At 44.5% G+C, this 72,089-nt stretch overlaps 1 protein-coding gene across 1 annotated transcript; it reads left to right on the top strand.

The window, feature by feature from the left end:
• The first annotated feature begins 14,879 nt into the window (after positions 1 to 14,879).
• On the top strand, positions 14,880 to 62,460 carry NMB (neuromedin B). Its single transcript, XM_085646326.1, has 3 exons — positions 14,880 to 15,191; positions 52,447 to 52,649; positions 62,098 to 62,460. Exons 1-3 carry the CDS (start codon positions 15,026 to 15,028, stop codon positions 62,152 to 62,154), a joined length of 426 nt encoding a protein of 141 aa, XP_085502452.1. The 5' UTR covers positions 14,880 to 15,025; the 3' UTR covers positions 62,155 to 62,460.
• Positions 62,461 to 72,089: the final 9,629 nt, after the last annotated feature.

Here is a 72,089-nt window from a genome sequence, read left to right as displayed (position 1 = left end):
AGGTTATGGAGTCGAAGGCCTGTTGTAGGTCTAACGTGAGGCAACCCGCAGCCGGATAGGCGGACGGGGTAGCATTCCTAACATAGTGTAACCGTCTAGTATTAAGGGACGTGCTACGATTCGGTAGGAATCCACATTGGTCACTGTGTATAAGGGTGTTGAGATAGGGCTGTATACGGTTCGCGAGGGCTTTGCTCAAAATGTTATATTCGGTTGCTAGGAGAGATAGAGGCCTGTAATTAGTAATGTCCATGCCATCATGGCCCGGCTTGAGCATGGAGGTGACCAGGGCCTGCATGGTGGAGTGTGGTAAATGACCAGCCTCTAAAGCTGCCTTATATACCTCTTCTAATTTAGGGAGCAAGGCGTCTGAATAAGTTTGATAAAATTCTACGGGCAGGCCGTCTAGGTCAGGTGCCTTATTACGGTTTAGTCCTTTATTTGCAATACGTATTTCTTGTTGAGTGATAGGGCCCGCCAATTCTTCCTGTATGTGTGTCAGCAGAGAGGGGAGTGTTAAATCTTGCAGAAAATCGGCTATAGAAGTGCTGGTATCGTGTGCTGGGGCTGCGTAAAGGCTACTGAGATAAGTGCAAAAGGTTTCGTTTATTTTTTGTTGTGTGTTGGCTGAGGTACCGGACGGTGTGTAGATATGCATAATAATGGGGGGTTCAGGCATGTCCTGTACAATTCGGGCTAATAATGTACCAGCTCTATCTGCTTCCGAATGTTTCTGCTGCATAAAGGCTCTGTGGTCTATAACCCGCAATTTTTTGAGTGTTTCAGCATGGCTAATACGAGCACTCTGCAGTGCGTCCCTTTTATCTGGGTCCGTCACTGCTTCCTACTCCAAGGTGGTCATTAAATTCTCCACTCTCATCAAAGTCTGGTGTATTTTCTGTCTGGCCCCCACTATCTGTCCAATTGCAGCTCCTCTCACCACCACCTTGAGTACGTCCCATTCAATCAGGTTGGAGGAAGCCGTGTTCCAGTTTTCTGAGAAATAATTTACAATGGTGTTAGATATAGTAGTGCGGAACGGGACATCCTCCAGTAACTGTGGTCCCAGTCTCCAGGTGGGTACTGGGGTCGGCACTCTACCCCAGGTGAGTGTAAGCTCGAGAGGGTTGTGATCCGAAAGGGTTTTTGCTAAATAAGTGGACTGGCAGACCTGTGCGGCTATGGTATTGGAGCAAAGGAATCTGTCTATTCGTGTGTGGAGTTGGTGGACTGGTGAGTATAAGGAGTATTCCTTATGTGTAGGGCGTAGACGGCGCCAAACGTTCGACAATGCCCACCCCTCTAGCCAGGTGTTCAGCATCTCTGCTAACTTGCAGGCACTAGTGCCATGTAACGGGGGGGTGAGACCTATCCAGAGCCACATCTAACACTGCATTGCAGTCTCCGCCCAGAATCCACGGAATTGTATCCCACCCGACTAATGCTGTGCCCAGTCGCTGATAGAATTTGTGCTGGTTGAAGTTTGAGGTATATATACTCCCCAGAACCACAGTTATGCCATCCAATGTGCCCTTCAGTAGGATATACCTCCCTTGGTCGTCTATACTGTGGAAATATGGATTTTTCTGATCAGTTATGTCCCCTATCTTGGACCCCAACGGTTCCATGTATGAATCACAAGTACATGTATGTTCCCTCCAGTTCCAGTTATGAAGACGCAAACACATGTGCGTCCACCGTCAACATGTCCTCTGTCAGATCCGCCATGACTAGGCTGGATATTCCATTCCTAAGTATGAAAGGCCACCGGCTTTATATGGTTCACTTATGCCATTTTACAGTCCAGGCAAGTAGGCCCTGATTCTGTCATCAAACTCTTCTTGCCTTCTGCCTCTGAAAGCTCCAGTCTGAGCCTGCATCTGTGACCATGAACTTTGTCTCATTCTCTGCGCGGCTCACGAAGCCTGACATCAGCCTATTCTCTGCCAAAAACTGTATTTCACCTTCGAAATTATCTGCTCCGTTCCCCACCCGATGCATTCCTGTCTAGTAGTTTAAGTAAACATTCTTCCAGCTACCGAGCAAAGGCCCGGCTTCTCTGTCTTTATGCAAGTAATTCATAGCCCTATTACTATGGAAGATTTCCGCCCTCGCATCTAGTGTAGACACTTAGACGCTTGTACACGCACTAACAGTCAGTATAGTCAGTATAGAATAAGATTCTACTCGAAGAGACCTCTCTTTTGGATAACATAGTTCTTTAAACATGGGATGTTAGATATGATTTGGGATTAGGTTGACTTGACCCTCCAGACTTCTGTCGCCACATGTAGAGCTAAATGTCAAGTCCCCTTCACCCCCTAGTTGCACGTCAATTACACGTCATGCTGCTGCGTGCGCATTTCTGCCAAGTATTTCTGCTGACATTGCGAAATTCTTTCATAGAACCACCCTATTATGACATCACATCTAATGACGTTCTTTCATCACTCCCAGTTACGCCTATTTTTGCTACGCACGAATATATTATCCATACTATCAATTGTTACGCCTCTTGTATTTGCTTCACTGTAATGCCTATTGTATAAAAGTAATTGATTGTCAATAACGTATGTACTTCACTTCCTGAACCTTCGTGGTGATGGAACTTGGAGCAACCGATTATAATCGACCATTGGAATAAAGCCCATTCCGAACCTCTAATACCACGGATTCTGCCTCTTATTTACTGAGCTATTTTATTATGTTTCTGTATCAAATTAAGTCCCGGTAATTAAATTATTTACCACAATACGACAATCTAGTTCCGTGAATGGGACCCCATGACGAATCCAGATGGTAGCCCCTCTAGCTAATGCTGAGTAGTTAGTGGAGTAAACATGACCCTGCCATTTTTTGAGTGTTTTCTGAGCCTCAGCGTCGGTGAGATGTGACTCTTGGAGGAAGACTATGTGGGCCTTACGTCTAAGGAAATATGCATGTACGCGGTGCCCTTTCTGTATGGCTCCTAGACCCCACACATTCCAAGTTAGTATATTGTAGGAACCTACGGTGATGCGATCTCTAGACATGAGGCTCTATGGTAATTGTAGCTCCGTACATTGTCTAGCCTGTCAATTAGTGCAGACCAGGAGTACCCCATTGCCTTGAAACTAACAAAACACGGCTCAGCTTCTAAACTGTGCTGGGCCCAACAACTAATTGCAACATACAAATTACACATAATGGTGCGTACGCTCGGTGGGGGTGCGCTGTCACCGTCCATACTGCACATTGTGGGAGCGCGGAGTCCTGGCGGCTCAACAGAGCCCAGGGGGGAATATGTACACAATATAAATATTGTTTGACCACCACCACCTGGGTATATGGGAACCACAAACAGAATAAATCGGGCGTGCCGGCTAGGAGATGGATAAAGTCAAATAAACAAACTAGGTATAGTTAAACTTGGATATAATAACAAGTAACATATTCCTACAAATGTGGGCCTTTTAACTGCTGTTGCCTGACTATAATACCAGAAGATACAAGTGTGGTCGATAGTTCAGTGGCAATCCCCGTATCAAGGGGTTACTTCACCTAGTGGGTTCCTCATACTAGTCCGACCACTTCACAGAGGTTGTAGAGCTTCAATTATCTACCAGATATCTATTGTCTGAGGTGTAACTGAGGGGAACAGAGTGATACTGTGTTCAGAGTCTGAGTGGAGTGTGCTGTCTTCAGAGTCCATGGAGTTCTTGTGGCTACCATCCCTGAAGGACCCGGCCACAGCCAGAGCCTCCTCCCTGTCCATCTGCTGCTGTTCCCGGGTCGGGCCAGTGCTGTCTTTGCCCCGATTCTCCTGTCTCTGTGAACCTTTACGGCTTCGGGGCTGCGATTCTGATTGGCCACTCTAGCTCGGCTCAAGATTAATAATTTCCAGCCATTCCTCGGCATCACTCGGACTGTCAAAGAAATAGTTTTTTTTGTCATAAATGATCTTTAGCCTGTCCGGGAACAGTAATGCATATTTCAGTTGAGCTGCCCGCAATTTCTTCTTTACAGCTTGGTAGGAGGATCTTTGCCGTTGCACTAGTATAGTGTAATCTGAGTACAATGAGATTCAGTGATTTTCGTAGTGGATCTGTGCTTTTTCCCTGGCTTTTTGTAGGACGACATTGCGATCTCTATAGTCTAAAAATCTTACGATCAGGGGTCTCGGTGCCCCTGTTGATATCCGATGGGCTCTCTCTACACAGAAGTACGGTGAAAGTCTGTCCCGAGCCACATGATCTTTGAACCAGGTTTCCATGAAGTCTGCCGCTCTAGATCCCTCGCTGCGTTCCGGGAGGCCAATTACGCATATGTTATTGCGTCTGTTTCTGCCTTCGGCGTCTTCCACCCGATCATGAAGACTGGTGACCTGTTGTTGCAGGTGTTGCAATTGCGTCGTGTGTGCTGCGAGTTGTGGTTCCAAATCTTTCAGAGCTCAGTTATGTTCTTTAACCGTTCCTGCTAGCTTTCCGTGATCAACTTTAAGCAGCGTAAGGCCAGAGGTAAGAGTCCCTATGTGCTGCTCGAGCGCCGTCTAGGATTCGCGGATTTCTTTTAGGATCAGATCCAGTTTGTCAGGGGTGCTCTCCACCGTGTCCGATGATTGGGTCCCCGGCGATGGGGGCCTGCTAGAGGTCCCAGGCGGGTTAGAGTGGCCACTTACGACATTGTGGCTGTCCATTACTTTACCCTTAAGTCTGCCCATGTCATATGTCGGTGGTGCTTGATGGTGGTGCTCACTCACTAATACACACAAGGGAACAAAGGGGGGGAGGGTCCCCAGCTCCGCCCACACGTCGACCGCGCCGAGCCCAATTCCCAGCACTGTACCTCCAAGTCGGGCCCCCAAATGATGAATGGCGAGTAGACTCCCAGGCGTCTCAAACACAGTCCGCTGCTACGGGTCTTGGCCGGGCTGGTGGTATGCGGCGTAGGGCCCGCGGCCTGGAGGAGCGCACCCAGCCCTCCCTAGGTATGGACGCCACACACCTCAAAGCTGTAGGATACTGTTGTCGGGCTTAGCTTGGCTCTCCACCTATCAACAAGCCCCCAAAGTCTCTGTGCATTATGAAGAAGGCAGGCAGCAAGCTTGTGCCCTCCAGACCCCTGATCAGGGATGTGGGGATGCGGCGAACCGCTGAACCACCCCACAAGCCCTGTCAGGCCCAGTAAGAATGGGAAATTCAGGGTGATCACGGCTATGCTCTCCGTAGCGTGGGCACAGGCACAGGCACAGGCATAAACTGTATCAGGTAGGTCCCCCCACAGTCCACCGTTGCGATGTTGCAGTTTCCGCAGGCCGGAAGGGGGAAATTTCAACTAAAATAGGGGGGGCCCTCTAGCGCTGGCATGATATGGAAGTCTTTGGGTTTGTGCCCCCCGCTCCCCGCGCAACCTCTGTCCAATGCTGGTCATGTGCAAGGTAGTACAGCAGCGCCTCGGCGAAGGGGCAGGTCCACAGTCCCAGCGAGCCCAGCTCTGATCGCCGTTCTCACCGCCTGTTATGCCACAGCGTGGATTCCACTCCAGCCCGGAATCCTCTCATGTGTGGTGGGGGCCGCTCATTGCGCAGCCGCGCCCCCAAGGCGTCACTCTATCGTCAAGCCCCAGAGTGCCGCATCCCGCATGGCCCGAGTGGGAATCAACCTCCCGGTCTCGGCAGCACATCCACACCAGGCCGTGTCCACTGGCAAGCATCTGCACCTACGCATCGTCGACACCCACAGGATCCGATGCCGCTGCAATCTGCGACGGGGATGCTTCTAGGTACGTGCCTACAGTTGTGGCGAGTGGAAGTTCGTTGTGGGTGATGTCATTTAGTTTCTCCCCCCCAGGGGATCCGGAGCCTCACCAGGACATGTCCGCCATTTTAGGCCGTTAGCCACGCCCCCTCAAAGACAATGCCATTTTGCCTCATATTCCTCAGTACAAAATACCGCAAGCAGGGGAGAGAGCCTTGTTGCAGATTATACAGGACATGATTACGTCAGCAGTTGTTGAAGAGACGACTGCTAATGCGTGTAATAGCCCTATGCTTCCCATTCTTAAGAGGGCACCTTCGGGTTCCTCTGATGATCATCCAGACATTTACAGTATTGTGATTGACTTGCGTGAAGTTAATAAAATAGTGGGTCCTCAGTTTCCAGTGGTCCCTGACATTACTGCTCTTCGGACGACGATTCCTCCCTCTGCTAAATTCTTTTCTGTCATTGATCTGAAAAATGCATTCTTTAGGCACTTGTTCGGTTTTACATTAGCTGGCAGAAGCTTTAGATTCTGTCGAGCTCCTCAGGGCTATACTGAGAGCCCTAGTATATATAGTCAAGCTTTAAAAGCCCAATTGGAATCCCTCACACTTCCCTCAGGTAACATATTGCTTCAATATGTAGATGACCTTCTCATCGCTTCTGACACTGAAAAGGGTTGCAAAGAGTACCATTGTTAAAATGCCTATCCCTAAAACTCAGAGAGGTGTGCGCTTTTATTGGCATTACTTCCTATTGTCGCCAATGGCTTCCTAACTACTCGTTACTAACAAAGCCCCTGCTAGCATTAACCACTAAAGATGTGCATATTAATATTAATATTCATCAGCTCACCAGAGTTGTAGAAGGGGTTATTAATACAACAGCAGGGATACTGATGAATATCACGGCTGAGCTCCAGGCTCCGAGGCTTGTTGCCTTACGAAACCTGATGGTGTTAGACGTCATCCTTGCTGAGCGGGGAGGGGCCTGTCGCGTCATTGGCAGTAGCTGTTGTGTGCATCCCAGAACACGCCCCAATGTGTATGCTGCCATCCAGAAGTTGCATAGGCTCTCATCCGACATACACCAAGAGAATTGTACTTGGACTCTATCTGGATGGTTCTGGTGTCTATTCACATCCTGGGGTTGGAAGATTCTTATCTTTCTGGTTGCAATTGCTGGTATTATTTTCACCTGTTGCCTCTGCATACATTGTCTCCCTGCTTGCTGTGCTTGCTGTGTAAAGACCCTGATGCCCAAGCAAAAGATTCCAGTACATGGCACTAAGACCACGGTCATTAAGATGCAGGATATACAACATCTCATGTCAATAGATGAAGGCATTTTTGAATATTGATGATGCATGTATCAGCTTGTAGTGGTAGCTCTTATATTCTGTAAGAAGATATTTACTCTTAGATAGTAGCAAAATGAGCTAGCGAATGCTAAAAGGAGGGTCTGTTTGAATAGAAATGTTTTAGCGTAATTCTTTATGCATTGCATGTCTTAAGTTGGCATTCGCATCACCATTTTGTATTCAGCCGCCATTTTGAGCAATGATCGAAACTACATTCTGTCTCACTCTGTCTGCCTCAGCAGAAAGCAGCTGCAATATTTTCTCTTGTATTTCTCCAAGGTGAAGCTTTGCTGTGCTAATGAATAGACTGTTTTTGTCATCACATACCTTTCTCACTAGATAAGCCTGCTCCCACCGTTAGAGCAGAGTGCGCAGGCAGAGTAACCTTGACGCTGAGACAGCATGTACCCGGTCACAGGATTGCAACCATCCTTCTGTATCTCCTTTGTTCACCAGCTACCAACTGGGAATTTCCAGTCTGGGCATGTTTTTAGTGATTCTGAAGATGTACATTATGTGTTATCATGTTGGCAGGGGTCAGTCCCTCTGTAGCAATCCAAGGAGGATGGTCAGACCAGACTCCACTTGAGTGTACTTCTAATAAATATCTTTGGCTTGTATTATTTACTGTCTGACTGACTCTTCATTTGTGAGGAAGGCCGAGAGAAGGTCGCGAGTGACCAAGGTTGCCCTAATCAGGTAACTTCCTTCAGCATGCACCAAGATCCATGGGTACATGCTTGGGAACACCTAGGCTCTACCCATGGAACGCCTTCCTGATGCAAAGTAACGCAAGGCAGTGATTTGCGCTGCCTTGCATGACTCTAGATTTACTAAGCCATGGAGAGCCTTCAAGATGGTTTTGCGTGGCTAAGTAAATCTGATTTAAGCCCTTGCATGCCCTGAATCACAGTGAGTGAAGCGGTGGGAACACAAGGGCTTAGCAAATCTGGCATTATGTTTTTAGTTGCTTCCTAAAAGTGAGATCACTTTTGAGTCTATAAAGCATGGAAAGAGATGGTGGGAGTTTGTTCCAAGCTGTGGCTGTCAAGAAAGTGAAGTAACGAACACATGTAGGGGATTGGCAGACAACTGGAAGATCAGCATAGTGCACTTGAGAGGGTGTATTTTGCAGAATACTGATGAAGAAATAGACGTTGAAGTCCATGAATGATCTTGTGGCAAATACAGAGGCTATGAAAGACAGATGTTGAAAAATAAAAGAAGGTCTTTAAGTGCAAAGAAATTGACATCCATCAATTAAACACAATAATCAGATGAGCTGCAGACTTATGAAGCAGTTGGAGCTGGAAAATAAGGTATTTATGAAGGCCCGAGTACAATGAATTATGGTAGTCCAACCTGAAAGTTAAGGAAGAGACCTTAACAATCCATGTAGGGAAGTGTAGAGGAAAAGGGAAGTATTTTGCTAACCATTTTTAGGTCTCACCTAGGCAGCGCATGTGCGGTCTCTTCAAGACAAGCTGGACTTCCTCTGTGGGCTCACAATAAATACACGCCAATGCCGAACCCCGCCCACACCCCGTTATCACTGCCCAATGCTCAGGCATAGCAACCAGTGCAACCCAAGCCGTAGGAGCCGCAGCGCCAGCTGCATTTTTTTTTGTAGACATGGAGAGAGCCAACGTCAAGATTTTCTTAGTGCAGTGCTTTTTAATTCCGGGTCTTGTTGGTGTTTGGGTCTGTCTACCACTTTTATTATACCTCTTGGGTTAGATTTCGTGAATGCACTAGTTTAAAACCTATGGTGGTGTTGGCGTTCAGGCACCGACACTCTCTTTGGATGTTCTAAGGGTTCGTGAAGGACTCACATTTACTCCAAAGGTAATTACTTTCACTTACATCATGAGTGCACATTTTTACAATTTCCAAAATATATTGCAGTCCCAGAGTCGACTGAACTGGAGTTTTTTTAGTCCCAGCTCCTGCCTCCTTCATGCACAGCTATTTAATTGATACAGATGCTGCTGCCTGCAGCAAGTTGTGTAATGTTGCAATCTTCACTTTGACATCCAAGGTAATTAATCCGCTATACGAGAGCATGCCTCTTTCAATTTAGGAGCATCAAAGTGTTCACTTTCTTAAAAAAGCATGGTTGACTCTACATTTTGATTATTAAATCATACTTGCATTTCTCTGCTGGTATAAATGCATCTAACCGTGTTCTTGGGACTATTTGTTGTTAAATGTTGGAAAGTGGATTATTGATAGGGGCAAATGTAGGTCTGCCACTGGCAATAAGGCCACTAACATATGATAAGACTCAGCTTAGGTCTTAGAACATTATTCCTATGCTCAACCCTTGGTAACATGGCTGCGAGCAAGCAGGCTTAACTTCAAAGACAGGTATGTAAAGCATTTAAAAACACCAATTCAGTAAATAATTAAGACGCAACACAAAATAAAAATCCAACGCCAATTTATAAAAATATGAAAAAATGTTAGCTTTTAAATGACACCAAAACAAAAACAATCCACTGTAGGGAACCAGAGATATGAATTTTTAAAGATTAGTCATGTTCTAGTGCTTAGAAACAACAATGCCCCTTTTAGTCATTTTGGGCCTGATGTAGATAAATTCAAATTAGCGAGTCCTTAATAGCGATTTTTACCGAATCGCTATTAAGGACTCGCTAGATTGAATGTAGGTAGGAATCGCAAAAATATTTGCCATTCCTTAATGTTCCTTAATTGCGAATCGCAAATTGAGGTTCGCAATCAAGGTATACCATCCCATTCATTCCTATGGGCCAAAAGGAGTATAGGAATGAATAGGATTTGCGCCTGCAATTTGAGAGTAACCAAGAGGCACTCGCAAATTCCGGGCGCAATTTCAAGGGTGCAAGGGTTCCAAAAGGACACCCTGTTGCACCCCTGAAATGTGCATGTGTGCAAATGTGGAGCACATACAGGCCCTAAGGGTGTGAATGTATGCCACATGGCACTTTTAAAAAAAGGAAACAAGTGCTTTTTTAAAGGAAATCGCTAATTACCACAAACTTGAAGTTGGTGGTAATTAGAGATTCCTTAAGGCCAAAGTGCACTTTCCTTTGTGCTACTTATATTGCATTTAAGGAATCGCAATTTGCGATTCCTTAAATGCAATCGTAAAGTAAGGAATCACAATTTTTGCGATTCCTTATTTTGCGAGTAGGTTTAATCTTACATAGATTGCTCAAAGCCAAATTGCGATTTTAAAGGCTGAAATTCTTCGAATTTCGGCGTTTGCGGTCGCTATTTGGCTTCATACATCTGGCCCTTTGTTTTCACTGACATGGACACACCTTTAGCAATTGTTCTGAAGAATTTCTCACCACTGTTGTGCAATTGTTCTGGAGAATTTCTCACCACTATGGTGCAGCCTTCTCCAGCAGGCTGGGTCCAGTTAGAACTCCTTCTTGAATTTCTTCTTGCGGGTACCGATGTATCCAACACACAATCCAAGGTTCTGGAATCTCCAAGAGGGTCCTTGAAAGTGTGAGACTTCAATTCCGCAATCCACTTGAACAAAACCCTTACAAATCCATAAGTAGTACTCCAGGCTGGGGATTCTTTGTGGTGATGTCCAGGTGAGCTCTTTTAACCTGTAGCTTGCAGGTAGTCCACTCTTTAGTCCTTTTGAAGCAGGTTTGATACACAGGGCTGTAGTTTCAAATTGTGCAAAAAAGGCGCAATCTCAGAGTCCTGGCTTTTGGAAATGCACATCAGAAATCTTCAGCGCAGACCCTTCTGAGTCTCTTAAGTTTCAAGCAGCAAATGCTCCCTCCTCAGTGCTCCTAGCATCAAAGTCGAATTTGGGCAGCACTTTATCACAATGTGGGGAGTGAAATGTGAAATTTCACTTAACCCAGGACATATAAAACCCATTTTGTAAGGGTTTACCTGGGACACCTAGGGGAGACCCTGGGGGTTCCTAATATGCCAAAACATTGTAGGTTATCCATTTGTAAGTGCCCCAAACAGAAAAGTCGAGTTTGGGCACAATTTACTTTTTAAAAGCAGTCCTGCCACCCAGGGCTGCTTTTAAACTGACCTCAGGCTTTAGCAGTGCACACATGCAAGTGCAGAAAAAGCTGCAGGTCTCTAAACTCCACCTCCCCAGTGTGCAACCTGTCACTCGACTCCTACCTCAGACAGGTCTGAGAGAAAATATCACAAGGAGCAGAGCAGCGCCCCTGCCTGTGCCTCCTGGGGTCCCTCAATCAGGCAGGCGTAGGAGGCAGGACATGAAGAACAATCCCTCTCCTTGTCTCAGTACAATGAGTACACTGGACGCCTGCCCAAGGCAGGCATGAGAACAAGCAGCACATGGAGGAAAGTATCCCCCTGCACATGAGTCCCACCACTAGACTTTTCCCTGAGTCTCTTGGAGTCCCTGAGCAGAACTGACATGCAGGGCATGGAGGAGACACCCTCCTCCCAGTACACGAGTCCGGTCACTGGACTCCTGTCTGTGCCTCCTTGGTTCCCTGGAGCACCGGACAGAGCAGGTAGAGCATGGAGGAGACACCCCCTCCCAGTACACAAGTCCGGTTAATGTACTCCTGTCTGTGCCTCCTTGGTCCCTGGGCAGGGATGGATTGGTAATGTGGGCACTCTGGCATTGGCCGAAGGGCCGGTGTCTCAGTGCCCTCTGTGGGAGGTTTCCCCCCACCCCCCTTTCCCAGTCCACAGAGAGCACTGGACAGGGAGAGGAAAGCAGCCTCGCTGGGTGGCCGTTCAGCGATGATCAGCTGTGGCCTCTCCTTGACCCCCTGCCCTGCCAAGCAATCACACTGATGGTGGGCTGGGGAGGGGTGATTGTGTGCCAGAATTGGCCTCCCAGAGGGCCAGGTGTTGCTCAGGCCATTGAGCCATTTTCACCTCGACACCCCTGGGGCCCACGCAGCCCTGAAACAGTGTTTTCATTAACACCACGCCCACAGCCCTTCTCATTCAGGGCACAGTGGGTGAGGAAGAATGGGTTTTGCTGTGGGTCCAGGTAATGTTGGGAACTAGCACCATCTTCACCTTAACCTCCCACCCCACCCCCACGGATGGCCCAGCAGCTGTGTTTTTTGCTTTATCCCCTCTACTGCCAGGCCATTGCCCCAAGGCTGTGAAGGGCTGAGTAATTTGCAAATAGCTGGGGCCTCCCTGTTTTTCTGGTGCTTCTGCCCTGGAGGGCTGGGGAATAATTTTATAATAGAAAGGGGCCTTGCTGCTTTTCAGGTGCTCCTGCGCAGGAGGGCTGGGAGATAATTTTTTAATAGAAAGGGGCCTTGCTGCTTTTCAGGTGCTCCTGCAATGGAGGGCTGGGAGATAATTTTTTAATAGAAAGGGGCCTCGCTGCTTTTCAGGTGCTCCTGCCCTGGAGGGCTGCGGAATATATTTTTGGGGAGAAAGGGGCCTCGCTGTTTACCAGGTGCTCCTTCGCTGGAGGGCTGGGGAATAATTTTATATAATAGAAAGGGGCCTTGCTGCTTTTCAGGTGCTCCTGCGCTGGAGGGCTGGGAGATAATTTTTTAAGAGAAAGGGGCCTTGTTGTTTTTCTGGTGCTCCTGCGCTGGAGGACTGGGGAATAATTTTATAATCGAAAGGGGCCTTGCTGCTTTTCAGGTGCTCCTGCAATGGAGGGCTGGGAGATAATTTTTTAATAGAAAGGGGCTTTGCTGCTTTTCAGGTGCTCCTGCCCTGGAGGGCTGCGGAATATATTTTTGGGGAGAAAGGGGCCTCGCTGTTTACCAGGTGCTCCTTCGCTGGGGGGCTGGGGAATAATTTTATATAATAGAAAGGGGCCTTGCTGCTTTTCAGGTGCTCCTGCGCTGGAGGGCTGGGAGATAATTTTTTAAGAGAAAGGGGCCTCGTTGTTTTTCTGGTGCTCCTGCGCTGGAGGACTGGGGAATAATTTTATAATCGAAAGGGGCCTCGCTGTTTTTCAGGTGCTCCTGCCCTGGAGGGCCGGGGAATATATTTTTGGCGCGAAAGGGGCCTCCCTGTTTTTTAGGTGCTCCTGCGCTGGAGGGCTGGGGAATAATTTTTTAGGAGAAAGGGGCCTCGCTGTTTTTCAGGTGCTCCTGCCCTGGGGGGCCGGGGAATATATTTTTAATAGAAAGGGGCCTCGCTGTTTTTCAGGTGCTCCTGCGCTGGAGGGCTGGGAGATAATTTTTTAAGAGAAAGGGGCCTCGTTGTTTTTCTGGTGCTCCTGCGCTGGAGGACTGGGGAATAATTTTATAATCGAAAGGGGCCTTGCTGCTTTTCAGGTGCTCCTGCAATGGAGGGCTGGGAGATAATTTTTTAATAGAAAGGGGCCTTGCTGCTTTTCAGGTGCTCCTGCCCTGGAGGGCTGCGGAATATATTTTTGGGGAGAAAGGGGCCTCGCTGTTTACCAGGTGCTCCTTCGCTGGGGGGCTGGGGAATAATTTTATATAATAGAAAGGGGCCTTGCTGCTTTTCAGGTGCTCCTGCGCTGGAGGGCTGGGAGATAATTTTTTAAGAGAAAGGGGCCTCGTTGTTTTTCTGGTGCTCCTGCGCTGGAGGACTGGGGAATAATTTTATAATCGAAAGGGGCCTCGCTGTTTTTCAGGTGCTCCTGCCCTGGAGGGCCGGGGAATATATTTTTGGCGCGAAAGGGGCCTCCCTGTTTTTTAGGTGCTCCTGCGCTGGAGGGCTGGGGAATAATTTTTTAGGAGAAAGGGGCCTCGCTGTTTTTCAGGTGCTCCTGCCCTGGGGGGCCGGGGAATATATTTTTAATAGAAAGGGGCCTCGCTGTTTTTCAGGTGCTCCTGCCCTGGGGGGCTGGGGAATATTTTTTTAATAGAAAGGGGCCTCGCTGTTTTTCAGGTGCTCCTGCCCTGGAGGGTTGGGGAATCATTTCTTAAGAGAAAGGGGACTTGCTGTTTTTCAGTTGCTCAGCTTGTAGGACATTGTCACCTTGGCCCTGTGTCCTTCCCAAGAACAATATCCTCCCACTTACATTCCTTGTGTGTTTCATGAAAGGGCACGCCCGCGAATGTGGGCCACGCCCTGCGAATGTGGGCCACACCCAGAGAATGTGGGCCACACCCCGCGAATGTGGGCCACTCCCCGCGGATATGGGCCACTTTTTTCATCAGTGACTGTGACCGGGCCAAATTGTGATCCCAAGGCCAGCACGAGGGCAGGCAGGACATGGAAGAGATACACCATCCTCCCTCTACAAGAGTCCAGACACTGAACCCGTGCCTCCTGGGGACCCCGGGCCCGCCCTCGGAGCAAGCAGGAAATGGAGGTGATACCCTCCTCCCAGTACACGTCCACGAGTCCGGTCACTGGGCTCCTGGCTTTGCCTCCTGGGGTCCCTGGGCCAGTACACAGAGCAGGCAGGACACGGAGGAGACACCCCCTCCTCCTAATACACGAGTCCGGTCACTGGACTCCTGGCTGTACCTCCTAGGGCAGCACAGAGAGCAGGCAGGACATAAAGAAAAGTCCTCTGTGGTCTTCCTGCACAAGGGTGCTGTGACTGGACTCCTACTTAGGCTAAGCACACAGAGCAGGCAATGCGAGGCGGAGAAGATCCCCCCCCTCCCCCCACGCACGCACATGCACCTCTATGGATGAGTCATTTCACCTGTCTCCTGTCACCCCTCCTGGAGGCGGACCCTACAAGGGGTTGAGAGAAAGCCCCAAAGAGTGACACACGCACACCCTGTTGTACGTAAGTGCGGAGTGTTTGTTATTCAGCGAGCAGCCCCCACCCCGCGCCAGGGTTACTTAAATGGAGGAGGCGGAGTAGGAGAGAGCAGAATAGAGAGGGGCTGGAAGGGGACAGAGAGTCGGAGAACAGACAAGTGAGAACTCGGGAGAAGCAGCAGCGAGAGATCATCGGAGAGCGGAGACGGCAGAGCCCCCATCCTCCCCCCAGCCGCGCACCCATCCTACTGACATGGCCCCGCTGTCCGTGCACAGGCTGCTCCAGCTCGGCTTCCTCGCCTACCTGTTGCTCTCCGCCTTCATCTCAGCCACCGCCGCCGTCAGCGTCGACCTGTCCGAGCAGCGCAACAAGGTGGCCAAGATCAAAGTCAACCCCAGGGGCAACCTCTGGGCCACAGGTATCTGTCTCCTCTTTACCTCTCCGGAAGAGATAGCTACGTGGGGAAAGTACTTGCTGTAGAGATAGGTGCGTGTATCAAACAGGATAGTGCAGAGGTTCGCATCCTTGCATGGTAGATCAGTGGGTTAATTCTCTTGATGCTCAGATCCGTGCGTGAGCTGCACGTCGCTCATTCTAACCCTTTCCAGATAGTTCGCCAGATTAAGGCACCTGCTGCAGAAATGTGTTTATTGCTTGTGGTTCTCAGGTTTCCTTCCCAGTAAGAGAGGTCAGTGGGTTAATGTGTCAGTTGCGGCGTGCGGTGTGCAAACCTCGGGGACACAGGGCTGATTCCAGTTTTGGGAGACTCAGTCACTCTTGTCCTTCTAAACTTGATCAAACGAGTATCCCTGAATTGGGCAATATAGGATTTCATGCCTCCGAGGGTCATAAAATGAGTGCAAGGAAGGGGGGGGGGGGGGGAGTGCCTCTTGTGCAAGCCATGTACAGTGCTTAGAAAATCTGGGAAATATACCGTGTGGTACATAACCACACGGGTTACCAATATTCCTCATTTGGTGTGCATCTCGCTGGGCATAGCACACACCAGTGCAGCGTGTGCTGTTTTAGCGCTATAAATCACCAGAGCGTGCGGCGCACGTGCAGTTCCTTACACAGATCCGTGCTCCACGCCTGGTATGTTACCGAATCTAATTTTTATTAATCAGAGACAGGGGAAACATGAGACTGCCCACTTATAATCCCGTCTTTCAGTTCTACAAAGCCATCGCGGGCTTTTGATGACGTGGCAAACCACGAGAGCAAAGCTGAAGTGGTACGTCAACGCCATTCGAACCCCTAAACGACACTATATGGCCATGATTGACGGATTAGAAATTAATGATCTGTTTAATTTTTTTTAATATGAGATGATAAATTGGATAGTAGTATTTTAATGAGTTTAAGAGCTTCTGTTTCATTCGTTTAAAAATGTTAAAGTGTAGCGTTTTGCTTGTCACATGGTGTTCAAATAATATATGAACATTTGAAACGTTTAATCACAGTCTAAATCTACTTTATAATTCCTTTTTACAGTTTGATGTATAACACACGAATTATGTGGTAGATAGTGTAAAAGTATAGTTACTACAACACACAAGGAAGGGAACGTAATTAATATAACGTCAGATTGAAATACATTTTTCTAAGCATGTGGTCAAAATAGCAGAAGGTAATCATGTTTAATGTACCTACAAAAACGCGTTCACGTTATTGTATGTATATCAAAACTCGGTGAGTTAATGCGGCAGCTGCAGGGATATGTTTGCAACCCGCAGGAGAGAGGGTTGCATGGCTCGTCCTTTCATCTTTCGGGGTCAATACTCTGACTGCCATTGAACTTCGTGGCAGTAGCACACGTTTAATGCAGCAAAACGAAGCCAAAATGTTAGAACTGCTAGTGACTGGTGTGGCTATTTACATTACATCTGCCCATTTTGTTCGCCATGATTTCTAATTACATTCTGAGAATTTTCTCCAACACCTTAAACAAACAGTATTCAACACCAATTCCTCATGTATTGGTTTGCAAAAATCACTAAACTGAGTGCCTTTCACAGTGATGCATCCTGTAAGACCCGGACAATGGTTTGAGAAATACAATAATCAGGGTCACTGGAATTATGCAGCAGGGGATTGACAAATTATGCGGCAGAGTTGACTAAATGATGCGGCACATTTTGCCATAGTACTACTTTATTATTTTGTGATTTTTACACATGGTAACACTGTCTGGGCAAATATTGCACCTTATTTATTAGTACCGGTTTAAGACCCAAAAACAACAAAAAGCAGATGAAAATGGCCAGTAAATCTTTTGTGAAGGGTTGTCCTCTATGCAAAGACACATGCCGATCTCTTATATTAACTTTTGATCCATTTGAGCTAGAAACAATTGTTTTTGTTCACATCTACCGATTATGTAGCAAGTGATTGATTATGTGGCAAACATGCAAATTCATAATTATTCGAAAAACAAACGCTGCAGCTGCAGAATCGCATATTACCAGTGCCCTGACAATAATACTCAGCATTGAAGATACTAAAAAAAAAACAGGAGGGTATCTTTTCTTTGCAGTTTACGTCACACTACAGTGATTTGTCGGGTAAGAGGCCAAGTGTGTCTCTGCCTGTGCCGTTTTCTCTGCAGTTTTTCATTTGTATTAGATTCACAGGTCTGGGTGCTCTACAAGGTATGCAGAATGTGGTTTGATTCGAAAACTGGTTTTAAATTGTATTTTCGCCCTTTGCCTACCCTGTGATCGTGGGCAGACCCCCTCCCAATCTCCTGCGGCACTGGTTGGCAACGGTCCTGGAGCTGCTCTCATTGAGCGCCATGCAATTAATGAATTTAACATCCGCTGCTAAGTCCAAGAGGAATGACATGTACTGTGTGTCCCTCAGTCAGGTCCTGTCCTTAGCCGAGAGGCAGGCATCTGAGCGGAATCGCCTTTTCGTGAACTTTGCCAGATGAATAGCAAGTGACTGGGGCTCGTTGCCCAGGGAGTCGGGTGCCCTCCACCAACACACAGCCCCCTCTTCATACTCCAGACAGCACCTCCTACTAGACACTTTCTATGGAGCACTAGATGTTCACCCTACAGCCAGACACTGTGTGTCCTTTAGTCAGATACATTGTGTCACTGACTGGCCCCTTTAACCTATAGTAGCCTGTAACATTGTTTAATTTAGGGAGTTTTACCTACAGTCAGTTATACTATATGAAGGACTAGATTGCTAACCTTATTATTAAAAAGAGGTTTTTATCATCTACAGTCGTATACAGTGTGTCTATGATATGACCCTTTAACCTACAGTCTGAAAAATTCATTCACTTAGTGGGTTTTACTAACAGTCCGATATACTGTACAACGGACTGGATTGTTAACCTATATTGTTCAAAAGACATGTTTTTGATCTGCAGTAGGATACATTGCGTCTATACCTGGACTGTTTAATCTACAGTTTGTAGTTAGGTTCAAAGGAGGCTGTTACATTATGTAAAGGTCGTATTCGGCATCCAGTCACTAGCAATGTTTAACGTAGAGGGCTTTACAACTACAGCCTCACAATATTGGATCAAGGAGTTCACTGTTTCACCTTCAGTCAGTCACACTGTTGAAGGGAGCGGCCTTCAACTTGTAGGCTGACACGTGGTCTGTAGGGCTCGATTAGTTCACCTACAGTCAGTCACATTGTTTAAAGGAGTGGACTGTATTTTTATTGAAGGGCTGGATTGTTTAATCTTCTTTCCGTTGCACTCTTGAAAGAAATTGGATTTTTAAACTACAGTCTCATATATTATCTCAAGGACTACCTTCTTTTCCCTATAGTCAATAACATTGTTTTGAGGAGTAGGCACCTAGCCTATAGTTGGATACATTACGTCAAAACTAGAATTTTTCTCTAACGGTCAGTAAGATTGTGTAAAGAAGTGATCATTTAACTAACAGACAGATGCATTGTGTCAAGCCCTGGTCGGTTGACTGATTGTGGGATACTGCTCTGTATAGCCTCACGCAGGCTGCGTTGTATAAAGGGTGCCTGGTACATAGGCTGCATTACCAACTGAGTTGCTCCTTTAGCTATGTCCATTGTCTGAATATCCGTCTGTGCTACCTTCAATGAGGCAGGTACATTGTAGGAAGGACTGGTCATGCTTTACGGTGTAGCTCACTGTATAACGGACTGGGAATCATGGTGTCGACATTAGTGATCATGGTGTATTAAGTGGTCGCCTGGTAAGAGATGGGACAGTAGACCAAGCACATATATGGTCCAGATCTTTTCTGGTGGGATAAACCCTTTCGTTTGATTTTTTTCCTGTTAGTGCTATCTTCCCTGTGTACCTCCACAGTACTCACATCTGTCCTCGATTACCTGTAGTATCGATGTCCACACTCTTGGGCTACTCACCCTATCATCCGACTTTCATTTTCACTATTGTGGTGATGACACTTACCTTTGATATTTCATAATTCCCTCGGTGTCTCTGGCGCAATGCTCGGTGGCAGTATGGTTCAGCTGCTGCGTGTAAGAGCAGGCACCATAGGACTTTAATCCTGTGCGCAGATGTGACGTAGCATCTGTAGTCAGCCTCAGATCCGTTTGGTAGCTTGACTGAAGTTCCTTCACAAGATGTGGCTTTTCCAAAGTCCCTAAGGTCAGCTACTCGCAGTCACAGCAATTGTAGCATCCAAACCTGATAGCACCAGCTACCTGTACTTTTGGATAGCGTTTGACCACAAGTCTTCAAATGATTCAAGAAGTCACTCTCCCAATGCTTTTGTGTGTGCGAAAGAACACTCCGGTTGTTGATCAGTCACACTGGCTACTGGTTTAGCAACAAATACAATTCAGAGTTCTGTGTACAGAGGCCCTCTATTCATCAGAGAAAAAAATTCAGCATTACCCCACCCCGACCCATGCTCTTCCATGAGGCCAGAGGAGATAGCATAGTGTTCCCTCATTGAGAGGGAAGATAAAAGAAGACTTTGCCCTCTCTCAACTAGCTCCCGTGTATTGGAATGGCCCTTCTCTACATCATATTTTTTCCAAGAAGTCTTCTTCATCTTTATAAAACCTTTAAAATCCGGCTTTCCCCAAAGTAAGTTCTATATTTAACTTTAACAGGCCTCTGGTGGGCAGAGGTGTGGTTTAGAAATGTATTTAACAGAACTTAAAATAGCCCACAATGAATTAATATATGTTTTTTTTAAAAACTACAATGAGATATACTTTATGAAAACCCCTTCCTCCCCAGTCTCCGGATTTTTTGTTCCTTCCAAAAGCACAAGATGAAAGAGAAATACTCTTCTGGGTGGAGACAAAATCAACTCTATTTATATTTTAAAAACATGGCAACAATAAGTCAAACATACAGATTCGTTGTCAAGCCAGGCCTAAAAATTGTAAAAATGAAAGATAGAGCACCTTCAAGTCATATAAAATGCCTGTACCTTAATCGGGAAGTAGACTGTCTCGGATTGCAAGATAAAGATATTTTTGACCTTCCTCTGTATTTCCTTCTCCACATGCGCTGTGTCTGGCTGGACTTTGCTCCAAAGCACTTACTTGCCTTACATTTCATTCCCTACCAAGAAAGTGGGTAACCAGAGGAACGGGAGTGGCAAGCACAGGCCTAAGAGGCAAGCTATGGAGGGTGAGTGAAGAGCACATGCACGCTCAACCCTCTCACACTCCTGCACATGGGGCTACCAAGACTCTTAAAGCACCTAGGGGGAAGACCTTTTTAAACTCAAAGACTAAAAGTGCATGTTTATTGCTCCACATTGGTAAACGTTGCAGGGCTTAATATTCTAGTTTTGCTTGGCTGTTGGCTAAATAAATGGAGAGACAGCTCAGTGGGCCAGTTCCTTCTATTGAGTGTGTAAAAATCAAGTGAAAGCCATGAATCTCAGTGGGTACACTTAAAGGTTCATCGTTGAGTGCTGTTGAGTTAGGGTAATTTTGACACCACCTATGTATGGTGCTTCGAATCTCGTAGCCTTAGATCAGGTGAGTTCTCTTGTCACAGTGCGAGCTACTGTGTAGTAATACAATTGGCTGTTAGTTGCCTTGTAATTAATGCACCAAAGCATTTAAAAGTGGACCTTTGAGTAAGCTTTTATAAAAAATAAAAGTATGGAGTCTTGAAGGAGGGAGGGATAGGGCAAGAGGCCAAGCAGAGGCAGTTCTACAGTAATTCAGCTCTAGATGGCTACGTAGGACATCCCCCCAGGTGAGGTACATCACGCGGCCCATAAACTCATCAAAAATGGCCCTATTACAAATGCAGGGGAGGGTAAAAAGATGCTCGGCCTGTGGTAGTAAACATTCTTGTACTGACCCTGGTGGCCAAGGTTACCTCTGCCGATATGTACTTGTTAGAAATAGGGGTCTCTAGTTGCCAGAGGTAAGTACCTTTGTCCAAATAGGAACCCTTGCTTCTAGTCAGGGTAAGGGGGATACACACTTTAGATAACCCCTGCTCACCACCTTGGTAGCTTGGCACAAGCAGACAGGCTTATCCCAAAGGCAATGTGTAAAATATTTGTACCAACACTCACAGTAACACAGTGAAAACACCACAAATGGACACCACATCAGTTTAGAAACATAAAATATATCTTTATCTAAACATCACAAGACCAAAACGACAAAAATCCAACATACACAGTTAAAAATAGAAAACTATGAATGCATGACTTTTCACCAAAGTACCTGTAGTTGTGTCAAAGTTTACCAAGCAAAACAGCCACAGCATCGGAAAATAAAGAAATGCGACACTCCCGAGTCCCTGAGGAGGCGATGCAACAGTCCCGCTACACGCAGAGGAAGGGTTGCGTTGATTCCGATCTGTATGGGAAGTGATGCATCGATTCTTCGTTCCGGCCCGTAGGTGATGCGTCAGGGAAGCGTGTCGCACAGGTATGATGCATGGCTCTCTGGGACGCGTCGGCGATCGATGCGGCTTTGTTGCACGGCACTACGTTGGTCCACTTCAGCCGCGATCCCTCAATGTGTCGATTCTTGCAGCGATGATAGGCGCGGCAACGGTTTTTGCAGCGGTGCGGCGATGCGTGGAAATTCTTCTCAGGCCGTGAATATGTGTCGGAAAAACAGCCACAAGAAGAGCGATGCGTCGGTTTCTGTAGTTCTTTGAATTTCTTCTCTCTTCCAGCTCCCAAACAGCAGCAACAACCTCCAGAGGCCCAATACTGGCACAGGCACCTCAAGGCAGGTCAGAACACACGACAGATGAGTTATGGGGAGCTTGGGGTGAAGTCTTTGTGTCCCTGAGACTTCTGAACAGGAAGCCAGGTCACTTCAGGTTCTTGGAGATCGCCTTCAAGCAGGGGACACAGCAAACAGCAAAGTCCTTCTCCTTTCCTTGGCAGAAACAGCAACTGCAGGCAAAACCCAGACACACAGCAAGGGCAGTATTTCTCCTCAGTCTCTTCAGCTCTTCTCCTTGGCAAAGGTTCCTCTTGAATTCCAGGAATAATCTAAAGTTCAGGCGTTTTAGGTCTAATACTTATACACCAAAATGTCTTTGTTCTCTTTGTGCAAGGGGCTCTGAGCCCAGTTCAAACCAGAAGGGTATGCCCAGACGTGGGTCACTACACCACTGGATTCAAGCTAGCCTGGCTGAAGAAGGGTGATGCCCTGAATCCGGTCCCAGGATGCTTGTTTCCGGTCCAGGGAGGACTTGGCTTGGCAGTTCGGGCTGGACTGTTCCTACAAGGAACAGGGTCAAGACTGATTTGCATATGGCTGGGTCCAAACTGGGGTGGTGTGGTGAGCAAAAGGATGATGGATTAAACCCAGAACTTTGTGACTGGGGGTGAATATTTGCATTGTCCAGCATTCCGTCCATCAATTGTTTATTTTGCACTGCTGGTGCACAACAACATCCTTTGTCAGTGTGGGCCTTGGTCCCAGACAGACCACAGAGGGGCGGAGCCAGCATTGTGGAAGGCAGGCACAGCCCTATTCAGGTACAGGTGCTACTCCTCCCACAACTCCAAATGCAGATCAGTCCTATTCAGCCTAGTGCTGACTCATCCATTCTCCTGGAGCCACTGCAACTCCCCAGCCCCTGCCACTACAAAGTCAGACAGTCAATCCGCAAACAGGCAGAGGCACACAGGAAGGTTGAACAAGAAAAATAGCCACTTTCTAAAAGTGGTATTTTCAAACACACAATTGAAAAACCATCTTTACTAAAAGATGTGTTATTAAATCCTGAGTTAAGGGGTACTAAACTCAATTTTTCTATCTTATCCCTATGGGAAGATATGCTTGTAAAATGTTACAAAGCCTTCCCCATTCTGTCCTTTGGGCAAGATGGCCTTTCAATAGTGAAAAACAAAATTGGCAGTATTTCACTATCAGGACATGTTACACACACCAGTACATGTCCTACCTCTCACATACACTGCACCCTGCACAGGGGAGTACCTTGGGCCTACTATAGGGGTCTCCTATGTTTAAGGAAAGGGAAGAGTGAGGCCTGGTAAGTGGGTGCACTGGCCAGGTCGATGTGGCAGTTAACAAACTGTGCGCAGGCACTGCGGTGACAGGCCTGAGACATCTTTTCAGGGCTACTCATGTGGCTGGCACAATATGTGCTGCAAGGCCACTAGTAGCATTTGATTTACCCGCCCTGGCACACTTAGTGCACTTTACTAGAGACCTACAGGTAAAACAAATATGCCAATCAGGGAGAACCAATCACAATATCAATTTATACAGGGAGCACTTGCACTTTGACACTGATCAGCAGTGGCAAAGTGCCCAAAGCATCTAAGCCAGCAAAAACAAAATCCAGCACAGCATCAAAAATACAGGAGGTAGAGGCAAAAAGTCAGGGAAAACCATGCCAAGGATGCCAGGTCTAAGAGTACTACAGGTATTGACAGTCACCTGACCTTCTTTGACCTTATACAGTCCTAGGCCTGCTGCCTCCGTTGTAAGTCTCACTTACAGACAGCTATGGTTGTCTCTTGTGAAACACTATTGTCTCTTATCCATTAACCTCTTCAATGCCCGTGACGAGCTGGTCTCGTCATGGGCCGCGGTCGCGCTGTGCCCATGACGAGACCAGCTCGTCATAAACCCCGCCCGCTAATACAACGGCCGGCACAGGGCGGGGAAAGGGGCGGGCACTGAAGGGGTTAAAATACATAGATAGGGTGGGCTTTAAGTCAGTAACTTTATCTTGAGTGGATAGCTTTCTTGTCTATTTCATTTCCCTGCTTCTTATTCCATGTTATTCTAGCCTATTCGGTTTTTGCGAGTTCGGTATTGGAAAGAACCATTTGAAAAAATCTTTTTGGCCAATGGTTTGAATACAAAACCATCAGTTCTGCAGTTGTAAGGCCAAAACTTGAGACCGAATGGCTTTGCCCTTGCTTGTTATATTTGGTCTTAAAGCCCCCATAAACCCTTCTCCGTGTCTTGCATAATCATTATGAACATATTAGAATGCAACATTGTTGTTATTAGTGAGGACTGAGTACGATAGTGAATGGGACTCGATCAGTTACCATTTAAACTGATTTGTTTTATGGAGTACAAATAAGCAACAAAAACACCTCACGGTGTCGAGGTGAATCCGTTTTCTCTGTTGCCAGTGTGAAGCAAGTCCGCGCGCCGCCCGTCAGGTGCGCTGTTGACACCAGATCACACCTGTCAGGCGTGGACTCGACCTGCCGGTGATACCGGAAAACACATCTGAAAACGAAGCGTGCAGAGCTCGTCAGCCCCGAGAGTCGCAAACAGACGCGCGCGGAATATTGTGAGAGCCGGAGGGTGGGAGGGGCGTTCTTACAGGAGGAGCTCGCGCTGCCGCCAGCCCTAGCGCCTTCTGTAACATCCTTTGCTAGCCTATAACCTAATTCTGGTTGCTCGTTTTACAGAACTAGGGAGAATCAAAGGCATTGGAAAAATGCATCTAAATTACAAACATACATATATTTTTTTTAATCTGAATTTATTGTGGCTAGGATGGGACGGCGACGAAAAGAGTCGTGATGGTATCATAGGCAAAAGGAGTAGAGTCGATGGCATCCACGATCCCCAAAGAAATGGCTGCAAGGAAAAGTGCACTAGTAAATCTGTTCTCGCTTACTTTTTTGGTCACAAAGAGACCCCTTAGAATTAAGATAGCTTAGGTGGGCGAGGCACCTATTTGGATATCTGTGTGTAGCAAGCAAGTCAGTGGCGGGACCGTAGCTCAGGTGGATAATACACCAGCTGCACAACTCTGTGGATCCCTGGTCTTAAGTTGGCGTATTCATAAAATAGTTTACACCGTTTAGTGTGCCTGGTGCAGAGCGGTGCGCATATTCTGTAAGTGAAAGGCGTGGGTTCTATGTAATGTTGCTCAGGAGGTTAGTTAACGCACAGTTATTGCATAGAACCAGGCGCATTCTACAGGTTTTAATACCAGTGCTGGTAAAATAGTAGAGTGCATTATTCACCCGCTGCGAACAGCGGAGTGTAATTTGCAAGTTATAAGTTCGAATCCGTTCTCGCCAGGGCAGAACTCAGAAAAAAATGAATCACCCGCTATTACCACTAACTATATTAACTGGGTAGATCAGTACCCAAATGTTTCCTGAAAACACCGAACAGATGTCGCCTTGTTTCTCACATTTAAATGAAGAGGCCTAAACCGGGGCACTGTCTCCGTCGCCACTCTGGTACTTTCCAGAAGGGAGCCCTCCATCTGTTCGCTCTCGTTCGAGCAGTGCAACGGCTTCCACATGGCCTCGGGGAGGCTGGGCCAGCCTTGTATGCCTCAGCAACAGGCAGATAACTGACGCTACATCTCACACATGCGAGCACTATGCCAGGGCAGGTTGTGTTTTTTTCTGTTTTTGCATATTTATATAGCGCGAACTCGACCCGAAGGTATTGGAACGCTTTACACGAGCACCGTATTTATATTACACACGGGAGATGAAGTGATTTGCCCAGAATCACAGGATGTGGACGCTCGAACACTGGTTTCCAGCACCAAAGTCGACAGTCTAGCCGAGGGACCACATCCCCTCCCAGTCCGGCCCTGCACGTGGGTACACCAGGCACAAACCCAGGCTATGCACCCGGTTACTATAATGAGCTGCTGTGCCTGCCCTGGGAGCAGGGCCGGACTGGGAACCAAAACCGGCCCTGGCAAAGTGCTCGGCCAACCCCCCCCCCTCCCCACCCCCCATTCCCCCGCGGGGGTTGGGGGTCCCACCGAGCTCTTTGCCAGGGCCGGTTTTCGGACGATTTTGTTTCAGGGCCGATTTTGCAGCTATGCTGCAACAACGGCCCTGTAACAAAAATGGCCCCCAGGGGCCCAAAACCGGCCCCCACCCGTGCGGCGCACCGGGGGATTGCCCGGTGCCCGCTACGGCCAGTCCGGCCCTGCCTGGGAACAGCACATTAGTAAAAGTTTGAAACCACCGGCACACCTTTCACTACAGGCGGTGGATGCTGCCTCGGTTTCAAGGGGGTCTGGGATCCCACTGTAGGTGGGTGCAATTTGGTGAATCAGTGGAACCCTCGTCCCTTCTCCAAAATGATGCTTTTGGGGCCACACTGGCTGTGTGCGATCTCATATGTGACCCCTCCTGACTTCTTGCATACCATTGCACCCTAATCTGCATTTAGGGTGACCAACTGGCATTGGTGCAAATTCAGAAAGGTGAGTTTAAAAATTCAGGACAAAGGGTCAAAATTCAGGACACAAATTCAGGACAGGAGGTCAAAATTCAGGACAAAACTTCAGGGCAATAGGTAAGTTTTACAGACACATCAGAGGAGGTCGCGCAATAGTATATAAGTGAGCCCAGCCATATCCAAACATATTCAACCATTTGCAAACCTATCCATCATGTATCGTTCCATCTATCATTTCAGTCATCCATCCCTTCATCCATCCTTTAACTCATCCATCCATTATCTAACCATCTGCTTGATCTGTCGGCGGCCTTCGACACCGTGAACCACACAGTGTTGGTTCAGCGGCTCCGAGACGTGGGAATTGGGGGGTCAGCCCTGTCCCTCCTATCCTCCTTTTTGGACGGGAGAGTACAGAGCCTGCACTGGGAGGGTTTGTAATCAGAGAGCTTCCATCTGCCCTGTGGGGTCCCCCAGGGCTCAGCATTATCTCCTACTATTTTTAATATCTATATGCTGCCCCTGGCCAGTCTGATTAGGAAGCATGGTTTTGCCTTTACATTATATGCAGATGATTCCCAGCTCATAATCTCCATGGCTAAACACCCAGAGAATACGGCTGCTAGGTTTCATGCCTGCTTGGAGTAGATTATGATCTGGATGAACCACAGCTTCCTAAAAATCAATACAGACAAGACAGATGTCATTGAATTCGGCCAGGGGCAACCTTGGTGGGACGCCTCTTGGTGGCCAACGACAGCTGGGGAATGTCACACCCTGGCACCTAAGATTAGAAATCTGTGAGTAATTTTTGATCGTCAGTTAACTTTTTCTGCCCAGGTAAATAGTCTTACCTCTTCTTGTTTCTTCTTAATTAAAACTTTGAAGAAGATTTTCCCCTTTATTGGGAAGGAATTGCAGAAGTCAGTGGTAGTAGCCCTTTTGCTTTCCAAATTAGACTACTGTAATGGCCTGCTATTGGGAATTAATAAGTCCCAAATGAGCAGGCTTCAATCATTACAAAACGCCGCTGCCAGACTACTCCTAGACATACCAAGAGGTAAATCCACGTCGGCTGGAATTCGAACCTTACATTGGCTGCCTATCCAGCGTCAAGTTGAATTTAAAGCCTTATGTTTGGTCCATAAAGCTTTTTATGGAGGAGGAGCTAAGGCCATTAAGACAATGTTTAGACCCTATATCCCCATCCGCTCATTAAGATCCAGTACTCTGGGTCTTCTCCATCTGGACAAGATTAGGAAGGCAAGATGGGGTGGGAGAGCCTTCTCCCATTGCGCAGCAAAGCTATGGAACTCAGTGCCCACAGCCATGCGTTTTCAATCAAACAGATTAGTTTTCAGGAGAAACTTGAAGACCTGGCTGTTTGCTACAGCATAGGCGACTGTCGCTGGCCTTAACACTGGTACTCACCCTGGCGCCAAGACGCCACGGCATACGAGCGCTCTATAAGCATATATCCGATCCTATCCTATCCTATCCACCCTTTCACCCTATCCATCTGTACACTCATCCATCCAGCCATTTACTCTTTCACCCATCCAGCCATCCTTTCACTTACTCATCCATCCACCCAGTCACTCATCCTTACAGCCATCCACCCTTTCTCTCTCCATCGACCCTTTCACTTAGCCATCCTTCCTTCCATCCATCCACCCACCCATCCATCTACTCATCCACTCATGAATCCATCCATGGACCCTATCACTCATCCATCCTTTCTCTCATCCATTTATCCTTTCACTCCTTCACTCATCTATTCATCCTTTGTCCACCTACACTCCCTTTCACTCACTCATCCATCCTTACATCCACCCTTTCACTCATCCGTCCATCCATTCACCCTTGCACTTATCAATTCATCAATCCATCCATCATTTCACTCATCCATCCACCCACTCATCATCCACCTTTTCACTCATCCATCATTTCACTCATCCATCCACCCTTTTACCCATCCAGCTACCCTTCCACCCATACATCCAGCTATTTACCTTTTCTCTCATCCATCCTTCCACTCACTCATCAATCCATCCATCCTCTCTCATTATCCATCTATTCAATCTTTCATTCATCCATTCACCCTTTCACTAATTCATCCAGCCATCCACCCATTTCTTCACTTACTCACTCTCTCACCTTTTCATATTAATTTTGAGCTGAGCCTTTTTGAGAAGAGGCCCACCAAGAACTTCACCCTCGCTGCAGGAGCCATTACAGGACTGGGACAGAAGCCACCCAGGACGGAGACAGGATCCACCACAGGGGGGGGGGGCAGGAGCCATCACAGGCAGGGGGAGGAGGGGACAGGTGCCATCACTGGGGGGGGGGGAGGCCAGAGCCATCATAGGAGGGGGAACAGAATCCACCAGGGTGGGCACAGGGGTGGGCATGCAGTATTCTCGTATCATCTTGGTCTCTTCCAGGGTGGGGTAGGGCTCCTCACCCCCTCCTGGACAAGACGACAGGCTCTCTTTCTAAAATGTTAGTTTTGCCATCCCCCACTGTGATGTACAGTACTTAAAGGAGATACTCCAAGAGAACGGATTTAACTGATTGTCCTCCATACTTTGTTAATCAGTGTGGGTTCGATTGTGCCATTTCTTTATTTTATTACATTATAGACTGCATGTTCGAAGAACTGAGGTTTGCTTACAATTTAGTAACAGTAATTAAACTCTATGAAGAGAACCACGTGCTGCCTCGGTGTAATCAGGGCCGGTTCTACGATTTTTGGGGCCCTGGGCAGAAAGGGAATGTGTGAGGCCCCTCTAAATTGCAGAGACATGAGGCATTCAGGGCTGTTTGCATTTGAATAGGTGCCCCTGCGCCTGAAGTTGCAGCCCCTCCCTCTCAGTCACCTTCAAACACCTCTTAACAGCTCATCAAGGTCTGAAGGTGTGAGGGTTGCCATCCCGCTGTGCCTCTCCAATGCTGCTGGGAATCTGAGCTTTGATACGGCATCAGAGTCTGTTACACCCGACCTCAACAGCATCGGAGTCAAGAAGGGAGGTGGGTGGAAGCTGTGCCGGCTTTATGGTGGTGCGACCGGTGCCCGGTTAAAATTACGGACAAATGGCGTCCGTTAAAGAATCCTTCACGGACAACAGACAGACGGCCGAAATTACGGACTGTCCATGAAATTTACGGACGGTTGGTCACCCTATCTGCATTACAGTGCAGGCGCCGGGAAATGGTTTCCCTCATTTGCATGGGGCTCTACCCCCCGCCCCACACACACATGAGAGAATGCCATTTTGAGATTGCAAAATATCCAATGGCACGATCCGTAATCTAGATTTGGGCGCATACGCATCAGCAGTCCCTTCTATTCCACATGCTTCATGGTATAAAAAAAGCTGAAACAAACCCTTGTATCCCAGCACACCACAGTCCTCACAGGACTGAGACTATCACGGGTTGCATTAAAAATGCCCAACCGTTCATTCCAAACCTAAATTACTTTGTACCTGTCAACTCACACGGTAACACCGTGTGTCACATGATTTCTGTTCCCTTCACACGGTCACCTGGTGAGGAGCCAAAATCACACAGAGGTAGGAAAAACGAGCAGAAAACTTGTTACGGAGGCAATAAGCTGCCGATGTCCAGTAAGAGGCGTTTCTCGGCCTCTTGGCTCCGATCAAGTGTAGTTCACTTGGTGGTCCCTAGAGGGAGAACGGTCAGCTGGGATGTAATCATTGCACTTTGCGTGGCAATGAAACTCTCAAGCACGATGAAGGAAAGGTGACGGTAACGTCAACATTTTTAGTAGCTGGACGTCTGGACTGCTGGGCGGCTCACTGTGAAGTGGGCTGACTGGCAGACTGGCTGGATGGTGATTTTTTACGTAGGTCGGCGGGCTTGGATGGACTGCTCTCCAATGCTGCTGGGTATCTGAGCTTTGGTACGGCATCGGAGTCTGTTACACCCGACCTCAACAGCATCAGAGACAAGAAGGGAGGTGGGTGGAAGCTGTGCCGGCTTTATGGTGGTGCGACCGGTGCCCGGTTAAAATTACGGACAAATGGCGTCCGTTAAAGAATCCTTCACGGACAACGGACAGACGGCCGAAATTACGGACTGTCCGTGAAATTTACGGACGGTTGGTCAACCCTATCTGCATTACAGCGCAGGCTCCGGGAAATGCTTTCCCTCATTTGCATGGGGCTCTACCCCCCCCACACACACACGAGAGAATGCCATTTTGAGATTGCAAAATATCCAATGGCACGATCCGTAATCTAGATTTGGGCGCATACGCATCAGCAGTCCCTTCTATTCCACATGCCTCATGGTATAAAAAAAGCTGAAACAAACACTTGCATCCCAGCACACCACAGTCCTCACAGGACTGAGACTATCATGGGTTGCATTAAAAATGCCCAACCGTTCATTCCAAACCTAAATTACTTTGTACCTGCCAACTCACACGGTAACACAGTGTGTCACATGATTTCTGTTCCCTTCACACGGTCACCTGGTGAGGAGCCAAAATCACACAGAGGTAGGAAAAACGAGCAGAAAACTTGTTACAGAGGTGTTAGAATCCGGGTTCTCTGGTTGGCACAGGTAGGTACTTGTGAGAAGCAGGGAACCTTTCCTCTAGTCAGGGTAAGGGGTTACACTCCTAAAATAACCCCTGCTCACCCTCTAGGTAGCTTGGCGTGAGCAAGCAAGGCTTATCTCAGAGCGTTATAGGTTAAGCATTTGTGAACACATACAGTAACCAAGTGACAACACCACAAATGGACACCACACAGGTATTTACATTAAAAATAAGGATTCTTTATATAGGATTATCACAAGACCATTAAACGATTAAAAAGACACAATACGGTTGCTTAGTTGGTAGAAGATTGCTTAGTTTCTCTTAAGTTCTATAATGCGACACTTTAAGTCAATGTACCTTAGATGCGACACGCAGGGCAACGAAAGTGTTGCAGCGATGCAGTTGCGTTGAAGTTCTTGGTGCAAAAGAAATAAAGACGGGATCTTCCAGATGCGTTACGCTTCTCCGATGTTGCGAGAAGACTCGACTCGATGCGTCGGCTACAGCGGCGTCACCCTTGACGAGATGCGACGACAGCGGCCTTGGCAGCGGCACTCTTCTCCGACGTTGTGAGATGCTTCCGCTCGATGCGATGCTGCAGCGGCGACACCCCTTCTGCGAGATGCGACGACAGCGGCTCCGACGGCGGCACGCTTCTCCGTGGATGTGAGGCGCTTTTCTGGTTGCGGTGCAACGCGACAACTACGATGGCTGCGATGGCGACACGCTTCCTCCTCTATGCGAGACTCTTCTCTCGATGTGGTGCAATGCGACAGCTACAATGGCTGCGATGGTGGCACGCTTCTTCGGCAATGCGAGACACTTCCGGAATGATGCGAGACGCTTCCGCTCGATGCGATGCTGCAGCGGCGACACTCTCTGCGAGATGCGACGGCAACAGCTCCGACGGCGGCACGCTTCTCTTCCTTGCGTCGCGCTTCCAGCTCCTTGCGACACGCAGTCCCTCAGAAGGCCCAACAACAGCAGCAGGCACTTCCAAAAGACTCTGTCGAGCTGGGGGTGAAGTCCACTGGTCCTGGGACTTCGTTCAGGGGGCAAGCTCAGTTCAAGCCCTTGGAGAGCTTTTTAAAGCACAAGTTGAAGCAAAGTCTTTAGTAGTCTTTCTCCTCCCCTTCAGCAGCAAGGCAACCACTGCAGGCCAATCCCACAGGTCAGGGACAGTACTCCTCCTACAGCTTTGCCAGTTCCTTCTCCTCTGGCAGAGGTTCTTCTTGTTTCAGCAGGATCTAATTTCTTGGGAGCAGGGTCCCAATACTTATACCCCTAATTCCTTTGTTCCTCTGGGGTTGAGGGGCCTTTGCCCAGTCCAAACCAGTTCTTGAGCACTCTGTTGACATGACTCTGCCTTTCTATTCAGGGTGCAGGGCAGAGTCATCAGCCGCTCCGCAGGAGGTGGAGCCAGCATTGTGGTAGCAGAGCACAACCCTATTCAGAGCCCAGGTGCACTCCTCCCACCCATCTGACTGCCAATCTTCCTATTCACCACCAGGCTACGTAGCCCTGCCCCTCTGGGTTTCCCCAGCCCTGTCACTCACACAACCAGACAGGCAGATACACATCATAGCAGAGGCGGGCTGAAATGGTCAAGCAAGCAAATACCAACTTTCTAAAAGTGGTATTTGCAAACACAGAATATTAAAATAAACTTTACTAAAAGATGTATTTTATTATTCTGAGTTCAGGCATACTAAACTCGAATTTCTACCATGTTCCCTGGGTCTGTTAGGATCATAGAATGTAACAATTCTAACAGCCCATTCTGGCCTATGGAGAACAGGTAGCCTTACAATAGTGAAAAACGAAAATGGCTGTAATTCACTATTAGGACATGCCACACACATCAGGGCTTGTCCTACCTTATGCTTACAATGCACCCTGCCCTTGGGCCTACCATAGGGGTGACTGATATGAAGTTAAGGGAAGGTTTAAGGACTGGCAAGTGTGTGCACTTGCCCAGTCAGCATGACAGTACCAGACTGCACGCAGGTTCTGCAATGGCAGACCTTAGATACATTTTACCAGGCCGCTTCTGTGGGTGGCACAACCAGTGCTGCAAGCCCACCAGCAGCATTTGTATTTATAAGCCCTGGGCACTCCTGGTGCACTTTACTGGGGTCTGACAGTAAACCAAATAAGCCAATCATGGAATCCAACCAACATATACATTTTAAATAGGGAGCACTTGCACTGTGGCACTGGTTGGCAGTGGCAAAGTGCTCTGAGCAGCTAACACCAGCAAAACACATGAGGCACAGCGACAAAAAAGTGGAAGGGAGACTCACGCCAAGGTGCCAGGTCTAACAGGAGGCAATAAGCTGCCGATGTCCAGTAAGAGGCGTTTCTCGGCCTTTTGGCTCCGATCAAGTGAGGTTCACTTGGTGGTCCCTAGAGGGAGAACGGTCAGCTGGGATGTAATCATTGCACTTTTGCGTGGCAATGAAACTCTCGAGCACGATGAAGGAAAGGTGACGGTAACGTCAACGTTTTGAGTAGCTGGACGGCTGGACTGCTGGGCGGCTCACTGTGAAGTGGGCTGACTGGCAGACTGGCTGGATGGTGATTTTTTACGTAGGTCGGCGGGCTTGGCTGGACTGCTGTGCAGCCAGGCTGATGACCTCAGTGGAACGGCGGGCCCGAACGGCATGGCTGGAAGGCTAAGTCCACCCCCTGTCTGGCAAACCCCTCCTAGGTCCGACCAGTGCAAGGCTGACCGGCTAATGGCTGACTGCGGATTGGTTCCCCGCAGTTCGGCTGGGCTGGTTGGCTGCTGGAGGGAGGGCAGAGCTGGACAGACCGGGGAGGCTGAAAAGATACGCCATGCCTAGTACCCCCTGGGCTAGTACGCTAAGTGAGTTGGCCGGGACGGGAGGCTAGGCTGGCCGGTGTGGCAGACTGGCTCGACCGGCTGACTGAGGGCTAGATGGGTAGATCCGAGAAAAAAAAAAGGCGTGAAAACACCCCAGGACATCGGCAACAGCCTCAATGACGCTTTGTTTTTATTAGTTTGGGAGAGGTGTGGAGGTGGACTGGTGAGGGGCAGAGTGCCTTTTATGTAGCTCTATGCATGAGGCCCGCCCCCTTCAAGGCCCCACCCTTCCTCATACGGTGGCGTTATTTGTAAGTTGGCAGGTATGTAACCAGGTTGTGTCGTTAGAGTGCAACCTGCAGCAGTCACCAGGCTCCAAGGTCAGACTGAAAGGGGTATGATTACTGCACTTTGAGCTCCTCCATTGGTTTTGGGTGGGCGCAAAGGTGAAAGAATGTCGGGTAGGTTAGTGTCTGATATCCCATGGTCTGCCTTCCCTGTGAGTGGAATGCGTGTTTGTTGAGAGGTCTATCACATGTATTGCGAAGGGATGGGGGAGTGTATTATCCTAAAGCTAGATGGGGAGGCAGGTCGTTCTTCGCTCAACTCACCTATGGAATTCTCTTCCTCGCTTCATATCGGGCATAGACAACCATTTATTATTGAGAAAGAACTTTAATACTTGGTTTCTCTCTCACAATTTTTTTTTAATATTTCTTTTTCTTCAACCTGCATCTCAGTCTCCAGGAGAGCTTGGTCTGGGTCTCTAGCACTTTTCACGCCTTTAGAGTATTTGTGCACTTTATAAATTTCATTTCACTTTCATGTATTATCCTATGTGTTTAAATTCCATGCACGTGTGTGCACCTACATGTGTGTCTATGTATGCGTGCTTCTTGACTGATAGACCATTCAGTGAAAACCTGGAGGTTGAGCACAATATATTATGGTTCCTGGACATGAACATCAGTTAAGGGCTTCTAGATGTTGCGGCCACTCCCACATGGCTAGTCCTATGGACTTCACCTGGTCTCCCGGGTTATAGACAAGGGTAGGAGAAGAGAGTAAACATGACTTAAAGCCATATCTATATTCTAAGGGCTCTGCTCTTTGCTCTTCTCCTAGCACCTAAGAAGCAACTAGGAGGCTGTTGAGGGGCTAAGTTTGAGATGAGGACTCAAATTGTGTTATTGTGTTCAGGATGTGTGTCCATACTCCCGGTGGGGCATATTCTTGTGTATAACTGTTTCTATATTCACATATTCTTGTGTATAACTGTTGAATTAACGCCTCTCACACAACTTGGCATCTGTCTGTTGCTTCGCCATCCAGTGGCACCTTGTATTAGAGTGGGCCATCTTCATTTGATTTTGCACTGTAAAATAAGCAGTGTGATAGGGAATTTAGCAATCAGACTTTGCCTTTGAAATGCAAGCTATTATTGAGGAATGTATTAATATTATTGTTATAATTTTGGGGGGTTATATTTTGTATTAACTGAAACCAAAAACAAGCATATGAACCAGAAATTCGGTTCAAAGGAATAGATCAGATGTGCATTAAAACAGGTTGGATGGGAGAGCGAAAGAAGAGATGTCTTCAAGGCACGTGATGTAGAGAGGATCCTGAACCAAGCCTTGAGGGATGCCAACTGGCAAGGGGGTCGATTGAGGAAAGAACAGTAGGACATCAAAGAGAAGGATCGGCGAAAGATAGGAGGAAATCCATTGCTTAGTTTGTAATACCTAGAGAGGGGAGTGTAGAAAGGAGGGTAGCATGGCCGACTGTGTCTATTGCAGCCGAGAGGTCAAGGGTATTAGAGATGATGGCCGCAGAGTAGCCGGTGTGCAAGCAAGGAAAATGGAGCCATCCCCTGATGTGGAAGGTAAATAACACGGCTCCTTTTGCTGGGAATTGGGCTCCAAAGATCCCTGGATCTCGGTGCCATTGCACCAGCTGCACTATTGATAGCTATGCTCCTGTATGGAGGGCAGATGTTAATTGACAATAGCAGATTTGACGCGCTGAGATACCAGAGCTGAGAGAGTAGTTGAATAATGAGATCAGAGAGGCTAGGACTCAAGGTCAAAGGGGAAGAGTTTTGATCATTTTCATGGGGAATATGTCAGGAGGTGCCCACAAAGGGCTTGAGTTCCTAGGTATCAACACAGTTGCCTATGAAGACGGTGCGAGACAAAGAGTTCGGTTGCACTTGTAAAGGTAATGAATAATACCAATTTTTCCTTGTAAATGGCAAAATCAGTTTGACAAGTTTTTGGAAATCAACAAAATTGAATAAAATCAATGTCCTCCTCGTTTACATGGTGTAAGCATAAAGGGAATATGGCAGCATCTACTGGTTGCTTGTGAGTCAACCCCGGACAATGCAAACTGTGTCACTGTTTGAAAATGTGCACGGATCCCGGGCAGTTTTTCACAGATATCGGTCAGTTTTGCCTTAGTATTATTTGAAGCTACGACCAATACAAAAAGGTTATTTCCATTGACTAATCGAAGCAAAAAAGACATTTTACTCCAGTTAGTTGGTAAAAATCCCGATTCAAGATGGGTGCAAAATTAAGCACAGTCATCCAGGTGCCACAGTGTGTGATCTTCTGCAAGCAATGTATTTGAATCCACCGTCTCTACTGACAATGCAAGTGAGCGTGCCCCACTCAACGCAGTGGCGACTCAGGTCACTGCAGCATATGCTTCTTTTTATCTCTCCTATCCCTAAAACATTTCTGTTTGCCAGTACATAATGCCGATGCGTCTCGGCTTATACCGTAAATGAGGTAGGCTGTGCTGAGCCCTGCAAATAACTGTCAGCGCCTGCTTGTAAAGCTCTTTCCCGTCAATTACTGTACTCCAAACACCACACGGGATTACACAGGAGATAACCAGCTTTAAGCATCAGAAAAATACTGCGAGATCAGATAAGATAAAAATGAAACTAATTCGCTCCTGTTTAAATTTGTCCCTACTTGCTTGCCATGATAATTCAGTTGAACACATGAGTTACGTACTATTAAACGAATGATAGCCGTAATGGGCTAGAACTTTACACAAATCAAATTCAAAAATACTTTATTTAGGCAATTAAATCTGTTAAAGTGCATTCATTCCAAATAAAATCAAAATGATAGCTATTGTCACGGTTTTTCGTAAGTGTCAATAATTTAACAGGTAACCCATAATTCTTCCGCAGGTTTCCTCAGCGGTAAAAATGTTTAAAATATTATTCGATAAACAACCAGTGACTTAATAAATTAGTCTTTGGTTAAAAAAGCAGGGCTATCTGTCTATTTGAGGGTAATCTTTTAAGGCTACTAAGATTCAAAGTTCCTCCCCTTCTTCATTTTGGGGTTCTGAATTTATTCTTAGTTGCTTCTTCACACTCCCCAAAAATGTTACCAGTTTGGTGATCACTTGCGGCTGCCCATTATTCAGTAGGAAGCTGACGGCAGATGGTAGTGTCCGTGTCCCCTCCTTAGCCCATGGAACTTTACACATGGAATTGTTTAAGAAAAACAGAACCTGTTGATTTGACGGTCTCCTATTAACACAGGCATACACAAATGCTGTTAGTACTAGTCTGCCACACTAAATCTAGACTTAGGAGCTGATTACGAGTTTGGCGGTCTGATGGACAGCCAAACCCGCAGCAGCAGTGCGGCTATTTGCCGCACAGACAGTCTGACCACCGTATTCCGGGTTGGGCAGTCAGACCGCCATAGGACCACTGCGGCCACCAAGGATCTGCGATCCCTGGCGGTCTGAGGCCCGCAAAATGCTGGCAGTGTCACTGCGGCACCGACAAGCATATTACGAGTTTCCTCGCAGCCACAATTTTCATGGCGGTGAGCCTGCCATGAAAAGTGTGTTGGTGTGGAAACGGCTCCCTGTTGCCTCAGCACTAGGGGATTCATGCAGGGGGTACATGTTGTGCCCTGCTGTAAGCATGCACCCACAGTTCCTGCATGGCATGGACTGTTAGGTACATGCCATGCATGAACATGCTGCGGTCCTCCCATTGCAGTGCCTTTCTAAGGCTCAGGTATGCGCCTTTGATAGAAACCACCACCGCAGGACCGTCCGACCTGTATTTCAGTCAGAATATGGCAGGGTGCCAGACTACAGGTTTGGCGGTCTTGGAGCAGGGGGCTGGTGTGCTGGCCCACTCCAAGACCGGCAAACTCATAATAAGTCTCTAAGTGTTTTTTTTCAAGGCTAGTTTTATTGCTTTGACACGCATGCCCTCATCGCCATTTCTCTTATATACGCAACACTTTCAAAAACAATGATTGTAACCACATGTACACATGACCATTGTGGTGGTGTTTGTAGAGATGAGGGTGATGGAGATGGGGATGATAAATGTAGCAATGGTAGTGGTGATAGCTTTAGTAGCAGTGGCAATGGTGGTGATAGTAGTGATAATAATGGTAGTGGTAATGGCAGTGGTAGTGAAAATGGTGGCCGGGTAACAGTGGCGATAATATTGGTTGTGGAGGTCTTGGTTGTCATTGTGGTGGTGGTAATGGTGTTATTGATGGTGGTAATATTAATGGTATGGTTGATAATGGAAGTGGTGCTGGCAATGATGATGGCAGTGGTGGTGCTAATGATGTTATTGGTTTTGTCAGCGGTGGTGGCTTTCGGGATGGTAATAGTGGTGGCAGTAATTAAGGTAGCTGCAATGGAGCTAGTGGTCATGGTGGTAATGGTAGGAGGAGCAATGTTGATGGTGGTGGTGATCATGGCATTGTTAATAACATTGCTGCTATTGGCAGGAGTAATAGTGGTCATAGTAATGATAGTGGCAGTGGTGGCAAGGGCAATTGTGGTGTGGGAATATAGTGATTGCAGGGGTAAAGATAGTGGGGTGGTGGTAGTAGGGTGACGATACATTGTCAACATTTGATAAAAGGTATGTATTAGCACTATATACATTTTTTATATATCTTACTGCGCAGAATGTCTTCTGTGAGCTCTGCGTACCAAATTAGAGGCACAGCAAATGCATCAGCTGGGTGTTCAGCACTGAAAAGTAAGGAATGGACCAGCAAACGTGTCACAGGAGTTGGTGGGCGAAAGAAGGAAAGATAGAAGATGGGATTTTGCAAGATATTTGTAAGGTCTTCTTAAATGCAGGTCATCACGAGGTGTGAACACTAAAATCAATTAGATGGCTAGCTTAAAGTTAGGCTTGCAATCAAATCCTTACAAAAGCCTTAAATAAAGTCTACCGAAGTAAAGACAATACAGAAGGATTGTTTCAGTACACAGTACATGGATAAGATAAAGAATTGGATGTGTGACGATTGAGTGTACTCTTCAAGATGTGAAATAGTCCCTAATGTATTGCAATAAAGCCACTTCCTAATATGCAGAATGATGATAAACCAAAAGATCACTGCATGGCAGTGAGAGAGAAAGACTTCTCTGGGTTAATCCAAGATGAGATTGACAATATTTTAAACTATTGGATGTAAGGGAAGCACGTCAAGAAACCAATGGCTGAAGTAGACTGATCCAAGCCCGCGCTCTGTATTGAAAACAATAGGCCTCGAGCCTGGCCCAAAAAGCACAGGCACCAGCATGACTATTTCAAGATCTGCAGAAGAAAAGAAGCGAATTAAAGGACCAGTGTAATCAATGAGAATACAAGAGAAATATTGTTTACCGCTAAGTCTATGATGAAAGTGTCTATGAGCTGCAAATAGATCATTGTTTACTTGGGAAAATGTACAGCAAAGACAGAGCAGGGAAAAGGGGGAAGGTATAGCGCTTATAGCTAGAAATGATTTTATTTTTCAATATAAACCAATCTCAAATTTTATAGAAGGCGAAGTAGCTATGTTTAAAATTAAATTAGGCCTGACAGCCAGAACACCTTCAATGGCACACTCATCTATCGCCCACCAACAGCTAAATCAAACTTTCTAAACTCCATGGCCAGCTCCTCGAGCCTAGGGCAAAACAATCTAACTTTACCATTTTAGGTGATTTTAACTTTCACCTCGAAAACACTACACACAGACACCAAAGCCCTCTTAGACTATATGGCCAGTACAGGACTCAATCAGCTGGTCAAAGAGGCCACACACTCGGCCGGGCATTGACTGGACGGGAACTTCTCTGACCATCCTAACCTATTATGGAATAGAGCTATGCTATTCATTTGGTCTGACCACAAGGAAATTATGTTCTAAATCAGCCTACCATCTAAAAAGCCTACTTTCGTATCTAAGAAAGCTCTTAGCTTTCGACCCTGAAATAAGGTTGAGGGAGATGAGTTAAGCAAAACAATCTTATGCTCTCATCAGCCCACCCCTGTGAATCTGGACGAGGCAGTGAGGAGCTATCATTCTTGGATTGCTCTTGCGGGGCAGCAGTTAGCTCCCCCAACTGTGTGGCGCTCAACCAGACTGTCTCCCTCCGAACCATGGTTCAATGAGCCATTAAAAGTGCAAAAACAGACCTGTAGAAGACTCAAAATGAAATAGAGGCTAGCAAATGATGCCCAAATCAGATTTTAGACTGGCCATGCAAACCTATAAGAAGCTTATTCTGAAAGCAAAATCAGATTTCATCAAAGAAAAAATTGAAGCAACCAATGGCTGTGCTAAAAGATTATTTACCACAATAAAAAAAACTTTCTAAGCTTCCAGAAATTCAAAATCAAATCAATAGCCAGCAATTCTGCAACAAGCTAGCAGATGCCTTTCAACAAAAATTCAAACAAGTTTCGATGCTTTCGTACCCCAGTTAAATCTTTCTGCACCCACAGATAAGAACCCAAGTGTTAGTCCAGTTCTTCACACTAATGTAGACAGACCTTCCACCACCATACTCCCTATGTTTCCACCAATCACACTCGACCGGACTATCAAGTTAATTTCTTTAGTTAAGTCTGGATCCCCCTTTGACCCATGCCCTCCAAAAATTTTGCACTTTGTCCCTGAAATCACTGCATCCGCTCTCTGTCCTATCTTTAACCTCATGATTTCTTCGGGGGACTTTCCCACTGATTGGAAAAAAGCCTCCATATTGCTAATCCTGACAAAAAACTAATTTAGATCCTGAGGACCCTTCCAGCTACAGACCTATTTCTAGGATACCGTTTCCTGCAACAATTATAGAAAGATACTTAAATGAGGAACTGTCCGCCTTTCTTGCGGAAGGTGACATCTTGGACCACTCGCAATATGGCTTCCGGGCTCACTATAGCACAGAGTTGATGCTAATTACAGCCATGGAAGAACTTGGGCAAACCCTTGACAGAGGGGGGAGCGCTGCCCTTATCCTTCTGGATCTCTCAGCGGCATTCGACATGGTCAACCACGATGTGATGGATGAGAGCCTTGCCTAGCTGAGAATCAGGGATAAAGCACTCCTCTTACTCAGATACTTTCTTTCAAACAGGACTCAATCAGTGGCACTTGACTTATTTGTCTCCCCGGATTTCTCACAACCATGTGGAGTCCCTCAGGGCTCTTCGTTGAGCCCCACTCTTTTTAACCTGTACGTCACCCCTTTGGCCAAGCTAATAAGAACCTTTAGATTTACACTGGTGTCCTAAGCGGACGACAAACAAATCATCGTGTCCATCAACAGCTTGTCCACAGATACTGCATCTCAATTCAAAAACTGCATGAGCCACATAGGGAAGTGGATGCAGACTAACTGTCTAAAACTTAACACATCAAAAACGGAAGTTATGCTTTTTGGCAACACAATTATCATCTGGTCAGACAGCTGGTCGCCAAGCCACATGGGCCTTTCCCCAACACCAGCCAACAAGGTTAAGAACCTTGGAGTTCTGTTCGACTCCAAGCTCTCCTTTGAATCCCAGATCAATCACACCACAGCAGCTTGCGTTCTCATTCTCAAAATCATGAAAAAAGTACTTCTGTTCATACCATTAGAGCTCTGGAAAACAGTGGTCACAGCCTTATTTAGTTCAAGACTGGACTAGTGCAACGCCCTCCTTACTAGAGCGAGCAAGCGCAGTATACATGAACGTCAGACTACTCAGAATGCCGCTGCCAGAGTCCTGCTCAGGCTCACCCGCTTTGATTCAGCCTCCAAGGCTCTCGCAGACCTACATTGGCTGCCCATCAGCAAGCGCATACAGTTTAAGGCTTTATGTATTGCATTTAAGGCCAAATGCGGCAAGGGTCCGTGGCAACTGTTGCAACTCTTTAAACCCTACATCCCAGTCAGATCACTAAAATCATCTGACAGTGGTAACTTATCTATCCCCAAGATATTCAAAGTAAAATGGGGAGGCAAAAGTTTTGCTTACACCACTGCCAAACTTTGGAACTCCATGCCCACCTCTCTCAAAAATAAATCTAACCTGTTTCAATTCAGGAAGCGTTTAAAAATTTGGCTCTACTAACGCACCCTCCTAAAACAATGCCTGCCTACTGATCTATCCAGCGCCTAGACACCTTCGGGTTTTTGAATCCCTCATTTCATTTCATTTCAAGCATCTGCCACCATGATTCATCCTCTTGAAGGATTGTTCGTCCATCAGGTAGGCAGGGACCGCATGGAGTTTCTTGGGCAATTTATGGTGGAGAGGGCCGTCTAGAAGCATTGCCACTCACTCTTGTATGATTCACAATGGGACTCTGGGAGCGCTGTTATGAGAGACAGTTTCTCTGGTCCTCAGATGATAACATAATTTGAATCTGGCATTTATCTTTGGATAAGATGGAAGTTCTTTATCAATCATAATTTCCAGAATTGTACCACTTATACGGGATGTGGGCCCGCAGAATGCTCTACTAAAATCCTGAGCTTTTAGTATCGGACTGCGCTTATTTCAACTCCAAATGTCAACAAAATATTGATTAACAACACATACTAAAGGTAGGTAAATGAGAAGTTATACTTAATAGTAAATTTATACTTCCCTATATACCGTGGCTACATCTTGGTAGTCAGTACCCTGGAGTCCATATATGTGTAGGTCAGTGTTTTTTACTTTGATATTTTGACATACAACCCACTAATGGGCCATATGATATCCGAATAGAGAGTCATTCACTTTCCATTCATGAGAACAGCCGTCTTGTCTTTAAAAGAGGTGACTTTCATTGCCAGACAAGCAGGTCTGGTATAGAGAGAGCTGTAGATTCTCAGAGGAATAACGCCAGGTTCTTGCGATGACATCATAGAATGCACACGCTGGAAAGGGAAAGAGAACAGGCTATTTTTTTTACAACACTTAAAAGAATGTATTTATCGTTTCGAATGGGAATCCCGATCACCCTCAACACAAGTCAACAAAGACATTTAAAAAGATATAAAATGAAAACAAAAAAATATACAGAAACCAAAGAAATAATGAGGAAGAATAGACACACAAGGGAAGGGGGAAATTAAACAAAAAATAGGCTAACATTTTTCTTTAGGAAAGAGTTTCTATGTGTCCTGGAGAATCTGCCCGTGAAAAGCTCTTCAAACCTCAACAATGGTAAACAATCATATTCTGCGAGAAGGGAATAGGCTACAGGAGTTAATGATGTGTGATTGAAGTGTACTTGCGAACAATCCCTTAAAGGCTAAATCCAGTACCACGTGGTCCCCGACCACGCAGCACCTGCTTCCCCACGAGGAGAGTTTGTGAGATGGCACCACCAAATTCGAGGCTGTACTGGACCTAAGAGTCCTATCGCGAACATACCTTCCAAGTGTTTCTCTAAGAAGCACGCGACCTAGTCGCGGGAGAGCTTTGTAGGTGATGCAAAGAGCTTTGAAAAGTATCCTCTGGTGCACTGGAGGCCACTTGGACATTCATTGGTTACAATGGAACCCCGATTTCCTTAAAGTGACCTCTCCCTGCTCCCACTTTCCCCTTCAGTCCTGTCTACCTCCCCCTTCTGAGGAATGAGTGGATGTGAATTTTCCTTCACAATTCTATGTGTCCTCTGCTTAAGAAGCTGATTTGTTCTCTAGTCCTTCATGTTTGGTGAGCAGTGCTCTGATAGCAGTGCTGGCCAACCCAGCAAATAGTAAAATCAACCCAAGGAATTCAGAGTGAGCTACTAATAAGCACGCAATCTGCAGTGAAAGTCACTATATACATTTGCCTGCCATTCATTGCAGCTATCATGGAAATCTGACTAGATTGACTCATTCGTGAGTCGATAATCCCCACTCCACTCATAGGCATCTTGTTGCAGTTCAAATCATTGATAAATAAATAAAGTTCCCCATTTAAGGGGCCTCGGGTCATATCATTCATAATGCAGTGTGACAAACAGAACAACTACCCTTAGAAAGTGAGCGCGTGGGCGTTGTGAATTCGTGTAATTGTGCATGGATTTTGTGGACCTGTGTGGACCGGTGCCAGAGGATGTTCTATGCTGAATAAGACATTTTTTTTTATAACGTGTAACTTTGCTTGTGTCGTCCACACACTTGTTTGGTTCTTTTCATGCACGTGGGCCCCATGACCGAGGGTACCGTAATGTATTCCCAGTCTCTAGGGGGCTGGGGTGTGCCTTTTCCACGCAGCTGCAATCACCAGCCTTACCAGCATCACCCCCACCTTATACTTGTAGGCTCTATGTAGAATGTGTTCTGCTGGGTATCTCGATTCTGAGGGAGGAACGTGGGCCCAGCAGTAATTATTAACTTATCATGCCATTGAAGTTTAGGCTTCAATTCTTATTTTTTGTGATTGTGTGTTTTGGAGTCTGCTTCATTGCTATGCCTCTTCACTTTATGCAGATAAGCTGAAAGGACGTTCAAGCATGCATATGCAATCTTTTAAATACTTTATGCTGAGATTCACCGTGAAACGTTTACATTCTACCCTCACAGGTGGTAAGCTTCGCCATACAAATCAACACAATAACATAGTGTGCAGTGTCAGAGATGATGTTGCAGGTTGGGTTTTGTGCTGAAGTTCTTCTTGGGGCGCACATGCACCTCTATTTTAAGAATACGAGGTTCCAGCTTTGTTTGTTCCTTGGGACCAATGCCGTATGCCACCTTTGCGGGCCTAGTGTTTTCCGGTAATCGTGTGTGCATTTTGTGTTCTTCATACAGCATGCAGTGCTGTTAGCCATGCTCCATGTGACACTCACTGTGAGCCTGGACTGATGCTAAAGGGCATGAGGGGTTATTAGTTTAGGGGTATAATGTGCTCTCTGTGGGTGTGAAAAGACCAGTCCTCCTCTTGGCAACCCAGTGGCTCTTTTGCATACCCCAGGTGCTTACTGTGCAAGAAAAACTGCAAGACTATACACATATCATTTATTGGAAGTTAACAAACGAGTATATACAAATCTTATAATCAATCTTACAAAAAACAATCTTAACAAAACAAGACAACAATAAGGGGAAATTACATAAAATACATATAATCATATATGTATATGAATCTTTCTTATAACAAATCATATAGCATTGAATAGATGCTTTTGGTATTTTCAAGTTTTTGGAATCCTTGGTATTCATTATCGTGTTTCGATGTATTAAGGTATAGTTCAGACCACTTTATTCAGGACATAGACATGCTTTTGATCTTCCTTATAATACTCATATGTGTATGAGAATAAAAACAATTGTTATCCTTATATACAAAGTGCCTAAGAACAAACACAATTTATCCAGCATATGCTTGACAAAATCCCAAAAAAATGTTAACACATTTTGACAAATTATTGGAGAAAATTACTTTGAACAATTTTTTGCACAATGAGCACCAACAGTATTAACAAAAACACCAATTATATTCTCCGATCCATCTTTAAAAAATAGTGTCAGATCAAGGTCTGAGGTACCAGATACATCCTTAAAAGAATGGGTGGTACCTTGCAATACTAAAACAAACGAGGCTATCGTCCTTAGGGGGTCTCATCCAAAAATGGTAGCCACCTCTTACACAGCTGCCCAAAGAAGTCACACAAATTTCTCATTCCGCCACATCTTCCATTATCTCTCAGACATTAATATATATTCTATGTATCAATAGGATTTTGATGCAGTCGTGTTTCCCTATTGCACCTGTCTTATTCTTGTTTGGGTTTTCTTTATATCAACCATTAGGTTCCAAACAGTTAGTTCAGAAACCATTGTAACGATCTTCTCAATTTGTAAAGATGATCCCTTTTCATTATCCTGCATGCCAGCCTTACCCCAGTATTCTGCATCATTTAGGATTCCTACAGCGACCCTTTGGGCAACAAACTGTAGATTGTAGCTACAATAGTCAAGCCTCATGTTTACCGCATACCTCAGCCCATTGGTGGCATTAGTTTCTGGGGTTTTAGATGATGGAGGGTGTGGTCCTTACATTCGAACAATATCTGAGGCTGCAGACACATGCCCTGATCCAGGATGAAGCTTTGAGTTTTCATTTTCTTTCTATTGTACCCAGTCACTCTCTAAACACGGGGGGAGGGACTTGGGGGTGCTGGACAAATTGACCATTTAAAGTCTCTCTTTGTAACCAAAATATGATTTTTCCTGGAACTCTGAATGTGAGAGTAGTTGACAAGAGCTGGCAGTAGGGGAGCCAAGGGCCAGAGGGCTAGAATATTACCTGCTATTGTCATTCAACAACTGGAATGCAGTACAATCTAAAGGATCACGCTTAACCAGGTCCTCTTTTTAGCTACTATAGTGAAATGCCCCAAGAATCTCATTACCTATGTTATCTTTTAGAATTTCATCCTGGGATGGGCTGAATGATTGACTGGGGCAGAAGACACACAGAGAAAGGAGGAGGCTGTTTGCTGGGTGCACTCGCTGTCAAGACACAGAGCCAGGGAGGAAGGTCGTCTAAACCCGCTACCATCAAAAGTCAGGGCAAGGGAGGCGGGCGGATCAGCTTGGAAAGAAACCAGTCAAAACGGTGCATGTCTAGTGGCGCAGCACTGCAGGTGCAAAATTCATGTTTGCACACAATTCATATCGAGCGGTACTGCAAATGTTGTGCTTTTATTTTGTTATCTAGCCCTATGGTCAGCTCTAGAGGTCTTCAGGGTGCTAGAGTATACACCTAGATTTTGGTAATTCTTTACGTTTTAATTAATTTGTTTTTAATCGATGGTACATGTCTAAGTAAAGTAATGACTAGGCAAAGTATTTCTAGCTATAAAATGTTATTAATCTGAAAAAAATGTGCAGTTAATTATTTATCATTTTTGTTAATTACTATGGACGAATACTGTCCTTCAAAACTAGTAGACATAATGATATATCTTATACTTGGATCTGCTAACTGAAAATTATCTACCGGGTTCAACCAAGATTTCAGCAAACTAACTACCAGGACTGTAAATGCTTTAAAAAAGCAGGTTAATTCAAATGCAGCCCACCGGGTTTAAAATCAATGAGTCACTTATAACAAATGGTAATTGGATGCTTGATATTTACCATATCAAAGCTGATTTCCGTGTGTAATAATTGCAGCTCATTGTGCCACAAGGCTAACATGAACCGTGTTCTCAACCTTGGCAGTAGGAGTTATTCATCAGTTTCTATTGAGTTCTCTATATTTAGTTCAAAAAGGAAACCACTCACCATGCCTGGAAACTCCCTTTATTTTTCCCAATTATTTTTTCCGGGGCATCATTCGTACAGATTGGACACAGGACAAAAGAGAGGCTGATCTGTGGCTGACATGCCTTATGACTTGACGTCATCATGAATGGAGATAAGAGATCACCATCTGCCCCACCACACTGTTCGCATACTAAAGCAATGTGATGTCTAAAAGGCCTGAAAGCGCCAACATTCACGCAGAAGCCGCCCACGGCGCTATTCCGTGATATGAAGCTGTACCTCCTTCGCAAGTCCAAGGACTTTCCTTTTGACTTGACTCGGTGGTTAAGTTGCACAAGTGGCTAGAGGTGATGGGCACTGGCACACTTTTGGGGACCGGGACCTCATCAGAGCTTGACCCAGAGTAAGCCAGAGAAAGGCAGCAAAGGCAGAAAGGAGGAAGAGAACGATAGGAAAACAGTGGAAAAGAGGGAACGCAGGTCTGAGGAAAAATTTGCCAGAGGGAAGTAAAGACACAGGAAGTACTGGTTGGTAGAAAAAAGACGCCTGTGGAGGAACTAAGTGAAGCATCCTTGGTGGGTGGCAACCCTGGCATTTAGCAGTGCCAGTGATGGGCTCCTAAGAAAAAACTTTGGGCCCCAGCACTTCATTTTTAAAAGTAAATTATGCCCTGTATCTTAAAATAATCATCTTTTTGAACAGAATATCCACAAGCGAACATACTTCATTGATCAGACATTTCCTCAATAATTGATGTAGCAGCATAAAATAATTTATGCCCCCTCTGACTACATACTGATGCAGCTGCCGCCAGTTGTTATTTTAACATGACACCACGGCTTACTCCTTCATCCTCTAACTAGATGAAAGCAAAGCGTTTGTGGAGATTCTGCTTCACAAGTATACTTCTAGCAATCACCCCTCGCCTGGAGGGATGAAACAGGCCCAAAGGACAGGAGGGATAGTTTACCTATAAATAACATTGCTTTAGACTCCGCATATAATCGAACGGTGCTGCTTTCACTCTTAAAAACAGTGAACCACCCCTCTTGTCTTCTATGCTATTATTTATGCAGTGAAGTTTACCCTCAGTGCAAGAGCTGAATATACAAATTGCCAGGGGCATAGATTAGTCTGCGACATTCGGTCTGTGGGTGCACGGGGGTTTCAAATTTCCCAAATAAAAAAGCTGTGGGCTGCCTAGTGGAGTGGTGAGTTGACCAAGGTTCGCAATGGACTGTTTCCATGAAGCTGTCCATGCCTACTACTGGCAATGTTTGGGAATCCCTAAAAGTAGAAAAACTTGCACCCATTCAAGGAGTACTTCTACAGGTGCCAATTTACCTCTTTTTTGGTAAACTGCTCACCTCATATATTTAAGATCCTGATCTGAAAAACGAACAAGATGAAACCTCTTAGTGAAATGAGAATGATGAGAAAAACCGACACAGACATTGCAGACATCACATCCCAAGCAGCCCCCTAAAGCTGCACCCTTGCATGTCTCACCTGGCCTGGTAGTTTCCCCTGGGTACTCACGATTGAAGTTACGTACAAAATAATGGTCTGGAGTCCCTACCATGTGATCACTTTTTTCTAATGGATTTTCACTGCACACACTCTTTTTCAACTCATACAAGAAGCATTGATAGTAGAGTTCTTTAATCACTGCATGTTGACAGGTCATCATTTTATCAAGTGACCCGCGGCCCCATGTACTAAGCCTGAGTCACAAATAGAAGAGGGCATGCATGCAAATTAATATGGTGAGCCTAGCTGTGCCATGTGTTTGGCATGGCTCGTAGAGTCCATTCATGAGCCAAGCTTTGAAAACCTTTGGCATATATATCATGCAGCATACATAGCGTAAAAATATGATACAATCCCTTCAAAATATAAAAAAGGGTATTTTTGTTAACGTGCAAAAGTGTTGCACCTTGGTACATCATATTATATCACTGCATAGATAGACATTTATTGAAAATTGTAAGAAATTGAGTTATTGGTTGAAAGGTGTGGAAAGAACAACCACAATTCTTGTCAGGGTGAACCACAAAAAGTCAATAAATTAACAAGTGCTTAATCCTCTGGTAGCTTGGCACAAAAGCAGTCAGGTTTAACTTAGAGGCAATATGTAAAGTATTTATTCAGCACATAAACAGTAAGAAAGTGAAAAGTAAACACAAGAAAAATCCCACATCAATTTAGAACAAGCATTGGCATAGCCAATAGGTCTCTCTTTTGGGACCTTCCAAGTATTTAGTTATGCAGCACAATATCCTTGGTGCAACCACATCAACTGTTGCGTGGCTAAACACTTATAAGGTCCCAAAGGCGAGACCTAGTGGCTATGCCAATGCTTGGTGTGGTTGTGTGTATGGTTGTGTGTGGTTGTGTGTGTGCGTGTGGTTGTGTGTTTGTGGTTGTGTGTGTGTTTGTGGTTGTGTGTATGGTTGTGTGTGTGTGGTTGTGTGTGTGTGTGGTTGTGTGTGTGGTTGTGTGTGTGTGGTTGTGTGTGTGGTTGTGTGTGTGTGGTTATGTGTGTAGTTGTGTGGGTGGTTGTGTGGGTGTTTGTGTGTGGTTGTGTGTGTGGGTTGTGTGTGTGGTTGTGTGTGTGGTTGTGTGTGCGTGGTTGTGTGTGTGGTTCTTTATGTGGTTGTATGTGTGGTTGTATATGTGGTTGTGGTTGTGTGTGTGGTTGTGTGTGTGGTTGTGTGTGTGTGGTTGTGTGTGTGGTTGTGGTTGTGTGTGTGGTTGTGTGGTTGTGTGTGTGTGGTTGTAGGTGTGGTTGTGTGTGTGTGTGGTTGCGTGTATGTGTGTGGTTGTGTATGTGTGGTTGTGTGTGTGTGTGGTTGTGGTTGTGTGTGTGTGTGGTTGTGTGTTTGGTTGTGTGTGGTTGTGTTTGTGGTTGTATGTGTGGTTGTATAACAATAAATACGATTATGACTTACAGAGAGCCATGGCCAGGAGCACACAAACAGCAAGAGAGAGAGAGACTGCAAGTGAACACTGAAAGACGGGCAGATACAGAAATAGAGAGACTGGTCCAGGGGTGTGTAGTGATGGAGGTTTGGCTGGATGTCAAGGAAGAGAATATGATTGTCCTCCAGGCCAAAGCTTCTTCTTTATTGGGTACATGGACTTGGAAGCTGCTCCCTAGGGAGTTGAAATTCATTAAATCTGAAAGGTTCTTCAAACAGCAGTTTAAGACATGGCTGTTTGACATCTCCATTGTGCTGTGCTACTCACTTATTCTCTGATCCATTTTCCCCCCAAGATTGACCAAGTCTGACTAAGTTTATCCAGCCACACTCATTTCTGCTTAGCGGCAGGATGCTCCTTTGGGTGTGGCAGTGCGCTCTATATAACATATTCTATTCTTTTCTATTTATAGCCGATTGGAAAGCAGCAACTTGACATCACAGAGAGAAGTCTAGTGTGCCACAACTTACCAGCACATCATTAGGAACATTGGGCAGAATGCTGGGGGGTGCAAAGTTGATCATTGCTCGTGAGTTATAAGCAATGACTTTAGTCAGGCCATTCTCCTCTGTACCCACTGGCCAGTGGTGGGCTGGCCTGAAGGGAAGTAAGTCCACTTCCCTGTAAGTTTGTCTGCATCTGTGAGTGGCAATTTCAGACTCTGCCAAAGGGGGTATAGCTCTACATTTCTCACTTTTGTAAAACATACTGATACAAAAATACGGCTGTGTGTTTGTCACAAGACCTGTTAAAATTCACACCAGAATGAAAATATGATTTTAATAATTTTAAGTCAATAAGTACTTTTTTAATTAAGACTTCATTTTCTCAATGAATCATTTACCCTCCGCATATCATAGCAGATTTGATAGGTAAGAGCTTGACAAGCGGGACTCTATCTACCTTCCGCTTGTCAGGGCCACTTCACGCCTGAAAGAAGCTACAGCCTTGCCACAGCATGACTGGATCACCTCTCCAGATACCAACCCAGACACCCAAAGCTTCCCACACAGGCTGCACTGAAATCCCACACTCTACCCATCATGCACCGTTAACGAGGCAGACTCGAGAACTCCACTGGGGTATAAAAGCTTCTACAAATGTTACAACAACCAGGGTCACAGCTCTTGTCATCTGAAATCAGATCGTCAAATGTTTTTTTTTGTTAAGTTAATAAAAACCATAACAAAAGGTTATTTCATGTTTCATTGTCCGTACAGCACTCATTGAAGTCCACTTTTACTGAAAGATGCAATTCATTATCCTAGTAAAATAATGTATAAAGCGCGCAGTGCATGGCAGTCATCCAGGGATGAAGAGATTGGTTATGGTAAAAACATTTAAAATTCTAGAGAGCAAAAACGGCAGTGATGATAGCCGACGGCGGGGTGGTACGAGTGCAAAGGTGCGGCTCACTGACCTGAGGCATGGGGAGGAGTGAGTCAGAACCTCATTAGACTGGTGGGCGGTGGGTCCTGTCATGCCACTGAATATTGCCAAGTTTCCTAGAGCAGTCAACAGTTATGGATTTTTAAAAATGTTAGCAGACACCCAAGAGAATGAAATGAATATAAGGAAATCGATTAAGATGCTACATGAGCTAAAGCAGACCAATATCCCCCAGGGCAGAGTAGTAAAGTGCGATAGTGCCTGTTGACTGTTGAGGCATGAGTAATAATTAGGCAGAGGCAACATTAGACAAGAGGGCCGTGGTCCACGCCGTGTGGCTGGATATTTCCGGATCTCATAGTGCAATAGTCAGTTATGATCTTGTTCATGAACAACCATATCCACAGGCAGCTCGGTTTGACTGACCTGCTGCCGGCTGCAGCTGTGAGGCCTGAGAGTGAATGGGCAAGTGATCTGAGCTGCCACTGTAAACTGAGGTAACTTTTCTCTAGTCCGTTCTACACTTCCTTGGGGAGGACTGAAAAGCGGTTTTTGGACCTGTACATGCTTCCTGTGTTCCGTAGGAGAGTGATGTTTTGTTTTATGCTCTGATCATTTGCCCTCTGTCACCAGCAGTAACTGCAATAAAATCCCACAATGTGCCCCCTGCAGCGCTCCACGAACCATGGTTGTGTCTGCCCCGGTCTTCATGTTCTCCGTTCTTCTGTCCGCTTTCAGGTCACTTCATGGGGAAGAAGAGTATACCAGACTCCTCGCTGCTGGAGTACCCAGAGGAAGGCGCTGCAGTGAACGCCGTCCCCTGCAGCCCAGCTCTCTTCCTTGAGGACATGAAGGATCTGCTTATCCGGGAGCTCCTCAAAATACCCCTGCAGCAGCGACCACTGGACGAGAGCCGCGTGAAGTTTGATCTCAATGACCAGGTACAAGGAAGCCTTTCCTTCTCTTCCTGCGCATGGAATGGGGGGGTCCATTCGTCAAACTACGACCACCAGGAATGACTCAAAACACATTGCAGATGTGAATGTTACACGTGATATTATGGGTTTTTTAAAAACTATTTTGCACTACATGACAGAGTGCTCTGTACAGGTGGGAATAAAAAGGAAGTGGTATATGTGTCCTTGGTATGGATGTTTCTCAATCAGCAGGTATGTGCATATCAGTAGTTCACACAACTCATGGATATACTGAGGTGATGGTGCAGGCTTTCTAAAAGTGAAGGACCAACTAAACGCATCCCAGCAAGGCGAGCCAATCAAATAAACGTTATCTTTTACAGGTGCGCCATTCTCACAAAGGTGGATGGCCCTTCTCTTTTCTGGTCCTAACATTGGGGCATGCTGTGTCTTTAGCTAGTTTTCATATGATCACCTAGCATCAATTTAGGAAGAACTTTAGACCCATGCTAATCCCAAGGATTAGCTGAACATAAAGCCATCAAATGTCTCCCTTTTTACAGGTAGTATCAAATAGCAATTCGTACGAGTGCTTTAAAAATTCTCTATTAACTCACTTAGCGAGAAGAATTGATGAGGCTGGTGATGGCAGACAGTAGCAAGGGGAAGCCAAGATTCACATCCTTATGATTGCAGACATTTGGGGGGGGGGGGGTGATCTTTTAAAGGAGGGAATCTTAACAGTGGACCTGGAGGAGGTAGGGCGGACACCCGCAGCAATGATGGAAGATTTGGATCCAAAGGATGGGCGTGAGTGATGAGGTGATTCTGTGCACACCGTGGTTATGCACCTTATTAACAAAAGAAATGTTCACGCACAATGAAGGCTTCCACACAGGAGCATCAGCAGCCTCATAACTTACTGAGCATTAGAAGCCTGCCAACTGTGACGTGGAACTGAGGACTGGCCTGTGTGAGAGCAGGCAAAGACCATTCATAGTTACATTTTTAAATATTTTATTGTGTCTCACTAAAATGCACCAGAAAATTTGAAGGCACCAGACCTGGATAAACAGATGTTAAATATTTGCATTCTTTGTAATTATTAATTGCCTTATCCTATAAGAATTATTTTTAAATGGTCATAAAACACGATTTACACAGAACATAACTGAGATTTGAGTCCACTGCACGGAGAACTTCCTGGACTGTACTGCGTTTATACATGTAACATTGTTTTTCTTTGCCTGCGTTATTTCCAATGTCCACTGATAGGAACCATGCTAAAGTGGTTGATCAAAGCCCTCAAGCAAAAGGTATTCTGTTGCATCAGCCTGTAAAGGTAGAGATTTGTGTTCCTTTCAAAACCAGCGCACAGAAACCATTCTCAATCCATCTGTAGCTGCATACGAAGACAGTGGAGCTCAGCCAGCGTGTTGTTTATTCCGGCTGTTCCTTTTGTGCTTGTTCCTCTGCTGTGGGAGTGCCTCTGTATTTGTACTTATCTCATCCAGAAAGCGTGTGTCACAAGACACACTTGTCTTCTTTATGGATGTATGACCATCTACAGAGGCCAGCTCTAGGCTTCTCATCATGGAATGCACTTGGGCTAGATTTGCACCTTGTGCGATCATGCAACGCTTTTTTTAAAAACATATTTTATTGACTTTATTGTAGTTAATAGTCATACAGTACAATAAAAGCATACATTTTTCATTTTGTGTAGTATGAAAGAACTATAGGCAATTTCTCGTTAGCGACAAGTGCTCATATCATGTAGTCAAAACTTCTTATTGTCATGTTCCTCCCCATTGCAGATCATTGGCATATTTAAGAGATTGGCGTAGTGTTGTTCCCACTCTTCGCTTCAGTGGTTTCCCAGGCTCGCTGTCTCCCACCTCGGTAATCTGATTATTAATTACTCTCTGCCACACCTGGGACAGCTGAGGGTATCTCTCTTCTCGGTTCTGGCTTTATCGGGCTACTGTGCATTCATACAACGCTTCGGATCCACTTCTTCCCCCCAAAATTCCCTGGTCAATATATCTGCGGCATGTCAAGCTGACGAACAAAGACCCTGCAGCGGGGAATCTATTTATATACAAGCAGACAGTATGGCATAGCATACTTCTCAATCAATAAATCCTTGTCTCGGGTGGGCATCACTCATGCAGATATCTGAGCTTGATGCCCATGCTTCCGCTTCGCGCTTTTCTGCACCTTTCCTCTGTAGAATGGTGACCCCGTTATGTCAAGACCGTGACGAGCTCCAGGACCCCCCACCACGTGATCATGAACGGCAATGTAACTCACAGAGGCTGCTGCACATGAGAAGTTTGGAGTTGAGAACCTGCTGAGCTTAACATTAACAGAGACTTGAAACAGAGGTCAACCCAACATAAGTAACTCGCTTAAATATATCATACATTGACATAGCAATATCATACATTCACATAGCAACATTTAGCGTAATTCTCTATTAGTAATGTTCCTTCTCGCACACACATCAATTGAACAAAGGAAATCACCCTCATTGCTACTTGGATTAAAATTGCAATTTTGACAAAATATTAGAAGCTGTGGTGTAATGTTTACACATGTATATTACTTTACACAACATGAATTGTTATTAAATGAATCACAGTATTCGCATAAAGACTCGGTCCTGGCAGGGGCTTATGTGGTGGGATGGTGGAGGATCTGGAGGTTCTTGAAGCGCTTCTAGACGTACCTGTGTTCAGCGGGGGCATTCCTGAAGAGACAGAGCCGAACCTTGAGTGCTAGGGACATTCTAGAATATTAGAGTCTCCTTGATTTGGGATACGTGGATGTAAAATGTAGTTTGCAATAACCTGTAAGGATCCATTAAAAAATAACTCATTGCCACACCAGCACTTTCTTATTTTCCATTTTATTTTCAGCTTTGATGGACTACTCTATCTGTCTGTGGTTAAGGACTTAGTCACCATTTCTTGTAATAGTGGCTGAGCACTCTCTGTGCAGTCTAAGGTGTGGCTCGAGTCTACTACTCGATTTGCAAATTACAGATTCCAGCCTTTATAGGTCCATTTAATCCGGCTGGCGTTCTCAGACTATTCTATTTTCCCTCATTTTCTTGTGGTACCTTAAGTGTACAACAGCCTATTAAGCGAAGATTAAAACTGGAATCCTGCTCATTCATGTGACTATTGGCTATGGATCTGGAGTGGGGGCCTGAACCTGAGTATAGACTCATGTTTGAGGGATACATTTAATTTGGATATTGATGCACGTTTGGGGAAATAGGTTGATCTGGGTATGGACTCATGTTAGAGGGATAAAATGAATCTACGTCGCGATTAATATTTGAGGGATAGATACGATCTGGCTATTATTAGACGTAGAAGAGTTGCATTGAATGTGTGAATGGACTCATGTTTGCTAAATTACTTAAATCTGGACATTGCCTCATGTTTACATATATTTATTGCAGACTCAGTTGGTAGGGTACAGACAGAGGCATAATCCCTCAGTTCTGAAAGGGTTTTCTCCTGCTTAGAGACACTTATGCAGCCAACGCTGGATGAACAGTACATTTCAAAGACAGCCAGAGATCTGAAATTCAGCCCCACCGACCTGTAGGTTTACTAGCGAACTCCTAAAACAGAATATGAGACAATGTTTGATAGTGATGCACTACTGCACAATTTGGTAGAAAGAGCTGTGCAAAACAACTTTAATGAACATAGGATGTTTTTAATTGCTTTTATATGGAAGAATTCAGTAACAAGAGTCAACCAATCTTTGTACTAGTTCATAGACATAGTTACTACGTAACCTGGGATTTGCAAAAACAAGTTATGTTATGATTCAGAATAAAATTCAGCAATTATTTTTTACGTTATTATTTCATACTCAAGGCAGAGGGAAAGACCCAAAAATATCTAGAAATGTAAAATCGCACGTGCAAAATTGGGCGGTAGAGAAGCAGCACTGTGCCATAAAGACTGTGAAGTTAGATAATTCATTCATAAAAGTCTTTACATTTCATTTTTTCCAGCTCATAAAAAGTTAATTTACAGCAATGCATGTTTTTTTTTTCTTCTAAGGATTTCAACTTTATTTGCTCCATGAACCACACTTCAGGCTATGCCTCGTCCAAACACACTTCAGACCACAGATTACATGCTGACATCCGATGCCTCAATATAACTGCTTCACAGCCTATTATAGCCCTAACGATAAAGTCCTTCAAGCTCTTAGTGATCCAAAAATAATGCCAAGTCATTGAAATGCTTATTCCCAATAACAGTAAGAATAATTGATGTCACATTGCCAATGTTCGTCTAAAAGCAACCCGATCCTTTCTCGCTCATGACCAACAAGCATCACTATAAGTAAAACTTTAATATTTAACCTCTCTGAGCGTGGAGTAGCCACAAAAGACTTTTCTGCTGCCTAAATCTTTCATTTAGATCACTAAAACCACTTTAACAATTTTGAGAAAATATATCTCAAGCAGAATCTTATAGGTTCTCATTGAAACCTTCAGAATACACATTCCTGAATACTCTGTGGGTATATCAATGACCTTGTTCCGGATCTTGCACAAGGTTCAGTTAGAAATGACACTTTTTCTAATAGATCTTGCAACAGTACAGTCCTGTTTTTTTAACTTTGACTTCAATCAAAGAAAACAAGCTATGAACCTGAAGCATACTCCAATTAATACATTTACTTCAAATGCAAATGAGATGACATCAGCTGAGAGACGCTTAACTGTTGATTAACTTGCAGTTACATTTACACTCAAGGTGAATGTACTCATTGTCTGTAAATGTCAGTGCTATCGAAATTATACGGCAAAGGAGGATAAATTAGACAACAAGGTGGACTAAATTATGGTTCAAGAAAAGGCAAATGATGCAGCATAAGTGCACAATCTGTGGCATTATTGTCTCGTTATTTTGCCATGGCAAATGTTTCACCTTATTAATACCACTACTGCTGAGTGGAACCATGTGTGGCACTAGTTTAGTACCTTGTGATCCTTTTGAGCAAGGAGCCCATGTTTGTTGAAGTATGCAGATTATGCAGCAGATCATGGATCACATGGCAAGTGAGATAACTCAATAATTATCTAGAAATCGCAGTGGGCACGGAATCTCGTAATTCCATTGGCTGTGTATTCTTGAAACAAAAACTTGCTGCTTATCCAACTAGCATCATACGTATTTGTGTGTTCGGGTTAACCAGGGGGTCGCAGCGGCAACCCATGGCTTGTCCCTTGGCACTGCTTTTGCGTCCCCTGGCCTCAGAGGTGGCAACTTCAGTGCCTGGAACACAGGGGCAGCTCTTCCTAATGGACGCTGGTTGGAACTCCACTTGTATAGTTTGTTTTAATTTTATTAATTATACAAATAGTGAATTATACTATTCACTATTAGTGTAATACAAAATGGAGTACATTAGCAGATAGATGATCCTATCTGGAAGCTAAGGTAAGTAAAAAATGCTTTTAAATGTGTGTTGTATGCATGCTTGTGGGTGAAAGTGTGTTTATGTGCGTGAGAGTGTGTGAATGTGTTAGTATGTGTAAGCATGTGTGTGTGAGTCAAAGTAAAGGTCAAATGGCGTGCACTGTCATGTATGTCACGCCTAGCATTATGGTGATTTAACGTCTATGGTTGCAGTAAGGCTTATGGCTAACACATAGTAACCAGTGTCTACCTGATAGCAACTACCCCAGTGACTGAATGAGGCGAAGCTGGAGACAGAGGCAAGCACTGCAGCTGGGCGACGATGGTGCTGTAGCATGATAGGGGATTCACGGGGCACATACTAGCCGGGTTCATAGTCGGGATCGATGGAGAATTGAAATGGGGTAGTAGACAGGCGACTGGTTGAGAAAGGAGGACTAGGCTGGGCTGTGGGAAGTAAGGGGCAGTAAAAAGTGAAACATGTATCTGCTTTGGAGCTGCAAACAGATGTGCAGGTAAGCGGGGCGCAAACTTCATCTTCCGCCTACAGAAGACAAAAAAGTCAACCTAACGGGGTCCAATCCACCATTCAGAGGTTGGAGCAAGGGCATTATTGCACCTTGAGCAGACGTTAAAACAGCAAGACGGTGTCACTGGTTTGATCAAAGGGGTTTTCTAATGTATTCAACTCCTGACAAAGGCCCTGGTCACAGCTGCCTCGAATGTATTGCGAGGTTCTGGGAGGAGAGATTTCAACAGAGATGGTTTTATCATGTCCATTGCTCATTAAGTCTAGGCCTTTTCCCAAATAAAAAACTGGGACGAAGTATTATTAAACCTGAAAACGGCATCTGATAAGGGGTTGGAATCAAGATTAGAGGCAGCAAGGATAAGAATGTGCCTCTTACATAAAATGAATCGTTAGGTTGGTGGGGGGTGGAGTGACCGTGCGTGGTCTGCAGCTATAATCCAGCAGGGTAATACCTCGCATTTAAACTTGCCCGGTGTGTGCTATGCACGTGGCCAGAGCAGCATGGGCGGAGGTACAGGACCATGGGAGAGAGGGAGAGGATGGGGTACATTCAGCCTGTAAAAGATGATGCCCATTGGTCGTCTGTGAAACACGTCTTGATATAATGACCCATGTGCCTAGAAGTTCACTCTAGCGGTTAACACGAAGCCGGCCACACTGGTTCGCAACAGTTTTAAAGGAAGGGATTTCCTTCGAATTATGTTGGCCTCGAGCGCCTCGCAGCCTGAAAGGGCTTTACGCATTAAGAGCCATAACGACAGACATGCAGCATAATAGCTCTCCGCCTCATATCGACCCTGGGCACGCGAGGAAAGGTCTGTATTTCCACTGACGCACACGCTGAACTTTCCTCTTCGCTGCGCTTGACTTGTGCGGAAATTCTGATCAACAGGGAGAAGCACACTGGCCCTCGTAGGTGGTATCTCAGGGCCTTAATGCAGGTGACTGGGCGGAAGTTGTAGTACACGACTGGGATCCCATCCCGGCCAACTCAGTCTCAGAATCCTTCCGAGATCAAAAGCACAAGGATTACCATGTGGAGCAAGAGGACTATCTGTTATCAGCACTTCGAAACGTTATAGACTTAGCAGCACCATGTAAAACCACCAGATCCAAGCTGACTGAAGGGGGAGGGAGAAGTGCTCAGGTCTCGCGGAAACACTGTGGAGACAAGGGTCTGGATAAGAAGATATGGCTAAAAGGTGTCAGGGACAATTGATGAAAGCTCCCAGGAGTCCATATTGAATAATGAGGTGAATGTTCCTGCTGTGTCTGCCTTTTCAGTTCAGCTGCTCTGGATGAAATTCACGCTTATGTGAGCATGTTTTCCAGATACGTCATTTGTGTATATGGAGTGTTTGACTGACAGCAAGGGTGGTGGTTTAGGACATCAGTAGAAAATCCTTGGGTGACAAATCCAGCAGAGCATTCAGGACTTCAATCATTAACAGGAACGAGCACAATTTACATGCAATACATTTGTGCAAGGGTCAATTGCATATGCATTGGTTGTACTAAAGGCCTGTCCTGGTGAAGCCCACAACTACCAGTCAGCAAGGAGCCAAGCTTTACGCCTTCACCAGTGGCATAGGAAGGGGAACTGCACTTATAAAGAAATAAAAAAATCTCACTCCAGTGTGCAACAAAGAGCCTAGCATGTGCCTACTTAACTCCAGGGCCACTGGAATTAAGCAACAGGCGAAGATTAAATTATGCAGTACAGTTGACTGAATTATGTGGCAAGAAAAGGCAAATCATGTGGCATAATGCTGCACATTTTGAGATAGTAATACCTCATTATTTTGTCATTTTTACATGCTACCACTGTTTAGGCAACACTGTCTACCCATTAGTACCAGTTTATCATCCAAATACAGCAATAATCAACTGAAAGGTATCAGTTAACGTTTGCAAAGGGTCTCCCCTTGCCAGGCAACACTTGCTATATCGTTTTAGTAACATGTGACCAGTTTGAGAAACATTTTTTGTTAAAATCTGTAATCAGTGCAGCAGATGATTATAATGCAAATGTGGCAAATTCGTAATTATGCAGAAAACACCACAGCCACCTATGTTCACAATTCCAGTGGCTCTAATTGTACCCGTGCCCTACAAGCTTATTGATTGATCCATTGGCTGGTCAGATATTTTCTCCATGGTCCTGGTCTACGGTGTTTTTAATTCGGGGCATGCAAATGCAACTCTCGGGTCACAACAGTAGCCAAGGCACTTGATATTTTGGTGAACTTGCCACAAGGGTCTCCGTCTCTCCTGAGTCTACATTTAAAAACCAATTGCGGTTTACATTGTGCCCACAGTAGCCACCAGCATCACTAAGTAGCAAAGAGCTGAACTCTTCAGGGCGCATGAATTCTGTGTAAATTGGTGGCAAAAGAGTCCGAACAGAGATTAGTTTAGCTATACTGACCATTGTGTACATATGCCTACAGTGACCATATATGTCCCACCTTTGATTCCATATAATTCTTTAGATTTGCCTCCATTGTTTGTACCATCACAGATTGCTGTGCCTTTCTGTTCACTATGTCTATTATAAATTGGGAATTGTAAGGAATTGTAAAGAACAATTTAGAGGTGTTTTTAACATGGTGCTCAAGGCAAAGCAAATTTAGATCGACTTTAATCACTCTCTACTACAGATTCTATCTTTTATTAAATTATGTGAACAGTCCATTGCCAGTATCCTGGCTCAAAACATATGAGTACATACATTCTTATTCGACAAATGTTTTGCTCAAGCTCGATTTGTCTTTGAGCTGCCTCGACAAGGTTGCAAAAAAGCATTAATATGGTTAGGTCCAATCCTATAAAGAATGTCTTACAACACCTATACTTTACGAGGTAAATTTCAATATTAGATCAAAATAACAGCATGCAATATGAGGTCCCCTATGGTGTGATGACGATCAAAAAAGCCAGCCAGACTTATTCGTTTCTAACAAACGCTTGGCAGTTCCACTCTACTTTCTAAGTTGGTATTGACAGATGGGCTCAATTATTATAGGCCTGATGAAAAACTTTCCATTGCTTGAAAAAGCTGTAGTAACAGTTGAGAAGTTAATATTGAAAGAAGGTCCTTCTTTGTAATTTTTTTTAAAGCTGCAGGAATTTTACAAATATGTGGGATTGTGAGATAGTTCCAAATTCCAAGTAGTGGTTGAAATGATGTCATTACAGAGTACTCACTCACAAAAAAGTTTGATTGCCAATTTTTTGACAAAAATTGACATGATCTGTGTTGCCACTGAAGAAATTACAAAAACCACTGCCGTACAGTCGCGAACTGTGAGCAACTTTCAGTGGAATCAATGTATTTCACCTTAATCAAATATTCTAAGATAAAGTTTAACATGATAAAGCATTACATTGTATGCATAGCTCTTTGCCTGTGGTTCTGAGCTAAATCTGACAACACTCGGATTGCATTTCTTGGCCTAATCTTTTCTTTCTCTCCTTTCAGGCCACTGGTTTATTAATGAAGATTCTGGAAAAATACATTGAAAATAGCAGGAAGTGACAAATAATTTGCATTCCTGTCTACACGTCCTGTACATACTAGAATTCCCGCCTGAAATACAGAGGACTAATTTCAGACATTCCAAAGGCTTTTGTTTATATATTGAGAGAAGAAATGAAAATGTTTTAAATTATAATTTAATGTAGCTACATCCTTTTTATTATTATTTATTGTTTATGTAATATTGTTAATATTTATCATCGATATATTAAAATGAAGTACAAAGTACCTTGTATATTTTTCTGACATTTTATGCATTGCTGCTGATGTTCAAAGAAAACCTGTGAATAAAAAACATTCTTTGCACAGAAAGTGTGACTTCGCTCTTTGCTTTTGTGCTGCTTTAAAATTTGACATGGAAGTTTTCACAAAGGGTCTCAATCATGTGTTACTTTTTTTTCAAGAGCCTCATAATACAACAGGAATAAGGGTAAGAGTGTGCTGAACTTGGGTTCAAATATTTATTTCGCAAATGTTTGTCCAAAATTGGCCTGTTTGACTCTGCCTTGGTGCTATGTAGCTCTAGAGAAGGTATCTGCATGGGTGTTAAATACTTGGCATGTTAAGAGTATAGATCTATGTTTTTAAGTAGGCCTGGGCGGAATTTTAAATACACTGGAGTAATCGGAGTTATTTAGGTAATTCAGTGTTACTCTTTGATGCGGAATACAGAAAATTACTCGATTATTCCTGGTCACCTATTTGAGAGTAATTTCGGGGGGAATAATCAGCTCACGATCTCTATTGTGTTCTGCTACATTTGGCGGTATTTCTTAGAACAAAATGCATCTTCGGATGTATTTTACACTCAGAAAATAGAGCTAAATTATGGGAGTAAATTAGGGAAAAATCATATCCCTAGAGCACATCTAGCAAGCGTGCGCGAATGCTCACACTCGTTACACTCGTTATTCATGTTCTGTTCCATTTAGCACTATTTCTTAGCACAAAAGGCATTCTAACACCCATTTTGGACATGAGGAGTAATTTTTGCATTAAGAAATATCACTAACTGCAGAACCATTCCTCGCGTAATTATGCATAATCTCGCGGAATTCTTAGGTAATTCTGCATGATTGTGCTACACTGAATTATGCAAGTTACGTTAGCCTCTATTTTTAAGGATTTTCTGAATTTTAACGATGAAGCCTGGCAACAGATCTCAAGAGGGTTTGAGTTCCATACCATAGCCCACTTTTTCCTATTCAGAAATGGTCTGCCATCCATTTCTTGAGGTCCAAGCGGGGTACTAGAAAATTGGCTTTATTGCAGTTTCTCAGATTGCAAGCAGGTCTATAAGTTTTAACTTATTTGCGAGAAAATTGTCTGCAGTACCGTGGTAAATTGTTTACATCATTCAAGATGTTTTGAAGATTATCTTTTTTTTCACAGAAAGTCATTGAAATTGCTGTACATAGGTGGAGACAATCAAATTTGTCTGGATTAAATACAAATCTCACCTCTGCAATTTGGATCTTTGAAGATGTTTGACTGACTTAGTGAGATGGCCTAAGTAAGCAGAGTTAACATTATCTAAGAGTGAGTGGACAAATGCTTTTACAACCATGATCTTATGCGTAAATTAAAGTAGTCACAGAACACGTGATAGAAACATGTTTGGGTGACGTGATGGAAACATGTTTGGGTAATCTGCTGATGCAAGTTCAACTCTGAGTCCAATAGGACTCCCAGGTTTCAGAGGTAACTGTTTTAAGACTGTCACATAGTCTGGTCATTAATGATAAACTGTTCCAACAATTAACTTTATTAAAAAATAATAAGATTTAAAATTTGTCTGGATTTAATTTGAGAACAGTTTTATATCCAAAATTATAATGTTGCCAGAATACCATAGCCTGCAGATGAACTGAATGTGTCCTCATTTAAATTTAGAATTATCTGCATATCTTCGGCATATAAATAAACCAAAACTTTGGAATGGTTGAGAAGTTTAGTGAGGGGCTGAACATATAATTTAAATGCTGGAAAGGATAAAAAGGACACTGTGGGACACCACAAGGAAAGAAGGGCAGTAGATGAGTAAAAAGACCCCTTTGGCGTCATTGAGTTCTATTGGCGAGGAAGAATATCACCCATGAAAAGACGTTATTCTTTATATTACAGTGTTTGATCCATTAGAGTAGGATCTCATGATTGATGGAATCTAATATGGCAGGAGTATTCCCACTCACGATCTCCTGGCATCCACAATCATTCTAGAATTATCGATCAAAAAGACTATGATAGGGTTGGTACCTCAGCCAGGGCAGAGCCCCACCTGGTTTGTCTCTGATAGATTGTGTTGTTCAATATATTCACTGACTACCTTTTTTTTTTTTTGTCCTCATACGCCATTAGATATATTTTCGGCTTGATTTTTTTCTGAGACCAAAAATCTGTTCCTAACCTCCTCTGTTAATGTCTGTAGAAGATCTGTGACCGACAGAGGAATAGGCAAATCCCTTGAGCTCTCTCTTGATACTGCAGCATACTCAACTTCCTTTTCCATAGCTTGGCTTACTTTTGGGGAACTTCCGTCGATGGTTTGGGTGGCCAAGTTTAGTATACTGTCCCCCTCATCTGTCATTGTAAGTTCTTCTAAACCCCCTTCTTCTGACTCTCCTACGAGTAGTTGGAACCTATTAGGGCTTGATATTCCTTCAGGGTATTAAAGTGACCCCCCACCCCGGGGCTACTCTCTTTGTTACTAGACATACAGTCAAATGGTTTCAGCATCAGTGTACTGGGTGCAACTTTAAAGTAATTTCTCAATGAGGGTGTGAGTTTGGTCTTTTGTTGGTTTTGTAGAAGCGTATTCGATTTCTTATCTTTCCTACTCTTAGATTTTGCTGACTTTGTGTGATTCCTGCCTTCCGGGGTCTCACACCGGATGATATCTTTGTGGTCTGAAGTATCCAGGTTAGCAATCTTAGGATGATTTAGTGTATCAGGAAATACTTAATTACAAGAAGAAGGAGCAACACAATTTAAATACAATAATGTCTATATTAGAATCAAATCTTCAAAACGAAAGAAGTCATTTGGCAGATAGTTCATAATGTAGATCCATTCTTCTTTATTGTAATTCGAATCAAGTTTTTTCTTAGAAATGGTCATTCGATTTTTCAAATTAAAGACTTGCAGCTTTGTTGTATATATCAGATCATTCTTTGTTGCGATACTTAATTCAGCCAACGCGTTTCGTCTTAAAAAGACGTCATCAGGGCTGAAATAATAGAAAAAACAAATATAACTATTCAATTGAAACTTTAAAAAAACATGATCTTGATAAAAGTATAACTCTGCCTATATCCATTCTAATGTTATGCCAGTATAAAATAGAGGTACTGTATATCAAACAATGTAGTTTTGGATTATTTCCAATGTAATAAGCATCTTTACATCACTAATAGTTCATCACCTACACACATTTCTACATTCTTAATACAATAGAGATAGGCCTATATCCAATGATAATGCATTCCCATACAGTTAACACAAATCCCAATTACCATAAATTAGAACAGCATTATATATCTAATCAATTATGGCAATCAAATAAGTCTTCATTTTAAGGTCAACAAGGGTTTAAGAACCGATAATCACTTTTAAATTAGAACTAAATTCGTACCTAAGTAATTTAAGGTGTATCAGGAAATAATGTAATGCCTGTGCTCCTTAAAGCAAATCTCGATTGTGTCCTGGTACCTATTATCTTCCTCTTACCTCGAATTTTAACTTCCGAGACTCCTTTTGACAAGCCTCTCCCTCCCAGATACGCCCAAGCTGCACTTACTGTGTATTCCATCTCCGGTTCCGTTCCTTCTGGTGCCTCAGATTGGCCTTCCCTCACTACCTCCGTTCTCTGTACGACTCTGCTGGATTGTGGGAGCGCGCGATTATCGCTTGTACTGCCACTGCCCCAGCCACTATGGAGGGGGAACCTCGCTGCTGCTCACGATTTCAACGCTACAGCGTCTTCTGGTGAGAATCTCTACTTTTTCTTCTTCAAAACTGCCAAAGTTTTAGTTTTAGCTAAAGCTGAAGCTGTATAGTTGTATCTTCAAGCACCATTAGTTTTAGTAGTGATTTTCATCCTGCATTGTGTGCGTTCCATGGCAAAAACCGTCCTGACCCTCAGGAGCCTCCGTGACCGGTTATTCACAGGCCGCCATGTTCTCCCCCTCAAGGCATTCTTCATTGACTACCTTGTCTTAGAGCATTGCAATACAGAGGAGATGGAATATTGGGTAGTAGTTTAGATTAGCTTTTTTTAAATGGGTTTCACTACTACTTTTTACAAAGTTGTAGTGGCCTTGCCTTCTGTCAGAGAAGCATTAATCATTTGGCTAATCATAGGCTCCACTGAGGGACAGGACGTTTTGAGCATGGGAGGCAGGCTAATACCTAGTGGCAGCCCTGAGAGTGTCTTAGCTGAGATATGCTCACAAAAATCTTCTTCTGAAGTAAATGAGAGGTTTGAGAAAGAAATTACTTCATTCTGTGGAGTCAGAGGTTCAACTTCGTGAATAAATTTAGGGGAAAAATCATGATTTAGTTCAAGCATAACAGTGCTGAATTTGGAACAATACGTAGTTAAAAAGGTGGATCCCTAGCTGTTGAGCAGGAACAAGATCAATGTTAACTGCTGCAGGACTGTAGAGAGATTCAACAATTTCAAATAACTCCTGGGAGTTGTTTTTGGCTGAGAGGATCTTATTGGAATAGAAATTCCTTTTAGATTTCCATTCATCTTAGCTATAGTCACACATCTGCTTAAGGCAGTTCGTTTTATACTGAGGGTAGTATGATTTCGCCAGGTTTTTTTTCAGATTTTTTCTTCTTGTTTGATTTTCACTGAGTACCAGGGATTGGAAATAGGTTTTCTTTTTAGTATTTTGCTTTTTATTTGAGCAATATGGCCAATGGTTTCATTAGGAATACTATTAAAATAGTGTAGCAGGCTATCAACATCAAGATTATTATCAGTTGACTGTATAGTGCTGTCTGCCTTGGAAAAAGCATGGTCCAAAGCTTTTGGCGTTGCACGTTTCCAGCATATCATTAGGCAGAGTGCTTTTTATTGCCATTACTGATGCTGATATTTTATTAAAAAGTGATCTGACCACAGTAGTTCTCAATGTTGAAAAATTGAATAATAATGGAAATGGTTATTACGAGGTCAAGTACTTGTGGGTAGGAATAATAACCAGCTAGTTTTGGCTTAATTGGTTTAATAGTTTGAGATTATTATCATCTAGGGAGTGTTTGGGCAACTTTACCCAGATGTTAAAGTTTTTCAGAACTAGAATTGCTGGGAAGACTGATTGGATGTGGATGATTAGTTCTTCTAACCAAGGGAAGAAATCTTGTATGTGAGTATGCCAATATAAACATACACAGCCTACTTTGTGATTGTTCTTAATCTCAGTAGCGTGGTATAAGGTTTCAAGACCCAGAAATTATGCACAGGAAAGAAGAGCGACCATCTGAATATGTGACAGATCAGGCTTAGTCTACGGACTCATTTATTGAGGTGGTCACAGCGAATTAATTTGTAATTGTGATGTACTACATTTTCTATGATAAGAAATCTAGGGAAGGACACGTTGCATTTAAAAATCCTGGGTCTAAAGGTTAGCTAGTTAACAAAGCATGAATTAAAAAGTTTTTTTTTTCTAACAGTGCATACGTTCCATAAACCGACTTTTAGAAAAGGGTGGAGTCTTGCATGCGCAACATACTGCTGGGTAATAGATATTTTTGAGAGTTTTGTAACGTAGGTGGGTCCAGCTTACCATGACAGGACTGACATTCTAAAATGAATTTGCAATTGTTGTTCTTACCATTTGCAAAATTCCAAAAGATGCTGTGCAGTCAAATTTCCTCCAGAGTCGAAGAGGCATGGGAACGGGTGCGGGACAGGGCAGGGTGCAGATAGGTGCAGGCGAGCTTGCCTTATGCGCATCTGTATAGGTCCACTGCACTTCTGCACTATGGCTGCCATTGTATAGCACCAGATAAATCACGAGTGAGTAAGCAAGCAGTGAATCCTCGCTTCGCCATGAAACAAGCGGACATCAGACAGAAGGGGACAAGAAAAAGATACTGCGAATGAAAATGATAGGAATAACGAACAAGAAGAAAGTTTAGGAGAGGCCGGGAAACCTTATAGTATATTACAAGGATATAATAGCATAAGATAAAATAAATGTAACAAAAAAACGTGGTCCACTAGGGCCAGGCACCCCTTGGCCAGAGGGCTTCGCATCCAAGGGTAAAAATAAGTAGCCTGGGGCAAATGTTAGTAGTTAATAATTTTTTTTAATTGAATTCTGCATTTTTAGTTTCGTAGCAGGTTGTGGGTTTATAGGGGAATAGGGTGAGAAGTCATTTATTTTTTATTGAAGAATTAATTAGTTGTTAATTAATTTAGATGAGTTAATTAGCAATTAATTATGGGAATTGTGTAATTAATTTTAGGTGTGTGTTGTAGTGTTTATTAGGTGTAAATGGTGAGAAGAGGGGAAGAAATTTATTTTTTATTGATGAATTATTAGTTAGTTGTTAATTAATTTAAATTAATTAATTAGTAATTAGTAATTGTAATAGCGTAATTAATTTTAGGTGTGTGTTGTGGTGTTTATAGGTATAAATGGTGGGAAGGGTGAGAAGTATTTTTTTTATTGATGAATTATTAATTATTTGTTAATTAATTCAAATTAATTAATTAGTAATTAATAATCGTAACTGTGTAATTAATTTAGGTGTGTGTTGTGGATAATATAGTGTTAAAGAATGTGTACTTAATGAATGTTTACTATCTTTTTTTAATAATAATACATTGTAAATTAATTATTAATTATGTTAATTATGTTCATACATTTCAATAAAAATGTTGATGTCTTTTTTATTGGTGTGGTGTTATAGGATAGGAAATAAAATAAATACATTTATTTTTTATATAATTTGTTTGTGAATATTTATTCCTTTTAAATAAATATTGTTTATAAATATATTTATATTTTTTTTATATGTTATATTTGTAGGTTTTTGTTCAATGTAATTAACATAATATTTGTTCTTTTTATATGTTTAATATATTTAATTGTATATTTTTAAAATATTGTTTATTTATTTTTAAGATTATTAAACAATTTTAATTGTTTAAATGTTATTAGTAATTTAAGTTTTTCTGCTATCCAATACTTTCCCTACTGCTGCACTCACTGGAGTCAAAATAGTAATTCTTACCCCTCCGCTATTCAACATTTTCCCTACTGTAGCACTCATTGGAGTGGTAATAATAATTTTTACCCCTCGGCTATCCAATACTTTCTCTACTGTTGCACTCACTGGAGTGGGAATAGTAATTTTTACCCTTTCGCTATCCAGCACATTCCCTACTTTTGCACTCACTGGAGTGGGAATAGTATTTTTTTTTTTAAACATATTTTATTACATTTTTCAAGTACCACTTGGGCGAGAGCCCAACATAATCCACTTGATAACAAAATATCAAAGAGTTAGAAGCCATGGAAATATCAATGGGTACAGTTTGTATACGAAAACATACTGAGAACTTTAGGCAGACTTTCCCACCCCACCCGCACTGGCAAGCAAAATTCAGTACACATATGTGACCAAGAAGAGGAAACCATGCATCATACATTTGGCCCACAAACTTCTCATGAGGCTGTTCCTACGGGTATTGCAAAGGAAGAGAAGGGAGATCAATGCCACGGTATGCAGCCCACCGAGACCATATCTTTCTATGTTTTTGAGGGCAGCCCCTCGCTTGAAACACTGCCATCTCTGCACCCATACATTTATCTAGCTCTTTTCGCCACTTCCCTATGGTCGGCAACGAAGTTCCCTTCCACAACTGAGCTATATCCCTCTTGGCAAGTGTAAGGGCAAGAAAAAGTAAGTGTTGCTTATATCGTTTCCCTCTGATGTCCTCTGTACTCTGGAGCAGGAACAATCTGTTATCATGCATCAGGTCCCAGGACAACACCTCTTTAAGGCATGACAATACCCTGCCCCAAAAAGGCTGTAATGCTAAGCAGCTCCACACTGTGTGGAGGAAGGTCCCCTCCTCCCTATCGCAGTGCAGGCACAGGGGGGATGGCACAATACCCATCTTCCAAAGCCGAATACGGGTGTAGTACATGCGATGCACATACTTGAACTGAATAAGACGGTATCTGGAGGCTACTGCAGTGCCCCGAGGGCTAGCTATCGCCTCCACCCAGTCATCATCGGTCAGTTCATGGATGTCATCCTGCCACGCCTTCCTCGTTCTATGTAGAGTCGTGGTGGAATGCATTGTCAGCAACTGGTATATCGGTCGTATTTTGAGTGCACCGAGATCGCCCATAAGAAGGCGGCCCTCTAGTGGATGAAATTCAGGGAGGTCAGCAAGATTTACAAGTGCTGGGGCCAAAGCATGACTTAATTGGAGGTACCTGTAGACCTGGGTTTTGTGGAGATGAAATTCCTCCTGCACTCGCTGGAAGGATTTCAAGAACGGTGCCTCACATAGTGTCCCCTAATGTGGAAATACCAATCTGGTCCCACTGGCGAAACCCCTTCAGTGCAGCCACCTGGCGTAAATAATTACGGTGCCACAAGGGCGTCGCCTGCGTCAGCTGCATATTCCATCCCATTCATCGAACGGTGTACCGCCATAACCTAATCGTTGTTCGGCTGGCTTCTGGAAAGGAGTCAAGCTTCTGCGAGTAGTCGCAGGGGGGGAATCCTCTCCATGGCTGCAAGCTCTAACATGAACATGGGGTCTGTAGGTGAATTGTACCACCAATCGTTAATAATTAAAAGGTCGGCCGCTACGTAATAGGAGTAGACGTCAGCAGCTGCAATGCCTCCACAATAGGTGGATTGTGCACATGTCTGCAATGCCACCCGAATCGCCCCCCCTTCCCATAAAAACGTATTATGGATGGCATTAATTTGTGCAAACCACGCTCTCTGAATGTGATATGGAAAGTTTTGAAGATGGTAGAGCACCCTAGGGAGGGAGACCATTTTGAAAATAGCAGACCGTCCATAGAGGAAGAGAGGTAGGGAGGACCAAATAGAGGTCTCCTCGCGAAGGTTGACAAGGAGCGGGTTTATGTTACGGGCCCATGAGAACTGCAGACAGGGAGACACATACACCCCCAAGTATTGGAAGCACTCTGTGGCGTTTTAGTTGAGATTCCAACATAGTCCTACCCTGAAGACCACATACTGGGAATAGCACAGATTTAGCTGGGTTGGTGTGTAGCCCGGTATTCTGACCAAAGACCCGAAGAATTTGCAAAAGACGTTGGCCCAAGATCCAAGGGTCCGTCATAAAAAATAAGACATCATCCGTGTCAAACGAAATGCGGTCCGACTGTGACCTTGGCCAATCAAAGACTATGAGCACCGGGTTCCTACGGACCCATGCAGCCTTGCCGTGGAATAGTAATTTTTACCCCTTCGCTATCAAGCACTTTCCCTACTGTTGCACTCACTGGAGTGGGAATAGTAATTTTTATCCCTACGCTATCGAATACTTTCCCTACTGTTGCACTCACTGGAGTTGGAATAGTATGTTTTACCCCCCCCCCCCCCGCTATACAGCACTTTCCCTACTGTTGCGCGCTTTGAAGTGGGAATAGTAATTTTTACCTTTCCGCTATCCAGCACTCTCCCTATTGTTGCATTCACTGAAGTGGGAAAAGCAATTTTTTCCCTTCTGCTATCAAGCACTTTCCCTACTGTTGTACTAACTGGAGAGGGAATAGTAATTTTTACCCCTCGGCTATTCAATACTTTCCCTAATGTTGCACTAACTTGAGTGGGAATAGTAATTTTTACCCCTCCGCTATCCAATACTTTCCCTAATGTTGCACTCTTTGGAGTGGGAATAGTAATTTTTACCCCTCCGC

The sequence above is a fragment of the Triturus cristatus genome, chromosome 3_1 (assembly GCF_964204655.1).
Source record: "Triturus cristatus chromosome 3_1, aTriCri1.1, whole genome shotgun sequence".
Lineage (NCBI taxonomy): Eukaryota > Metazoa > Chordata > Amphibia > Caudata > Salamandridae > Triturus > Triturus cristatus.
The sequence above is the reverse complement of the archived record's forward strand: the minus strand, read 5'-3'. Positions and strand labels throughout refer to the sequence as shown.

Excerpts from the sequence above, each read along its gene's own strand:
- NMB (XM_085646326.1), top strand. The coding sequence starts at position 15,026 with ATGGCCCCGCTGTCCGTGCACAGGCTGCTCCAGCTCGGCTTCCTCGCC. Across the intron at positions 15,192-52,446 it reads GGGCAACCTCTGGGCCACAG|GTCACTTCATGGGGAAGAAG; the intron begins GTATCTGTCTCC and ends GTCCGCTTTCAG. Across the intron at positions 52,650-62,097 it reads AGTTTGATCTCAATGACCAG|GCCACTGGTTTATTAATGAA; the intron begins GTACAAGGAAGC and ends CTCTCCTTTCAG.